General features: G+C 45.0%; 1 pseudogene; it reads right to left on the reverse strand.

The window, feature by feature from the left end:
• Positions 1–29600: 29600 nt before the first annotated feature.
• LOC144505362 (tyrosine--tRNA ligase, mitochondrial-like) lies at positions 29601–47840 on the reverse strand (annotated as a pseudogene).
• Between the last annotated feature and the right edge of the window lie 24249 nt (positions 47841–72089).

Here is a 72089-nt window from a genome sequence, read left to right on the forward strand (position 1 = left end):
GACTCTATTCTCTCTCCACAGATGCTGTCAGAACTGCTGAGTTTTCCCAGCATTTTCTGTTTTGTTGTCATTGCTATTCCACTGGTGTGTGGAACTCAGCATAGGAGCAGCTCATTCACATTGAGCACATGCACAGATCTGATCAGTCTTGAATCCTTATGGCGTTAAACACAAAAAAAAACTTAAATAAAGGGTGATAAAGTTTGGAACCCTTGTCCATAAATGGCAGTTGATTCCAGATCAGTTGCTAATTTTGAATCCGAGATGAATAAATTTTTGTTCAGTCAAGATAGTAAGGGCCAAAGGCTGGTATACAGGCACAAATCAACCATGATCTCATTGAATGGCAGAATAGGCTTGATGGGCTGAATGGCCTACTCCTGTTCCTGTAAGAGTCAGCCCACCTGCAGCTTATTCATTCGCATGGCATTAACACTGTGACTCCATCATCACCCACAGCCATGCACCACCTTCCCCCTGCTCCGCTTCCTCCCCTCAGCCATCCATCCATCCTCTCACCATTCAGCTTTTAAAATCTAAATTTGGCAATAAAAAGAGACTTGTATTAAGATAGTACCTTAATTGTAGTAGTGTGGTCCTTGAAGGGGAGGCATGTTCCAAGGGCCACGTGACCAGCGAAGATCTTATGAATCGCACCAGCAGGAAGCTGAGCCAATCGGCAGGAGGGCACGGATCGAGGAGGGATTTGCAGTCGGAGCCTGGGAGTCAAGAAGAGCAGTCGCACTTGTAGTCAAGTCTTACCTTGTTGTACATGTGTAAAAATATTCTGTTGGCAATAAAGTCTTTATAGTTAAAGCTGCATCAAGTCACTCTTGATCCATTATCCTTAGGAAGTCCCAAAGTGCACTACAGCCAATGAGGTACCCTCAAAGTGTAATTGTTGCCGCAATGGTTCAATAGAGAGTGCAGGAGGGCATGCCAGGAGCAGCACCAGGCATACCTAAAAATGAGGTGTCAACCTGGTGAGGCTACCAAACAAGACTCCATGGATGCCAAACAGCATAAACAGCAAGTGACAGACAGAGTTAAGTGATCCCACTACCAACGATCAGAGCTAAGCTCTGCAGTCCTGCCACATCCAGTCGTGAATGGTGGTGGACAATTAAACAATTCACTGGAGCAGGAGGCTTCACAAATATCCCCATCCTCAATGATGGAGGAGCCCAGCACATCAGTGCAGAAGATAAGGCTGAAGCAATTGCAACAATCTTCAGCCAGAATTGCCAAGTGGATGATCCATCTCAGTCTCCTCCAGTGGTCCCCAGCATCTCAGATGCCAGTCTCCAGCCAATTCGATTCATTCCACAAGATATAAAGAAACACTTGGAGGTACTGGATACTGCAAAGGCAATGGGCCCTGATAACATTCCGGCAACAGTACTGAAGGCTTGTGCTCCAGAACTTGCCACTCCCCTAGCCAAGCTCTTTCAGTACAGTTACAACACTGGCATCTACCTGACAATGTGGAAAATTGCCCAGGTATGTCCTGTACACAAAAAGCAGCACAAATCCAACCTGGCCAATACCCGCCCGGTCTCCCCTCAATCATCAGTAAAGTGGTGGAAGGGTTCATCAACAGTGCTATCAAGCAGCACCTGCTCAGCAATAACTTGTTCAGTGACGCCCAGTTTGGATTTCGTCAGGGTCACTCAGCTCCTGATCTCATTACAACCTTGGTTCAAACATGGACGAAAGAGCTGAATTCCAGAAGTGAGGTGAAAGTGACAGCCCTTGACGTCAAGGTTGCATTTAACTGAGTGTGGCATTAAAGAGTCCTACCAAAACTGGAATCAATGGATATCAGTGGGCAAACACTCTACTGGTTGGAGTCATACCAGGTACATAGGAAGATGGTTGAGGAGGGTCAGTCATCTCAGCCCCAGGACATCTCTGCAGGAATCCCTCAGGGTAGTGTCCTAGGCCCAACCATCTTCAGTTGCTTCATCAATGACCTTCCCTCTGTCAAACGGAAGTAGGGATGTTCGCTGATGATTGCACAATATTCAGCATTCGTGACTCCTCAGATACTGAAGCAGTCCATGTTCAAATACAACAAGATCTGGACAATATCCAGGCTTGGACTGACAAGTGGCAAGTAACATTTGTGCTACACAAATGCCAGGTAATGACCATCACCAATTAGGGACATTCTAACCACTGCCCCTTGACATTCAATGGTGTAACCATCACTGAATCTCCCACTGTCAACATCCATGGGGATACCATTGACCAGAAACTCCACTGGACCTGTCACATAATTACAGTGGCTACAAGAGCAGGTCAGAGGTTAGGAATAAGCCAGGACTCACCTCCTTACTCCCCAAAGCCTATCCACCACCTACAAGGCACAAGTCAGGAGTGTGATGGAATACTCCCCACTTATCTGGATGGGTGCAGCTCCAACAACACTCAAGAAACTTGACACAATCCAGGACAAAGCAGCCTACTTGATTGGCATCACATCTACAAACATCCACTCCCTCCACCACCGACACTCAGTAGCAGCAGTGTGTACTACCTACAAGATGCACTGCAACAATTCACTAAAGCTCCTTAGACAGCGCCTTCCAAACCCACGACCATCTAGAAGGACAAGGGCAAAAGATACGTGGGAACACCACCACCTGCAAGTTCCCCTCCAAACCACTCACCGTCCTGACTTGGAAATATATTGCCGTTCCTTCGTAGTCGCTGGGTCAAAATCCTGGAATTTCATCCCTAACAGCACCATGGGTCAACCCACAGAACATGGACTGCAGCGATTCAAGAAGGCGGCTCAGCAGCACCTTCTCAAGGGCAACTAGGGATGGGCAATAAAGGCTGGCTAGCCAGCGACGCCCATGTCCCACGAATAAATTTTAAAAATGAAGTGAAATGCAGTCATTAATTTATGCACAACAACGTCCCACAAACAGCAATGTAACAATGATCAGACAAGCTGCCCCTGTGATGTTGGGCAAGAGACAAACATTAGCCAGGGCACTGGGGAGAACGTTCCCAATCCATATTGGTTGAGACACTTTGAGAACACCAACAAAAGCTGGCATTTATATGTTGCCTTGCTCAGCAGCACTCTCTGTGCTAGCGTGAAACACATTTCAGTTGCTGGAGGACATCACCAACGCTGATACTCCAGTTCAGTACTGAGTGGGTGCTGCACTGTCAGACGCACCGTCTTCAGGTGAGGCATTAAACTGCCCCTCAAGATATGCTGCTTTAACTGTAGACAAACATTCAAAGGTGTTTCATAGGCACATTACCAAACAAAACAATACAGTCACAAAAGGAGACATTAGGGCAAATGACTAAAAGTTGGGTCAAAAGGGTGGGTTTTAAGGAGTATCTCAAAGGAGGAAGGATAGCTAGAGTGGCCCAACGGTGTAGGGAGGGAATTCTAGAGCTTACATTCTCAGCAACTGAAGACATGACCACCAGTGGTACAGTGATTAAGATTGGGAATGCATGAGGACAGGATTAAAGGAACACAGATGTCTTGGAGGGTTGTAGACTTGGAAGACATTATAGGAAGTAGAAAACTCCCCTGGCCTTCTGCACAAAACAACACAGGGATCTTTCAAATCCAACTGTAAAGGAAGATGGTACCTTAGTTTAACGCCGCATCTAAAATACAGCAGCCCGGAATTCCCCAACCATTCACACCAGCAGGATTTTCCCATCCCAATGTAGTGAACAGAGATTTGGTTTGTCACCAACATCTCCATCTTCACTGCAGTGGGGGGCACGGCGTGAGCAGGTGGCAAGATCGCGACAACATGCCCCAGTCTGACAGTGCAGCACTCCTTCAGTATTGTACTGGAATGTCAGGGGTTAAATCAGGGGTTCCCAAACTGGATTCCGTGGCTGGAAAGTTTGGGAAATACTGGCTTAGATTAAATGCTCTAGTCTTGGGAGTGAGATTTGAACCCAAGCTCGTCTGACTCAGCGATTCAGCAGGGTATCTGCTGCAGCTTTTCTTTTCACACAGAGTAAGACTCTGTGCTTGACATATGGCAAAATAAGCGGGGACAGAATGACAAAATCGTTGCAGAGTCAATTGGAAATGCACCACCTTAAAAGGGAGCAGATTCAATTGCAACAGAATTGGATATAGATCTAAAGGGAAATATATATATATATATATATATATATATGTAGGGCAATGGTAAAGAGCAGGGGAGTGGGATTCTTTGTAAAGCTCTAACAAAGAGCCACAACATGCACAACGGGCCGAATGGCTGCCTTTTGTGCAGTGTCAGTCTATGATATATGATTCTAGGATACTTGAACCATTAACCCACAGCAGCTCAGAATTGTTTTCACAACCTTCCTGGTGCACAACACTGCATATGCTTTGACTACAAAGGCTGTCATTGGGGCCTGGATCAACAGGTGGCACTAGTTTTCTGTGGTTTTCATCAGAACTAATGCCATGACTTTGCCATCTTTCATTCAGAGCAGTCATTGGGGAAACGCCACGCTCTCACACGCACAGACACCCAATAAGACTCTATTGAGGGAATAAATGCAAGAAAGCGGTTCCTCAGCAATCATGAAATGTCCCACATCGGTCACTGACAAGCTCTGCTCTTCAAGATACTGCTCATGTACATATACACTGCCAAAATTTAGAGGGAGCATTGAATTAATCTCTATCTGCCACGCTCTCAGGCATTGAATTCCAAATCTAAACCACTTGTTGATAAATGTTTCTAGATTTCAATCCTGGTTCTTTCACCAATTACTAAAATCTGTGCCCTCTCTTTATTGACCCTTCAACCATTGGAAACCATTTCACTTTACTTTATCTAAATCCATCATGATTTTAAACACATCTACCTCATCTCTTCTTGGCCTTCTCCTCTGTTAGATCAACTCCAGCTTCTCCAGTCTTACCACATAAATGTTATCCCTCATCTCTGGAAATATTCAAGTAAATCTCTCCTGCATCCTCTCGAAGGCTCAGAATTGGACTTATAACTTCAGCTGGAGTTGAACTAGAATCCTATCTAGGCTTAGCACAACTTACTGGCATTTGCATTGTACATATAAACCCAGGGTCCCACATGGTTCATTAACCTCTTTGTGAACTTGTCCTGCCACCTTCAGTGATTTTTGCACAAACAGCCCCCAGGTCTCTCTTTTTGCCTCATCTTTAAATTATACAATTTAGGGTGCAGTTTTTTCTTTCATCCACAGAATGTGAATGAACATCACTAGCAAAGCCATAATATGTTGCCCATCCCTAATTTCCCTTGAAACTGAGTGACTTGCTTTGTCCTTTCAGAGGACAATTAAGAGCTGACCACATTGTTATGTGTCTGGAGTCACATCTAGGCCAGACAAGGTAAGGACGGCAGACTTCCTCCCCTAAAGGACATTAGTGATCCGGATGGTTTCATGGTCACCATTACTGAGACTAGTTATGCATTCCTAGTTTATTAACTGAATTCAAATCCCACCAGCTGCCGTGGTCAGATTTGAACCACTGTCTCCAGAGCGTTAGCCTGGACTGCTGGATTACCAGTCCAATGGCATTACTATTATACCACCACCGCCCCTTAGCTTTCCTCGTATTTGCTACCAAGTTGCATCAATTCACGCATTTCTACATATCCCCACATATTTTAGAATGATAGATGTTTCCTTTGTTGTAGACTCCAGCTATATCTTCAGATAGATTATCTAAAAAAATAATTTGCATTTATAGGAGTTGAATAAATACTGTTAAAGGAAAAGGCTATGGGGAAAGAGCAGTCATGTGGAACTAATTGAATTCCCTTTTAAAGAGCTAGTATATATGTGATGGACCAAATGACCTCCTTTGTGCAGTAAGATTCTGTGAAAATTGGCATTTGATGGTGTAGAATGCCCTATTCTGCACATAAAGCAGTCACTGTAGTCCTAAAACAATTCATTGTCTGAAACATTGAGGCTGCTAAGGATCATCAGCAAATATATCAGATTGTGACATAAAACGTGTAGCAATACATTGCCTAATCCTAAACTAAAATAGAATTCAGTCGTTAATATCCTTTATTATACTTATCAACTTTGTGCTGTTTTGCAATATCAATTTGCATTAATATTACAGCTTTATCTTAGTAAAACATTCAAGGCCCTTCACATTGACCACCTTAAGAGACAGTGGGACAGGTGACCAAAAAAGAAGGGTTTAAGCAGCTTCTTAAAGAAAGAGAAACATACAAAGCTCTAATTTGCCCTTCCTTCAAAAAAAGGATTACTGTCAGGACACTTTTCAAATGTTTTGACAGATGTATTAACCCAAAAGGGGCCACAATAATCGCCAGACCACAGCAAGCTTTCACCCTGCCACCCAAGGAAAGAAAAATAGGTCGATCGATTTTTATCAATAAGGGTATTAAGAGATGTGAAACTTAGACGGGTAAAGGCAGTGAAGACGCTGATCACCCATCATCTAACTGAATGGCGGAAATAGCTCTGGGGCTGAATAATCTACCACGATTCTTATGTTCATGTGGAAAGCATGGGCTGTGTTAACTGTAGAAAGGTTAGGAATTCAGAGCGTGCTTTGGGACAATTAGTGATTTGGGAGGTGAAATTCAGAAAGAGGTTGCTGTCCGTGACTGCTGGGAGTGCGTGCTTAAGTTGTCAATGGTTTTGATTCCGGTCTTGCGTGCAATGAGCCTTTCAGACACATTTTGGAACTCACCTCCATTGTATGTGAGAATAGCTGGCAATCAGTACAAAGCTTACACACGCGAGTCTCTCTCTTTCTCTCCGTCTGCACTCCAGTCACATGAACGAACAAACATCTCAAACTCCCGCTGATAGCCAACAATTTCTGGCAATGATACCGACCCCCATGAAGAATTCAGCATTGCTGTCCATAGTCTCTGCAGGCAAAGGAATGAAGGACATGGCGTGCAAGTATTCAAAACAAAAAAGATACAAACTTAAGGTTTTAAATGAAAGCAGAAAACACTGAAAACCATCAACAGGTCTGGCAACATCTGTGGGGAGAGAAGCAGAGTTAACATCTGAAATGTACTGGCCATTACTGCCAGCGGGATCTTCCAATCTCGCCAGTGGGATCTTCCAGTCCCACGATGGCAAACATCATACCACAGGATATCTGGTGGCAGAGGGTGCGAACATTGAGAAAACCCATTGATAGTGGCAGGACCTTCCAATGGCAGGCTGCCTCTGCCACTGCAAAACCTGCCACAGGGGGTGGAGTCAGTGGGGGGGGAGGGGGGCAGGTGTGGAAAATCTCACCCAACCTTTCAGGTCTGTGATCTTTCATCAGATTTCAGATTCCCAGGATCTGCACTATGGTATCTCAAATGTTTTATTTCAAACATTAGAAACTAGTTTCTCATTTTTTGTTACTCCTTTTTAAAAGCTGCTCCCTTCATGAGTGGCACAATTGCACAGTAGTTAGCTGCCTCACAGCGCCAGGGTCCCAGGTTCAATTCCGACCTCAGGTCACTGCCTGTGTGGAGTTTGCACATTCTCCCCGTGTCTGCGTGGGTTTCCTCCCACAGTCCAACGATGTGCGGTTAGGTTGATTGGCTATGCTAAACTGACTGTAATGTCGGGGGTTAGCAGGGTAATTGCGTGGGGTTAGCGGAATAGGGCCAGGGTGGGATTGTGATCAGTACAGAGTCGATGGGCCAAATAGCCTCCCCCTGTACTGTAGGGATTCTATAATTCATCTAATTGGCTCTGCTATTCTCATTCTGTAATTCTTTTTAATATAAGAACATAATATGGATAGAATACAAAAACAGAAAATGTTGGAAATACTCAGCGGGTCAGACAGCATCTGCGGAGAGAGAAACAGATGATCTTTCACCTTTTTTGGCTTTTTCTTTTTACTTCCAACTTTCTCGCGCATTTCCATTTTAATGCAGATTCATTGGAATTCTACCTCATGTAAAGCAGCTCCAACTCGAAAAAAAAGACCTGAAAATGGGTGTTATCTGTTCCGCCGTTCAATTAGGTCATCGCTGCTCTGTATATTTAGGGTTACCCACTGGTCTTGGTTCCATATCTCTCAATACTCTTCCTTAAGTAAAATTTTTCAACCATTATAATACTTATTTCCTGGGATATTAGGATCAACGTTTGCTGCGGCATGTTATCATTGTGGCTGTTTCTGGTTAGCATGGATGCAGTCAAAACACTGCTAAGGTGCTGTAACGGTGAATCTGAAAGAAGAATTGAAAAATGACAAACAGTTGGGGCAGGGCGAATGGAAGCAGTGTTTCTCGTAGTTCAAGGATCTGGAGTGAGGGGCCATAAATACAATATCAAACTTAAGAGATTTAATTCAGAGGGCAGCTGAAGCTTCTTCATATATGAAGTAGTGGTCGGCACAGTAGTTAGCACTGCTTCCGCACAGCGCCAGGAACCTGGGTTCAATTCCAGCCTAGGGTGACTCTATGTGGGGTTAGCACGTTCTCCCCATATCTGTGTGGGTTTCCTCAGGGTGCTCTGGTTTTCTCCCACAGTCCAAAGATGTCCGTGTTAGGTTGATTGGCCATGCTGAATTGCCCCTTCGTGTCAGGAGGATTAGCAGGTTAAATATGTGGGGTTATGGGGATAGGACCTTGGTTGGATTGAGGTCAGTGCATACCTGGGCAGAATGGCCTGCTTCTGCACTGTAGGGAATCTTTGATTCTATGGTAGTGAGTCTGTGGAATTCACATAAAATATTTCGCACACAAATAGGCCATTCAACACAAGTTTACTTTTTAAAAGTTAATTTACAGAACAAGGCTTGGCCAGCATTTATTGCCCATCCCTATTTGCCTTTGAGAAGATGGTGTGAGCTGCCTTCTTGAACCATTGCAGTCTATGTGGTGTAGGTACATCCATAGTGCTGTTAGGGAGAGAGTTCACTATTTTGACCATGCAACATTGAAGGAATGGCGATATATTTTCAAGTCAGGATGCTGAGTGGCTTGGAGGGGAACTTCAGGTGGTGGTGTTCCCATGCAAACGCTGCCCTCGTCCTTCTAGATTATAATGGTCGTGCTGCCCAAGGAGCCTTGGTGAGTTCCTGCAGTGCTTCTTGTAGATGGTACACACTGCTGTCACTATGCATTAGTGCTAGAGGGAGTGAAGGTTTGTGGATGGGGTGCCAGTCAAGTGGCTGCTTTGTTCTGGATGGTATAAAGCCTCTTGAGCGTTGTTGGAGTTGCACTCATCCAAGTAAATGGAGGGTATTCCATCACCTTCCTGACTTGTACCTTGTAAATGGTGAACAGGCTTTGCAGAGTCAGGAGCTGGGTTACTCACCACAGAATTCCGAGCCTCTGACCTGCTCTTGTAGCCATAGTATTTACATGGCTAATCCAGTTCAGTTTCTGGTCAATGGCAACCCTCCCAGATGTTGATAGTGGGGGATTCAGCAATATAATGCCATAAAATGTCAAAAGGAGATGGTTAGATTGTCTCTTGTTGGAGATGGTCATTGCCTGGCATTTTTGCGGTGTGAATGTCACTTGTCAGCCCAAGCTGAATATTGTCCAGATCTTGCAGGATCAATGATTGATGCCGAATCTGCGTCAATATTCAAGATTAAATTCCATAGAATCCCTAAAGTGCAGATGGAGGCCATATGGCCCATCGGGTCTGCACCAACCACAATCCCACATATTCACCCTGCTAATCCCCTGACACTAGGGTCAATTTAGCATGGCCAATCAACCTAACCTGCACATCTTTGGACTGTGGGAGGAAACCGGAGCACCCGGACGAAACCCACACAGGCATGGGGAGAACGTGCAAACACCACACAGATAGTGGTCGAAGGCTGGAATTGAACCCAGGTCCCTGGCGCTGTGAGGCAGCAGTGCTAACCTCTGTGCCGCCTCATCAGCTGATATAGAAAAAGAGGTTGAAGAGATTTGGAAACAGGGTGGGTAATTGTGAATAGAATTATTTGCTCATGTGAAGGTTTTCAAGAAGGAGTTAGATCTAGCTCTTGGGTGAAAGGGATCAAAGAATATGGGGGAGGGGAGGTGACGTGGGGAGGGGAGGTGAGGTGGGATCACGCTATTGAGTTGGTCAATCAGTCATGATCATAATGAATGGTAGAGCAGGCTCGAAGGGCAAATGGCCTACCTCTGCTACTGGGCGGCATGTTGGCAGAGTGGTTCGCACTACTGCTCCACACTAGGCAGGAACCTGGGTTCAACTCCAGCCTGGGGTCACTGTCTGTGTGGAGTTTGCACATTCTCCCCGTGTCTGCATGGGTTTCCTCCGGGTGCTCTGGCTTCTTCCCACAATCCAAAGATGTGTGGTTTAGTTGCATTGGCCATGCTAAATTGTCCCTTAGTGTCAAGGGGATTAGCTGGATAAATAGAATCATAGAAACCCTACAGTGCAGAAGGAGGCCATTCGGCCCATCGAGTCTGCACCGACCACAATCCCACCCAGGCCCTACCCCCACATATTTACCTGCTAATCCCGCTAACCTACGCATCTCAGAACTCTAAGGGGCAATTTTTAACCTGGCCAATCAACCTAACCCGCACATGAGCAAATAGGTGTGGTTAAGGGGATAGGGCCTGGGTGGGATTGTTCTACGTACAGGCTCGATGGGCCAAATGGCCTCCTTCTGCACTGTAGGGATTCTATGATTCTATTTTCTGTTAAAGCTGACACTGAGTGGTTGCCTTTCCTTTTTGTAACCTTAAGGTATTTCTCCTTCCGCGCTTCCCACTTTTGTGTCATTCCTGGTCTGTCAGTTTGATTGCTCTGGAAACAAAGAGAATGAGAGGGAGGAGATCAAGCAAAGGAGCCCAGGCCCATTACATAAAGAAAGACACGCATTCCTTTGTGTGAAGAATGGAACCAGGCCTCTCAGTGGGTAAGTAAGGAGTCAGCTGACTGGGTTGAATCATGAAGTGGCCTACAAGGAGAAACATAGAAACAAAGAAAAACTACAGCACAAACAGGCCCTTCGGCTCACAAGTTGTGCCGAACATATCCCTACCTTCTAGACCTACCTATAACCCTCCATCCTATTACGCTCCATGTACTCATCCAGGAGTCTCTTAAAAGACCCTATTGAGTTTGCCTCCACCACCACTGACGGCAGCCGATTCCACTCGCCCACCACCCTCTGTGTGAAAAACTTACCCCTAACATCTCCCCTGTACCTACCCCCCAGCACCCTAAACCTGTGTCCTCTCATAGCAGACATTTCCACCCTGGGAAAAAGCCTCCGAGAGTCCACCCGATCTATGCCTTTCAACATCTTATACACCTCTATTAGGTCTCATCTCATCCTTCGTCTCTCCAAGGAGAAAAGACCGAGCTCCCTCAGCCTATCCTCATAAGGCATGCCACTCAATCCAGGCAACATCCTTGTAAATCTCCTCTGCACCCTTTCAATCTTTTCCACATCCTTCCTACAGTGAGGTGACCAGAACTGAGCACAGTACTCCAAGTGGGGCCTGACGAGGGTCTTATATAGCTGCATCATTATCCCCGGACTCCTAAACTCAATCCGTCGATTGATAAAGGCCAGCACACCATATGCCTTCTTAACCACCTCCTCCACCTGCAGGGCCGATTTCAGAGTCCTATGGACCTGGACCCCAAGGTCCTTCTGATCCTCTACAGTACTAAGAGTCTTTCCCTTTATATTGTACTCCTTCATCCCATTTGACCTACCAAAATGGACCACGACGCATTTATCTGGGTTGAAGTCCATCTGCCACTTGTCCGCCCAGTCTTGCATCCTATCTATGTCCCTCTGTAACTTCTGACATCCCTCCAGACTATTCACAACCCCACCAACCTTCGTGTCATCGGCAAACTTACCAACCCATCCCTCCGCTTCCTCATCCAGGTCATTTATGAAAATGACAAACAGCAAGGGTCCCACAACAGATCCCTGGGGCACACCACTGGTGAGCGACCTCCATTTAGAAAAAGACCCATCTCTACCCACTCTCTGCCTCCTTTGGGCAAGCCAGTTCTGGATCCACCGGGCAGCAGCCCCTTGGATCCCATGCCTTCTCACTTTTTCTAGAAGCCTTGCATGGGGGACCTTATCGAACGCCTTGCTAAAATCCATATAAACCATATCTACCGCCTTCCCTTCGTCAATGTGTTTAGTCACATTTTTGAAGAACTCCACCAGGCTCGTAAGGCACGATCTGCCCTTGACAAAGCCATGCTGAGTATTCTTGAGCATACTAAACCTCTCTAAATGCTCATATATCCTGTCCCTCAGGATCTTCTCCATTAGTTTACCAACCACTGAGGTTAGACTCACCGGTCGGTAATTACCTGGGCTATCCCTATTCCCCTTCTTGAAAATCGGAACCACATCCGCAATCCTCCAATCCTCCGGCACCTCCCCTGTCTCCATCGACGATGCAAAGATCATCGCCAGAGGCTCTGCAATCTCTTCCCTCGCCTCCCACAGTAACCTGGGGTACATCCCATCCGGACCCAGCGAGAAAGTGAACAAAGATTTTAGGATGTGCAGACCTTTGAGGCCTGGATTTCCTCTTTGACCTTTGGTATGGCAGTCCTTCCAGCATTCATCTGTCCTTCTATATCTGTTTCCTCGCTCCAACCAATTATCCAGGATTTAGGGCTCATAATATATATGCGGTGGGTGAACTAACTATCAAGGGGAACCCCACTTACTAGCCAAGAATCTCAGAGGTTTAAAAGAACTTGAAAGTTCCTTGAATATTGGAATAGATGGTCTGCTGTTGCAAGACCTGGATGAGACTGAGTCGGAGGCGTCAGGTCAAGAAATCCCTGGGTCACCTTTCAAGAGTGGAGGATGCTACAGGGCCCCCCTCGCCTCTTGCTGAGTTCTTACTGACAATTTCCTTTACCACTGCCAGGCAAAAGTGGTGGTGAGAGTGGCAGAGGTCAGAGAAATTTGCCAGGGTGCCAGTCTCTCTGCCTGCCCCACCCAGCGCATGTCAAAGGGCATGGGAAAGAGCTAGAACAGTTTGCTCCAGGGGTGACTGTGGAGGGGAATCTTGGTCAGACAGTGATGCACAATTCAGCCTCAAATTATCCAACATTTTCCACTGTGATTTCAGGCGAAATTGAAGAGCAGAAATTTCTTTCAGCGTAACATGTTCGGGGGCTGTTGAGCTCAATTGGCTAGGGTGTGGTGCAGAACAATGTGGGCTTGACCCCTGTTCTGGCTGAATGAATGTGATGTTTTAATGTGTTTAAAGGAAAGGAAATTACTGAAGCCAGATTTATAAATAAGTCTATGACTTAGCTTTTCTCTGAATGTTTTAGTTTCAGAAGGAGGCGTGTCATTTTATTTTTAGTGGTCTCTGGTTGGGTGAATAAGGAAATGTGACGGCCTTTTACCTCGGGGGAGATTGGCACAATTAGTGCGAATTTTCCCATTCCACCTGCCACGGGAATCGTAGCAGGCGAGGGACGGACTATGGAAATGACCTCGGACAGGATTTTCCAGTTTCGAGGTGAGCGCAGCTGTAAAATCTCACCCTTTGATTTTACTCAGTGCTAAAATAATCAGTGATGGCACCACAAAGATGGTTCTGGGATCTGATTGGTGGACAAAGAAAAGCTGTTCCCATTGGCAGGGGAAACCAAATTAAGACTTGAGAGATGCAGGGATGATGTGAAGAAGAATTATTTTATGCAGCATGTGGTAAATGTGGAACTTACGACCCAAGAATGTGGTGGAAGACGAGGCCATCAACGATTTCAAAAGGAAATTAAATGGCCATATCAAGAGAAAGAAATTTGCAGGGCTACAGCAATAGAGAGGGGAAATGGAAATGACTGGATTGCTCTACAGAGAGCTGCCATGGAATCAATGGGCTGAATGGCTGCCTTCTGTGCACTTATGACTCCATGACTGGATGAATTACAAGGTGATATTTGGTTGAAAGAACAATGTTTTTTGGTTTATGAGTTGAATGGTTAAAGGGACAATATTACAATCTATCACAATCATTCTTCAACAAGAGAGAATCTAACCATCTCCCCTTGATATTCAATGGCATTACCATTGCTGAATCTCCCATGATCAACATCCAGGGGATTACCATTGACCAGAAACGGAACTAGAATATCCACAATAATACCGTGTCTACAAAGATGCTTGGAGTTCTGCGATGAGTAACTCACCTCCTGACTCCTCAAAGCATGTTCACCATCTACGAGGTACAAGTCAGAAGTGTCAAGAAATACTTATCACTTGCCCAGATGAGTGCAGCCCCAGCAACACTTGAAATGGACAAAGCAGCTTAGCTAATTGGTACCCCTTCGACAAACATCCACTCCTTCTACCACTGATGCACAGTGGCAGCAGTGTGTACCATCGATAAAATGCACTGCAGCAATTCACCAAGACTCCTTCAATACCACCTTCCGAAACTGCTAGTTCTACCACCTAGAAGGACAAGGGCAGCAGATGCATGGGAACACCAACACCTGTAGGCTTCCCTCCAAGCCACACAATATCCTGACTTGGAAATATATCTGTTTCTTCACTATCACTGGGTCAAAGTCCTGGAACTCCATTCCTAACAGCACTGTGGGTATACCTACAACTCATGGACTGCAGCAGTTCAGAAAGGCAGCTCACCACCATCTTCTCAAGGGCAATTAGGAATGGATAATAAATGCTGGCCTAGCCAATGATGCCCACATCCCATGAACGAATAAACTTTAAAAAGTCAGACCAAGAGAGATAGGTAGAAGGTGAAATTAATCGAGAAAATATAAAGATAGATGTGTGAAGAGAGAGGTAGATATAGAAATAGATGGAGGTAGAAATGAAGATAAATAGATAAAGAGAAAATATGCAGAGAGGAAAATAGAGATATAAATAGAGGTGTAGAAATACAGAGATAAAAAGGAGTAATACAAAAAAAGTTGAATTTCTGTACTGTCTTATCATGTCCTCATGTTGCAAGGGTTTTACAATCAATGAATAACTTTAAATTCAGTGGCTGATGTAATTTAATAAGTGAGTGAGATAGAGATCAATAGATTTCTATGAATACTTGACCTTGAATATTTTGAATTATTTTTATCTTGTATATATATTTTTCTTTACATATTTGGGCAATAAAATTAGAACTTTTTGCAGTAAACCACAGATATATTGTGCTGTTTTAATATATCTATTTGAATGCTTGTCTGATCAACTCCTATCTTGCACCCTCCATAGGCCTGAACTCATGTATAATGGTTGGACATGCCCTAACCTGCACCAATTCCAATTCGCCCATCATCTCTGCCTTCCCTGACCTACATTAGCCCGCATTTCAGCAGCATCTCAATTTCAAAATTCTCCTCCTTGTTTTCCCTACATCTGTAAACTTTTCCAGCCCAACGACCCTCCAAGAACTCTGTGCTCCTCTAATTCTGGCCTCCTGACCGCCTTCCTTTGGCTCCCTGTTAGCGCAATGGACAAATGTTACTTATTCAACAAAAACAGAAAACACTGGAAAATTTCAGCAGGTCTGACAGCATCTGTTGTGAGAGAGCAGAGCCAACATTTCAAGTCTGGATGACATTTTCAGCACTCTATTAGTTTATTTATTAGTGTCGCAAATAAGCTTACATTAACACTGCAATGAAGTTACAGTGAAAATCCCCTAGTTGCCACACTCCGATACCTGTTCGGGTACCCTGAGGGAGAATTTAGCATGGCCAATGCACCTAATCAGCACGTCTTTCGAACTGTGGGAGGAAACCGGAGCACCCGGAGGAAACCCACGCAGACACGGGGAGAACGTGCAGACTCCGCACAGACAGTGGCCGAAACCGGGAATTGAACCCAGGTGCCTGGCGCTGTGAGGCAGCGGTGCTAACCACTGTGCCACCGTGCCGTCCATGATGTTTTAATATGTTAAAGGTGCTAGATGAATACAAGTTGTTGTTGTTATGTAGTGGCATCATTGGCTCTATTCTCTTTCCACAGATGCTGTCTGACCTGCTGAGATTCTCCAGCATTTTCTGTTTTTGTTCCAGATTCCAGCATCTGCAGTATTTTGTTTTCAGATAAATGTAACTAACTAATTTTCAATTACTATGGAGAGACACGCAGCAGCTGAAGCTGGCAATTGTTTAGATGTTACAATTTGGCCAGTTTCACCAGTTTCAAAACAGATTTGAACTTCAGCTCATAGCAAAAATTCAAGTTTCCATAAGTAGACCAATATTTCTCATGAACTAAAGATGGTGTCAAAGGTGACACGAATGGTGTGACATGTCACTGTATTGGTAACTATCCTTTTTAACATTGTTAGAAGTAAAGGAGCTGTCTACCGTGTTCCACTTTAACCTTGGACTCTAGTTCAGCAGTGATGTCGGGAAGCACTTCTTCACACAAAGTGTAGTGGAAGTCTAGAACACTCTCCCGAACAAGCTATTCAGGATGGGAGTCAAATGAAAACTTTAAAAGTGAGATTGCTAGCTTTGTGTTGGGCAAAGGTTATGGAACCAAGTGGATAGATGGAGTTAAGATACAGATCAGCTTTGGCTAAATCGAAAGGCAGAACAGGCTTGGGGCGTTGGCTAGAGGGGGGAACGGAGGGGGGTGATTGAAGGGTCTTGGCCTTTTCCTGTACCCCTGCCTCTATTCAATTGATCAATTGACACAAGTCATTATACTGCCAGACCTGCCCAAAGCAATAATTCATATTCAGATTTATTTAAAATTACGATAATTAAAGGGAAACAGGAACACAGCAATATGATGCATACAATGAGCCCAAAATCTTAGACTTCTTTCCAATATTTTATAATTGGCTCTAATAGCTGTTACGTGCCATAGCTCCACTGAGCTACTCTTGGCCAACTCTGCATGAGGTAACCAGGACAAAACAAGTAATCTTTGGGAAACACTACAGATCTTCTGCTATGTTCAGGATTTTCAGACCCAAAGAGATTCTTTTTCAATAATCAAACAATTGAGATATTATTGCTATCCCCAGATCTCCACAGTATATCCATGTTCCCAAGTTTGTCGTAGTTTCCAATATTCTGATGTGTTGGTTGTTCATTATCCTTGACACAATCATATACTTTCACATTTCACAGATATGAATTCTTTATAATGGAGCTAAATATTAACAAAATTTTACAGGTGATTATGCCATAATGTGGAACATATTAGGCCAGATTGTTGTCATGGAAAAATCTCACCAGTTATTTTTTCTTACTGTTTGTTGTCCCATATAGAGTGAAAAAAAACACTCTTTCAAAAACACTCACACAAAAAAGTCTTAAAATGTCAAGGGTCTTGATGCGCGATTAAATCACTCGGGAGGCTGGATCGTACCCGGGAAATAAAGGCTTTTATTAGTAACAAGAATGGAGCACACTATATAACAATACAATCCCAGACTAAAGGGTCACCAGGCAGTGCAGTGACCTTTATACTCCTACAGGTAGGCGGAGCCAACCGGAGTGTACCACAGAACAATATCAACAGGTAGAACACCCCAACCCTAACCCCAACAGTGACAACAGTAACATATGTACAAGTACCCATAGTGCTGACCATCTATGGTTCAGTACCCATAGTGGTAACCATCTATGGTTCACCACAGGTCTGTCTTGCTCCCCAGGCAATAATGGAGTTCCTGCCTCCTAAGCTAGACGGAAACCATCTCACCAAGAGGGTAGGAGATTCCACTCTGGGTTGAGCATTTTGCTATTATTACTGCCCTTCTTCAGTTGGTAGCGCTCTTGTTTCTGAGTCAGAAATCATGGGTTCGAGTCCCACACATGACTTGAGCATAAATTGCAAGCTGGTGGTATAGTGCAGTACTGAGGGTGCACTGCATTGTTGGAGGTGTGGTCTCTTGGACCGAGAACCCTCTTCCCTTCCAGCTGAGTGCCAAAGATCCCATGTGCTATTTCAAGGGAGTTATCTCTGATGCCCTGGTCAATATTTATTCTTCAATCAACATCTCTAAAACAGATTATCTGGTCATTATGATGTTTGTTTTGTGGGCTGTGTGCAAACTATTCCGGACATATAACAATGACCACACTTTAAAAGTGCATTTAACCGGCCGTAAAGTAGTTGGGGATGTCCAGATGTTGTGAAAGGAACTCTCGAAATGTTAGCCATTTTTAAAAAATTTGTTCTGCCTCAGGCAGCGGTTATTAGAAGCCAACCATACACCAGATAGCTACTCGAGGTTAAGGTCCAAATTTTAAAAGAAATTCTTCAACAGCATAAATTACCTCAACAGCGTCTTCAGCTCCCTGTCTGAGGACAGGTCCTCAGCAATTATTTGCCAAAGCATTGCAAAGTGCCGTGATTTTTATTGTGGATAGGGTAAGGAGGTAGGCATGGAGTCACCTCAGCCTGAACGGGGACTGAACCCTGCACTGTTGGTGCTAATCTGATCCACACGCTAGCTGGCTAGCCAACTAAGATAACTGGCCCCTCCAACTCACCGACCCCTGGTAAATAAATCACATAAATTATACTGCTAATGAACGATAATTTCAGGTCAATTCTTCAAAAGTCTTTAGCATTAATAACAATTAAAAGAAATATCTAGTTTCATATGCTAGAGGGTCTAATTTCCTTTACACTTTAATAAAGGAGCAGGGTCACACATTCTCATATCATGTATTGTGCCTTTAGTATAAATATTAGTTTCACATCAGAACAAATGATCTACCCACAGCTTCATCCTGTTAGAATCCTTTGTTTCCCAATAGCTACAATGGTAATTATGTAATTATGGGTATTTCTGAGCAGCCATACAATGGAAGACGCACGCATATGCCGGGTGTTACCCTGCATTAAGCATTAAAATGCTCGATCATGTAACCTCCTCCTTTAGTTTGGTGTTACATAAGATTTGGAAGGCATTGGAGAGCAGAAAGGAAAGCTCAGTTGGCCGAGAAGAGGGACAGCGAATCGTATACCTTCTCAGCCCACTAGCTTTCCCCTACAGTAAGTGTGGCAGAGACCGCCACGTCCGGTACACAGTGGTTAGCACTACTGCCTCACAGCGCCAGGGGCCTGGGTTCAATTCCCAGCTTGGGTCACTGTCTGTGTGGAGTTTGCACATTGTCCCCATGTCTGCGTGGGTTTCCTCCCACAGTCCAAAATGTGCAGGTTAAGGGAATTGGCCATGCTAAATTCTCCCTCAGTGTACCCGAACAGGAGCCGGAGTGTGGCAATTAAGGGATTTTCATTGTAACTTCATTGCATGTTAATGTAAGCCTACTTGTGACTAATAAATACTTTACAGAGTGGTGCTCCTGAGCCACACGAGGCGAAGTTTAACTTGGAGACGACCACCACAGCACAAACCATCATCTCATGGGATGGAAGGCTACCAGGATTGTGATGGGCGATTACTCCATTCCAGGGCACATAAACACGGTGCTGTCTCCTCATCTGTATGATTGTGGCATGTGCCCTGTGGTGAACGTGCTGCTGATGGTTGCACATTCAGCAGGGAGCCCAGGTAAGTGCACTTCTTAAAGCCAGAAAAAGGGAAGTGCAATCTGGTGGTAGCAGCTTTCTAAAGCGTATGTGACAATGCTTCACACAAGGAAGAATGAGGAACAACAGAGCAGCAGACTAAACAGTGTGCTCCCAGGTTCTCCAATATAGCCCTGGTGGCTAGACTCCAGAAGGTGGAGAGGAGGAGAGAGGTCATATTTCTGGAGGAAGCCGGGAAGCCCTCCAGATAGACAATTAAAAGTAGATGTCATAGATGGCCACAGAGGTCAATGCCAGGCGTTTGGCCCCGAAGACCTGGCTGTGGTGTCAGAAAAAGTTCAATGACCTCACACGTGTGGTCAAGATCAGTGAATGCATCCTTAAATGCTACCTCTTATCCCCAACGCTACTGACTTCACACATTGCTCAATGTATTACAGCTCCATCTTTCATCCATTAAACAGTCAGGGCTCATGCCTAACATGCGAACGTTCTGCCACACCCTTGCACACTTACCACTGTTACAAGCCTCAAATCCACATGGTGCAGCTTCTACATGCTTCCAGTTATTCAGCATCACTCAGACACATTGCAACACATCCACGGATGCTCTCCCCTCTCTTTTCCAGGACAAGACTGGAACTGGATGGAGTGGCAGCATATCTGCCTGTTGTCACATATATGCTCTCTGTGTCATTGGGAAGCCTGCTGCCCTGACAAGGCCAAGTGCCTGCTCCTCTGGCTTCACCCTGCTTAAAGAGAAAACAATAAAACTCCCTCTCTGGACGTTCAAGGCTGAGGTAAGGTCCTGGATGCAGCAATGGATGGTAAACGGAGAGTTGGTGGTGATGATACCAGTGTCAGCCTAGGAGGATCTAAGGTGATAATAACTTTGACGGTGGCTGGCAGTGCCATTCTTACCTTGCTCTACAGCTGTAGGTCCATCTGCTAGGTGAAGCACAGTTACCACAAATGCTGCTTCTGGCTAATGTGGAGACAGGACAATACTTTCTGAATACCCTGGTGAGTATGGTCTTTTATTGAAAGCCTTCCTCTTGTAGAATAAAGATTTAACATCAGAACCATACATGATGATGACATAATAATGGCGTCAATTCACATGACTGGAAGTTAGTGGTTGCAACTGGTAGGACAGATATGGTGGCGGGGGAGAAGTGGGGAGCGTGGGGAATGGACGGTGATGGAGAATGGGGAACCTGGAGGTCAGGGAAGGGTCGAGGTGGAGGGAGGGCAGGGCTGGGGGAATGGGAGGGAGATTAGTGGTCAGGGTAGGGGGATTAGAGGGAATTGGAGGTCAGTCCTATGTTGGGGAGAGGAGGGAGATCAATGATCTCCCTGGGGCCTGCGAGTCAGAGGAGGATGATTCTGGCCTGTGCCAGAGCAGGAGATTGTGAGAATGGCGATTGTGGTCAAGAAATATTTTTGATTGCCAAAGGCAACAGTTCAAGTGGGCTGCTTGAGGTCAAACCATGTTGATACAAGCACCTTAAGCAAGCATTAGGTACCTTATTTGCAGAGGCAAAAGATAAAATCCTGCTTTCTTCATTAGTAAAAGACACATGTTCGCCTGGAACAGTCAGAACTGCACGTGTCCAAAACACAAGATGCTGGGCTGCCTTATTTAAGCAGACCCTGACCTTTTCAGGGCTAAAGCTGCATGTGTTACCCTCCGTTCGTGCAAGAACCAAAGAGGGAGGCGAAGGATTATCACGAAACTAAGAACAACTCATTTAAAATTCAATAATGAGTCAGTTAATAGGATTGAATCATTTACCCAGTCTAATTATAGGGATGTAGCCAAATGTTGATAACAAGCTAACCAAAGGGGGATTTCTACCTTTTGATTTACCCAGCACTAGGATTAGGAAATATGATTAACCACAGACAACATAATTCTAAAGTAAGCTGCTAATCTCCCTTTAATTATCGGATCTATTTAGAAATGAGAGGAATTAGAGAAGATTATATGTGTTACCCTGTTTCACTTTGTTAGATATAGTGAGGTGATCATTAAAATATGGTGGCCTGGGGTAGTTTCCTTCATGAAAATCTCGAGGAGGAAAGCATACAACATGGAGATCAGTGAATTAAACTTTACAGGCAGAGGTTCACAAGGTCAGGCTGTGGTTAATAAAATAGTAATCAATTTAAACTCACAAACAAAGCAATTACTGTCAGTTTGCTTCCAACAGTCCGGGCCCAAACCAATAAAGGTGTGTGTATGGATTTTCTGCTTACCCAGACAACTCATCAGTAAACAGAATCACAAGTCTTCATCAATCCTTGAACCTTACAAGAGGCCATTTGGCCCATCATGACTGTGCCGGCTCTTTGAAATAGAGCTATTCCATTTGTTCCACTTCTCCTCATAGCCCTATTGTAATAATTCAAGGTGGCTTGATGTGGAAAGTAACAAACTAAAAGATTTATTGACTGAGAAGAATTATGTACAACTAAGGGTTTAAAAGCACAATTCTACAGCTCCACTCCCAACAATGCCCTGACTCCAGCTGAAACCTCCCAGCTCTGGGAATGCTCGCCCACACTCCTGATTGGCCCATGTTTGCAGGCTTGCGTTCCATTGGTTCCAGCCTGGTCACATGGCCCACGAAGGTTCACCCATTTAAGGGGCCACACTACCATACCTATAAAACGTTTTCTTTTTTTAAGTATATAGGAATATAGTGTTCAATTCTGGTTGCCACACTGCCAGAAGGATGTGGAGGCTTTGGAGAGACGACAGAAAAGTTTTACCAGGATGTTGCCTGGTATGGTGGCATTAGCTATGAGGAGAGGTTGGAGAAACTTGATTTGTTCTCACTGGAATGACGGAGGTTGTGGGGCGACCTGATAGAAGTCTACAAGATTATGAGAGGCATGGGCAGAGTGGATAGTCAGAAGCTTTTTCCCAGGGTGGAAGAGTCAATTACTAGGGGGCACACGTTTAAGGTGCGAGGGGCAAGGTTTAAAGGAGATATACGAGGCAGATTTTTTACACAGAGTGGTGGATGCCAGGAACTCATTGCAGGGGGAGGTAGTGGAAGCAGATACGGTAGTGACTTTTAAGAGGTGTCTTGACAATACATGAAAGGATGGAAATAGAGGGATATGGTCCCCAGAAGGGTAGGGGGTTTTAGTTAAGTCGGGCAGCATGGTCGGTGCAGGCTTGGAGGGCCGAAGGGCCTGTTCCTGTGCTGTAATTTTCTTTGTTCTATGTTCTATATATCTAATTCTCTTGTGAAAGTTGCTATTAAATCCACATCCACCACCCTTTCAGGCAGTGTATTCCAGCTCACAACATCTTGCTGCATACAAAATATCCTCTTCATCCCTTATGCTGTAATTTTCCAGGATCAACCAGAAAACATTGGGAAAATTAAGCTAAGCAGCTCTACCAGCATCTGAATGATTAAAGACTGAGTTTCCTCTCCCCTTCAGCGGCAAGGCCTCTGAATGCCTGGTCCCTAACTTGGCATTTAGATCCAAGTACAAGTAGATTTGATTTCTAGGATGTTGCAAAGATGTGAGCTAATTAGCGGGAAGGTTGCTCAGATTACTATTGATACTATGGTTGCCAAAAGTCCATGTCCAAATGCAGCAATACCTGGACAATATTCAGGCTTGGGCTGAAAAGTGGCAAGCATTATTTGCTCCACACAAGTATTAGGCATTGGCCATCTCCAACAAGAGAATTTAACCATTGACATTCAATCCAATTTTTTGACATCCAATGGCATTACCATTGCTGAATACCCCACTATCATATCCCCAGACCCAATGAATATCAACATTTACAAGTTTAACATCTTTTAAAAAAAATATTCTACTTTTCTATTCTCACTACCAAAGATAACTCACTTGCATAATACTCCATCTGCCATTTTGTTTCCCACTCACTTATCGAATCAATATTTTAAACAAATTTAACACAATTACCCTTTTTTTCATTACAATCCCAGTAGAAATAAAACCTAATGCTTAAGGGGAAGGTAGTGGTAATGTCACTGAGCTAGTAGTAATGTCACTGAGCTAGTAATCCAGAAGCCTGAGAGAATGTTCCGGAGGTAAGGGTTTAAATCCCACCACAGCAGCTGGTGGAATTTAAACCAAAAGATCCACAGTCCAGAAAACCAACAAGATTTCATTGAGTAAAAAGGGAGCTGAGGTATTTCAGGATGTAGTCATTCAGTGACCGCATGTATTGAGTTTTTACAGTTGTAAGTGGAACAGAAGGATAAGAGATAACAATACTTTTGCAGGTTTGGACCCCGAGGAAGAAGTTCAGTGTGATACTTGTGGATTGTATGGAGGTGTTCTGCAAAGCATTCACCCAGTCTGTGTTTAGTCTCATTAATGGTCAGCATACTACATTGTGAGGTAATGAATATAGGAACTGTAACACTGACAAGGCCATTTTGATGTGTTGGGATCCTATAGGCAGGGAGTTTAAGCCCCCTTTAACACAACAATTCAGGTAGACAGCACAACGATTGTCTCTTTGTTGTCACAAGGTCTTTTTTACACAAGTGAAACACTTCAAAATACAACAAAATGAAACACTTTGTCCTTTGTTGAGCACTATCTTTATGTTATCAAAGCTATTTACTGGAGCAATCAAACCAAAATAGAGTCTCTTAGTGTTCAGAATGTTAAGGTGCTACTGGAATAGTGTTCTCAGCCAGTCCCAGTTCATATTCCAATTCAAGAAGTTCAAAGCCAGATAGTCAAACATATTTTCTCTGAGATAGCTCACCCAGTAGTCAAACACAACATCCATTTACCTTTGCAGGCAATTAGACAGCCAACTCTATTCAAGGCCCCACCCACTCCACTTCCTATTCCAATATGATGCCTTCTGGGAATCTTAGTATGAGTGACATGCTGTGTAGTTCCAGCCAATAGGAAATATGCAGAGGGGTACCACCCCTTCTCAACTCAGCCCAAAGCTATGTTATAGAACATTAAATTGAAAGATGCACTGTTCACCTGAAAATAATGTTTTGTTCAGTGGACAATGAGATGTGAGGAAGTGAAAAGACAGCTGTTGCATTTCCTGTGCTGGTGCAGAAAGATGCTGTAGCAAAGGGAAGGATGTTGGGAGAGTGATTGAGGAGTAAACCAGTATTGTGGAGGGGATGATGTCTTGACAATGATGAAAGTGGTGAGGAAGGGAAGATGCATTTGGTGGTAGCATCACGCTGGGGGTGGTGGAAATGACGGAGGATGATCCACTGAAAATGGAGGCGGGTGGAGTTGGAGGTGAGGATGCAGGGAACCTGATCACAGTTCCATGATTCCTCCTGTTGGTTTGCTTGTGCACACTTTCCTGAGATTTGACCATTTGATTAGAGGCAGTCAAACCATCAGTGTTAGTTTAGCGTAAGTCTATCATCACCATTCTGAAGCCCTAACTGCTGATTTTGTTGAATTGAAGTTGATCTTTGAATGAGAGCGATGGATGTTTGTAAACTCTAACATCTCACACAGTCTATTGTTCCCTCCTCATCTCAATCTCTGAACCACCTACTCCATAGTTTAGCTTTCCTTATTGACATGCAGCCACCATATTCCTTGTGACAGAAATGCCCGCACAGATCCTGAGGGAAAAAATGGGATGTTCATTGCCTACTAGCTGCTGATGGGTTTCATTTGTGTTAGCCTTCTCTCCCACAATTCCAATGCATTCCTGTACTTAACTAGTAGGCGAACCATACAATTCCATAAAATTGATTAATAGAGACACAGGTCAAGGTTACCTTTAGGAATTTTCTTTAGGAAAGAATCTTAGAGGGAAAAAAATCAATCCATTCTGATTATAATTTGTCCCCATCTGGTATGTGGCAGGAAATGCCATGTAAAGACACTTCTTTTAATTAGCTTCCATTAACTAATGGAACAATTTTGTCAGTGAGAATGAGTACATTTTACAATTAACTTAATTCACAGCCACATGTTTATTTGTATCTGGGAACAATAATGTAATTATAGGACAAATTCAATATCAGACTTTAACAGGCACTCGCTATTTGTTGCGCTCAGAAGTAGATTTGTCTTTCAAAATCCTTTCACTGCAAATAACTCTTCTAATGTAGCAGACAGATGCAATGTAATGTTATTAAGCAAGATGTATGGGACCATCTGGCTGGTTAATTGGAGTATCTGTTCCTGTAGTAGCTAAAATGAAAGGCGCCTTCTTTTTAATTCCTATCTCACATTCACCAAATGCTTCTCAGCTGGAGGGGGATGTTGAGCTGGGGAGTAATGGTTACAGTTTGACACGGAAACCAAGAAGTGGTGTCTTTTCAGAAGTTGAATCGTGTCCATTTATTTACGATTCATTCCAAAGACCTACTCAACAGAACAAAGGAAGTCACATATTGCGCAACTCTTTCAACAGCCTGCAAGTTCCACTCAGTTCCTCTGTCTCAAGGCTGCAAATCATACAGATTCATACAATCTTACAGCTCAAAAGAAGGCCATTGAGCCCATCATGCCGGCACAGGTTCTTTGAAAGAACTGTCCAATTAGTCACACATCCCTGCTCCTTCCCCAGAAATCTGCCATTTATTTTTTCTTTTAAAGCTTGTAACCAGCTCCCTTTTGTTGGTAAACTGGGCAATGTTCTGAAAGAAACATGTTGGGCAGGATTTTCTGTTCGTGCCTGCACGGCGATGGGAAATTTCCACCCGGGGTCAATGGACCTTTAAATGGTCCTTCAAATTGTCCATCCCACCTGGTGGCAGTTCATGTGGTGGGCAAGGATGGAAAGTTTACCCCGTTGGAAAATATCATGGTGTCACGAACTAGCTATTGTTCCTTGGGCAATGCCTCCACCAATAATCACAAAGGAAGATTAGCAGAAACCCCTGGGGAAAAATGGCAGGAGAATCATCCAGGAAATTATTGGTGACAATATTAACAAAACTTCTGGGATCTCTGGACATCCACTGCAAGTGCTACATAGGATTACATTAGACTACATCACAGATACAACACAGAAAAAGGCCATTTGGTCCAATCAGTCCATGCCAGCATTTATGCTGCACTCGATCACTTCCCATCTTTCCTTATAGAAATCTATCATTATGATCATCTATTCTCTTCCCCCTGATGTTTGTCTAGATTCCTCTTCAATGCATCTATAGTATTCACTTCAACCACTTCTGTGGTAGCAAGTTCCACATTCTCACCACTCTTCAATGAAGAAGTTTCTTCTGAATTCCCTACTGGATTTCATGGTGACCATCTCATTTTGATGGCCTCCAGTTATGCTCTTCCCCACGAGAGGAAATATCTGTGTCCAGTTCATCAAAACCTTTCATAATTTTAAAGACCTGTATTATGTCACCCCTCAAACAGTAGTCTTCAGATAAAAAGAGGCACAATCTGTCAATCCTTTCCTGATATGGAAACCCACTTATTTTCTGTAGCATCCTTGGTTGGAAATACGTGGATGCTTGAAGGTGAACTAGATGGACTATGGTCTTATTGTAAAGATGTGCTTTCACAGACTTCATTAGTGAACACAAAAGGTATTTATTAATAAAAATTGTACAGCAGCTGCATGGCTCCCAAATGTCCCTGCCTAGAAACATTTCTCACCATGGGGTGATTCCACACTCATAAGGCCCGACTGATCACTCAGGCCAGGTGACCCTTACTCTGCTGTGTTTCTCTTAAAGGGACAATCACCACATCCCTCCCCCTTTTACTCCTTTATACAATCCTCAATATCTAATTCACTCCATCCTAAATACTATTGCATTCATGAGTTGGACAATTATAAGTCTGTTTTTATGTTTCTTATAGAATGGCATGATTCTATAGGCTGAGATGCTTCCACAGGATCGACATTAACAGGTACCTCTTCTGGTTCATTCTAGCGATATACCACCATTTGTTTCCATGGAGAAATCAGTTATGTTGATAACAGGTCGAGCAGGTACTTTGGTGCTCATGGGTTCGAAAACATTTCTTGATGGCAACGTTGACTGCTGGAGCATCTCTCTACTCCTCAAGTGGTCCACATGTTTACGAACGATCTGTCTCTCTATGTCCACTTGGTATGAAAGGGATCCTGTTGTAGAGACAATAATTATGGTGATCCAACTTGATCCACTACCAAAGCTTCTCACATATACAGCTTAATTTACCACAAATGATCATGTTCTACGATGTGAACTGATTGCTTTGGCTGACTTCTACCCTACTTGATTTGTGAATAGCCTTTGTCTGCCCCTGAGAGGGTTCCTTATGTAATCCTTGTGCATTTATACAGTACCCCAGGTAGGTCACCTCGGTGGTTTGAAAGGTGTACTTCTCTTTCCTGAGGTGAAATCCAGCCTCCTGAAATCTCTTTAACACCTCTTCTAAGTTTGCTAGATACTTAACCTCTGAGGATTCTGTTATAAGGACATCATCAAGATATACTACAACCTGTGGTAGCCCCTGTAGCAGACTGTCCATTGGAATATTGCATATACAAAAGACAGATCAAAAGGCAGGCGCGTGTACTGGAATAGGCCTTTGTGTGTGTTTATCATGACATACCCCTGGGAAACGTCATCTAATTCAAGTTGCTAGTATGCATGACTCACATCCAGCTTTGTGCAAGATTGACCTCCAGTCAGCTTCACATACAAGTATTCAATTCTATGGATTGGATATTTATCCAGCTTGCTGGCCTGATTAATTGTTAGCTTATAATCACCACAAATGTGGATGGTTTTATTTCAATAAATCATAGAAATCATAGAAACCCTACAGTACAGAAAGATGCCATTCGGCCCATCGAGTCTGCACCGATCACAATCCCACCCAGGCCCTACCCCCATATATTTTACCCACTAATCCCTCTAAACTACGCATCTCAGGACACTAAGGGGCAATTTTAGCATGGCCAATCAACCTAACCCGCACATCTTTGGACTGTGGGAGGAAACCGGAGCACCCAGAGGAAACCCACGCAGACACGAGGAGAATGTACAAACTCCACACAGACAGTGACCCAAGCTGGGAATCGAACCCAGGTCCCTGGAGCTGTGAAGCAGCAGTGCTAACCACTGTGCTACCGTGCCGCCCGACTGTGCTACCGTACCGTACAGGGACTATAGGTGCTGCCCATTCCGAGAACTGAACTGGCTGGATAATGTTTAGCTCTTCCAACCTGTTTAACTCCGTATCCACTTGCTCTCTTAAGGCAAATTATACCGGTTTTCCCATAAAGAATCAGGGAGTCACCTCTGGATTCACATGAATCTTAGCTTGCCTAATTCATCATAAAAGATGCTCAAGTGTTTTCTTATCAGATCAGACAGTCCCCCTTCCAGTACTTGAAAAATCTTGGCCCAATTCAACCTGATTTCTTAAAGTCAATCGAGGCCGAGAAGTCCTGGTTCTTCATCTGTCCCTATTATTACTGGGAGCTGGATAGACTGTTGTCCATAGCTTACAGGTACCATTATGGTGCCTTTTATTACTATTGCTTCCCCCATATAAGTCTTCAACTTGACAGAATTGGTCTTCAAGTTCAATGGTTGGGCTCCCTCTCTTAGATACTGAAATGTATGCTCACCCAACTCAGTGGCTAATGCCCCTGTCTCCACTTCCATCTTAAGAGGCTTCCCATTTACCTGGCGCATTAAAATAAAAGGGTCAACCTTATCTGCTTTTAGATTAAACAGAAAGGGAATACCAGAATCATTGGTGCTAGGCTCTTTTACATTTTTTACTTAAATCATAGAATCCCTACAGTACAGAAGGAGGCCATTCAGCCCATTGAGTCTGTACCAACCACAATCCCACCCAGGCTCTCTTCCCATAACCCTCATTTACCCTGCTAGTCCCCCTTACGTTAGGGTCAATTTAGCATGGCCAATCGACCAAACCCACACATCTTTGGACTGTGGAAGGAAACTGGAGCACCCGGAAGAAACCCACACAGACAGGGGGAGAAAGTGCAAACTCCACACAGACAGTGCCCTGAGGCCGGAATTGAACCCAGGTCCCTGGCACTATGAGGCAACAGTGCTAACCACTGTGTCACTGTGCCATAAATGAAACTTGAAAGCATAAATATTCATTACCACAACAGAATAACATCCATAAAGCTCCTTGATTAAGCTGCCAAATTGAGCCATTTGACTATGTGATAATGTTTTTTTCCAACTCGAAGCAATGATAGCCCATTTCGACTCCTGGCTTGGGTCACTGTCTGTGTGGAGTTTGCACATTCTCTTCCGGGTGCTCCGGTTTCCTCCCAACGTCCAAAGGTGTGCGGGTTAGGTTGATTGGCCATGGTAAAAATTGTCCTTAGTGTCCTGAGATGTGTAGGTTAGAGGGATTGGTGGCTAAATATGTAGGGATATGGGGGGTAGGGCCTGGGTGGGATTGTGGTTGGTGCAGACTCGATGGGCCGAATGGCCTCTTTCTGTACTGTAGGGTTTCTATGATTCTATGATTCTTTCTATGATTTGTCAGAATATGCTGTCCCAAAAGGAGCACTTGTTCTGGTTTTGTCTCTCTTATATGATTAATCCAAATTCCAACATCTGTGATCATCTAGTACCCTCTGGGTCCATCTGGAATAGCATTAGCTTTACGACAAAGATCCAACACTGTTGTGCCTGTGTGGTGAACCATCGTTGGTTCCCACTGTGGGATTGTTCTAATGTTGTTGTTGGGCTAGGGTGGGATTGATACACCTGTGGTTGTTACTGTTGTGGCACATCCCAGTCGCGCTCCGCCTCCTGGGAGAGGTATAAGACCCCCTGCTCGGGCGGGACCTCTTCAGTCTGGGATAGTGTGTTAAAGTTCTGTTAGTTCCATTGTTAGTTAATAAAAGCCTTCTTTTACCGAAGCTTCGTGCCTCGTGTCCAATTGATGCGCATCAATTTTATTAACTAACATTAAACTCTCGACGGAAGGAAAAAAAAGAAAGGAGAGTATGGAGCAAATCCTAAAGCCAGAACGTCTGACGCTAGATCCACGTGCGGTGGGCGCTTCTAACACCTTCGACCACTGGCTGAAGTGTTTTGAAGATTACCTGGCAGCCTCCGCAGCGGTCACCACAGATGATGACAGACTCCGCGTCCTCCATGTGAGGGTAAGCGACACAGTCTACCTCGCGATCCGTGCGGCCACCACTTACCCGAGGGCCCTCGAGCTTTTAAAAAAGCGCCATACGAAACCTCCTAACGAGATCCACGCTCGTTACCTCCTCGCTACACGACGTCGGCAGTCGAGCGAAACCATGGAGGATTACGCGAATGAGCTCTTGCAGCTAGCCAGGGGCTGTGACTGCAAAGCTGTGTCGGCTGAGCAGTACATGTATGACCTCGCCCGAGATGCGTTTGTGGCCGGGGTCGGGTCTTCATACATCCGTCTCAAGCTGCTAGAAAAGGGAAATCTCAACCTGACCCAAGCTATGGAGATGGCTGAAATGTTTGAGGCGGCTTCGAAGAGCTTGGTCCTGTATCCGGAGGACCACGTGGAAACAACGTGGCAGGAGCAGTCGCAAATCCCTCCTCGCCCCACGGGCTTGAAGTGCAGTGTTATGGCGTGCTCCCATGTGGACCAGACGACGGCTGCAGCCCCATGCGGCCCGCGGTGCTACTTCTGCGGAGGAGCCAAGCATCCACGACAAAAGTGTCCCGCTAAAGCGGTAGTCTGTAACCTATGCGGTAAAAAGGGGCATTATGCGAAGGTGTGCAGATCGAAGCCCAAGAACGGCAGTGCGGCCTGTGACCCTTCAGAACGGGGATCATCACCATCGTCGTCGAAGTACTCACGGGGTTCGTCCACGTGCGAGTCCAGGACGACGCCATTGCGGTCGACGGAGTCGGAGGAGGATGACCACCAGGAGTCGCTGCGTTTGGCGCCCTCAACCATGTGCGATTCATGGGGGCGGCCATTTTGGTCGACGATGACCATGAGCGACCAGCAGGGGTCCTCAGCATCGACCTCAGCTGCCTGCAGTGACGTTCACGGACCAACGGTGGCGTCGATCACCCTGAACCAGGCTAAGCACCACAGGCTTGACTGTTCAATGATGGATATACAGGTAAATGGTCGTGCAATTTATTGTCTGTTTGACAGCGGGAGCACTGAGGGCTTTATTCACCCTGACACTGTAAAGAGGTGTGGACTCCAGATTCAACCTGCCAAACAGACAATCTCTATGGCATCAAGGTCCCGGTCTGTCCCTGTGCTAGGACATTGTGTGGTGACCTTGAAAGTGCAAGGCACAATTTACGAGCGATTCAGGCTCCTTGTGTTGCCGCATCTTTGCGCACCAATTCTCCTCGGACTAAACTTTATGGTCCACATGAAGAGTGTGATCCTACAGTACGGTGGGCCACTCCCTTCACTGACAGTGGGGGAACAGCTGCAGTCTCCAAATTGTCCAAAGCGCCCCGCATGCAATCTTTCTACATTGAAGATCACCACACCCTCTTTATTTCAGAATCTGGTACCAGGCTGCAAGCCCATCGCTACTAAAAGTAGGCGTTACAGCACTGAAGATCGGATCTTCATCAGATCTGAGGTTCAGCGACTCCTCAAAGAAGGGATTATACAGCCCAGTGTTAGTCCGTGGAGAGCACAGGTTGTGGTGGTCAAGAACGGGAACAAACCCCGGATGGTCATTGATTACAGTCAGACCATTAATCGATATATGCAGCTGGATGCATATCCCCTCCCGTGCATATCTGATATGGTCAATCAGATTGCGCAGTACCGGGTGTTCTCCACCATAGACCTTAAGTCGGCCTACCACCAACTCCCCATTCGCCCAGAGGACCGACACTACACGGCTTTTGAGGCGGATGGTCGTCTGTATCAGTTTCTTAGGGTTCCATTTGGTGTCACCAATGGGGTCTCGGTCTTCCAGCGTGCTATGGACCGAATGGTGGACCAGAACAGGCTGCGGGCTACCTCCCCGTACCTGGATAATGTCACGATCTGCGGCCGTGATCAGCAGGACCATGACACAAATCTCCAGAACTTTTTACGCACTGCATCTCGCCTGAATTTGACCTACAACAGGGAGAAGTGTGTATTCTGAACGCGCCGGTTAGCCATCCTGGGATACGTGGTGGAAAACGGGGTCATTGGCCCTGATCCAGACCGTATGCGCCCCCTTGCTGAACTTCCCTTGCCCGCTAGCGCAAAAGCACTGAGAAGATGCCTAGGCTTCTTCTCCTATTATGCGCAGTGGGTCCCCAACTACGCGGACAAAGCCCGTCCGCTTATTAAGTCCACGACTTTTCCACTCACGCCAGAGGCCCGATTGGCCTTCAAGGAACTGAAACACGACATCGCGAAAGCCACGATGCACGCGGTAGACGAATCCATCCCTTTTCAGGCGGAAAGCGATGCATCTGATTTCGCCCCGGCCGCCACCCGTCGCGTTTTTTTCCCGCACCCTCCAAGGCCCCGAAATTCGGCATTCAGCGGTGGAAACGGAGGCCCAGGCCATTGTGGAGGCCGTCAGACACTGGCGCCATTACCTGGCGGGGAAGCGGTTCACCCTGATCACGGACCAGCGGTCCGTGGCGTTCATGTTCAACAACACGCAGAGGGGCAAGATCAAGAATGATAAGATCTTGCGGTGGAGAATTGAACTCTCCACCTATAACTACGATATCATGTATCGTCCAGGGAAACTCAATGAGCCCTCGGATGCCCTCTCGCGCGGAACATTCGCTACTACGCAGGAGGATCGCTTGAACGCCCTCCATAATGACCTGTGCCATCCTGGGGTCACTCGGCTCTACCACTTTATCAAAGCCCGCAACCTGCCTTACTCGGTGGAGGACGTCAGGTCGGTGACAAGGAGCTGTCGGATTTGCGCGGAATGCAAACTGCACTTTTACCGACCTGACCGGGCACATTTGGTCAAGGCCACTCGCCCCTTCGAGAGGCTGAGTGTGGATTTTAAGGGCCCCCTTCCCTCAACAGATCGGAACGTGTACTTTCTGAACATAATAGATGAGTACTCCCGGTTCCCGTTTGTTGTCCCCTGCGCGGACACGTCGACTGCCACGGTGATCAAGGCATTCCATGGTCTTTTTACCCTGTTCGGGTACCCCAGCTATATCCATAGCGACAGGGGCTCATCGTTCATGAGTAATGACTTGAGGCAATTCCTGCTCTCATACGGGATTGCCTCTAGTAGGACCACGAGTTACAACCCTAGGGGTAATGGACAGGTGGAAAGAGAGAATGCTACAGTCTGGAAGGCTGTCCTATTGGCGCTGAAGTCCAAAGGCTTTCCAGTCTCCCGTTGGCAGGAGGTCCTCCCTGATGCGCTTCACTCCATTCGCTCCCTCCTGTGTATGGCAACCAATGCTACTCCCCACGAGAACAAACAAAGAACAAAGAACAATACAGCACAGGAACAGGCCCTTCGGCCCTCCAAGCCCGCGCCGCTCCCCGGTCCAGGATTGAATCCTGAATCCAGGATCCCCGCCCAATTTTCCAGCCTATCTACATACTAATATCCTATCCACCGAGCTGTCCCTCACAGCTACGATGCTTTGTTCATCACAACCTATTAACTCACCCCCACCCCCCCATTCCAGACCATGTGATCTCCAGGGAGAGGCGAAAACCCAGAGTGAAAACCCCAGGGCCAATATGGGGAAAAGAAAATCTGGGAAATTCCTCTCCGACCCCCTGAGGCGATCGAAACGAGTCCAGGAAATCACACTGGCCCTGATCAGAAAATGCTTCCCAACCCTATTCATTTCCACTTCTGCTTTACGAACACCATCTGAATTCCCTGCCCCCGAGACAGGTTCCCAACTATCTGCAGTCTCGCTCTGTACTGGCACCAGCAAGATGATCTTAGAATGAAGCCTTGAAACGAGAAACAAAGAACAATTAGCCCGCGCCGCTCCCTGGTCCAAACTAGACCACTCTTTTGTATCCCTCCATTCCCACTCCGTTCATATAGCTGTCTAGATAAGTCTTAAACGTTCCCAGTGTGTCCGCCTCCACCACCTTGCCCGGCAACACATTCCAGGCCCCCACGACCCTTTGTGTAAAATATGTCCTTCTGGTATCTGTGTTAAACCTCCCCCCCTTCACCTTGAACCTATGACCCCTCGTGAACGTCACCACCGACCCGGGGAAAAGCTTCCCACCGTTCACCCTATCTATGCCTTTCATAATTTTATACACCTCTATTAAGTCTCCCCTCATCCTCCGTCTTTCCAAGGAGAACAACCCCAGTTTCCCCAATCTCTCCTCATAACCAAGCCCCTCCATACCAGGCAACATCCTGGTAAACCTCCTCTGTACTCTCTCCAAAGCCTCCACGTCCTTCTGGTAGTGTGGCGACCAGAACTGGACGCAGTATTCCAAATGCGGCCGAACCAACGTTCTATACATCTGCAACATCAGACCCCAACTTTTATACTCTAATACATCTGCAACATCAGACCCCAATGAGAGGATGTTCTCATTCCCTCGGAAGTCGTCCTCGGGGATATCTTTACCAGCCTGGTTGACGTACCCAGGACCCGTCCTCCTGCGGCGACATGTAAGGGCCCGCAAGTCCGACCCCTTGGTCGAACAGGTCCACCTCCTCCACGCCAATCCTCAGTATGCCTATGTGGCATATCCTGACGGGCGAGAGGACACAGTCTCGATCCGAGACCTGGCGCCCGCAGGGGACGTAGCAACTTCTGTCGCTCCCATACCCCCAGTGACGAATCCCTTATCCTTTATTTCTCACCCGGACGTGGCGCGGACAGCACCGGGACCAGTGCTTAACAGTTTTACTCCAATGGCACAGCTTGCCTGAGCCCCGAAGATCGGCGCCATTGCAGAATGTATCGGGATCTACCGCTTCATCAGGGTCAACCGGCCTGTGAGTCCGTGGGAGAACAGCTGGACGCTGTTTTGGGGAGAACGCCACCGCAAGCACCTGCTCCGGTGTCACCGCCGGTATTGAGGAGGTCGCAACGACGGTGCGGTCCTCCAGACCGTCTGAACTTATAATCTGTTGACATTTTAGTCTGTTTTCGTACCCCGCCGGCCTTTGTTCTCAAAGGAGGGGTGAATGTGGTGAACCATCGTTGGTTCCCACTGTGGGATTGTTCTAATGTTGTTGTTGGGCTAGGGTGGGATTGATACACCTGTGGTTGTTACTGTTGTGGCACATCCCAGTCGGGCTCCGCCTCCTGGGAGAGGTATAAGACCCCCTGCTCGGGCGGGACCTCTTCAGTCTGGGATAGTGTGTTAAAGTTCTGTTAGTTCCATTGTTAGTTGATAAAAGCCTTCTTTTACCGAAGCTTCGTGCCTCGTGTCCAATTGATGCGCATCAGCCTGGCTCAAGTAGATTTTCAGAGAACGGTGTTTCTTTAAACAATAAGAACATAAGAACATAAGAAATAGGAGCAGGAGTAGGCCATCTAGCCCCTCGAGCCTGCCCCGCCATTCAATAAGATCATGGCTGATCTGACGTGGATCAGTACCACTTACCCGCCTGATCCCCATAACCCTTAATTCCCTTACCGATCAGGAATCCATCCATCCGCGCTTTAAACATATTCAGCGAGGTAGCCTCCACCACCTCAGTGGGCAGAGAATTCCAGAGATTCACCACCCTCTGGGAGAAGAAGTTCCTCCTCAACTCTGTCTTAAACCGACCCCCCTTTATTTTGAGGCTGTGTCCTCTAGTTTTAACTTCCTTACTAAGTGGAAAGAATCTCTCCGCCTCCACCCTATCCAGCCCCCGCATTATCTTATAAGTCTCCATAAGATCCCCCCTCATCCTTCTAAACTCCAACGAGTACAAACCCAATCTCCTCAGCCTCTCCTCATAATCCAAACCCCTCATCTCCGGTATCAACCTGGTGAACCTTCTCTGCACTCCCTCCAATGCCAATATATCCTTCCTCATATAAGGGGACCAATACTGCACACAGTATTCCAGCTGCGGCCTCACCAATGCCCTGTACAGGTGCATCAAGACATCCCTGCTTTTATATTCTATCCCCCTCGCAATATAGGCCAACATCCCATTTGCCTTCTTGATCACCTGTTGTACCTGCAGACTGGGCTTTTGCGTCTCATGCACAAGGACCCCCAGGTCCCTTTGCACGGTAGCATGTTTTAATTTGTTTCCATTGAGATAGTAATCCCATTTGTTATTATTTCCTCCAAAGTGTATAACCTCGCATTTCTCAACGTTATACTCCATTTGCCATATCCTCGCCCACTCACTCAGCCTGTCCAAATCTCTCTGCAGATCTTCTCCGTCCTCCACACGATTCACTTTTCCACTTATCTTTGTGTCGTCTGCAAACTTCGTTACCCTACACTCCGTCCCCTCCTCCAGATCATCTATATAAATGGTAAACAGTTGCGGCCCGAGTACCGATCCCTGCGGCACGCCACTAGTTACCTTCCTCCAACCGGAAAAACACCCATTTATTCCGACTCTTTGCTTCCTGTCGGATAGCCAGTCCCCAATCCACTTTAACACACTACCCCCAACTCCGTGTGCCCTAATCTTCTTCAGCAGCCTTTTATGGGGCACCTTATCAAACGCCTTTTGGAAATCCAAAAACACCGCATCCACCGGTTCTCCTCCATCAACCGCCCTCGTCACATCTTCATAAAAATCCAACATGTTCGTCAAGCACGACTTTCCCCTCATGAATCCATGCTGCGTCTGATTGATCGAACCATTTCTATCCAGATGCCCTGCTATCTCCTCTTTAATAATGGATTCCAGCATTTTCCCTACTACAGACGTTAAGCTGACCGGCCTATAGTTACCCGCCTTTTGTCTCCTTCCTTTTTTAAACAGCGGCGTAACATTAGCCGTTTTCCAATCAACCGGCACTACCCCAGAATGCAACGAGTTTTGATAAATAATCACTAACGCATCCACTATTACCTCTGACATTTCTTTCAATACCCTGGGATGCATTCCATCCGGACCCGGGGACTTGTCCACCTTCAGTCCCATTAGTCTACCCAGCACTGCCTCTCTGGTAACATTAATCGTATTAAGTATTTCTCCTGCTGCCAACCCTCTATCGTTAATATTTGGCATACTATTTGTGTCCTCCACCGTGAAGACCGACACAAAAAACTTATTTAAAGACTCAGCCATATCCTCATTTCCCACTATTAACTCCCCCCTCTCGTCCTCCAAGGGTCCAACATTCACTTGAGCCACTCTATTCCTTTTTATATATTTATAAAAACTTTTACTATCATTTTTTATATTAATTGCTAGCCTAGCTTCATAGTCTATCCTTCCTTTCTTTATCGCTTTCTTAGTCTCTCTTTGTTGTTTCTTAAATTTTTCCCAATCACTTGTTTCTCCACTATTTTTGGCCACTCTGTACGCAGCTGTTTTTATTTTAATACTCTCCGTTATTTCCTTCGTTATCCACGGCTGGTTCTCCCTTTTCTTACAATCCTTGTTTTTTGCTGGAATATATTTTTGCTGAGAACTGAAAAGGATCTCCTTAAAAATCCTCCACTGTTCCTCAGCTATCCTACCTGCCAGCCTGCTCTCCCAGTCTACCTTAGCCAATTCATCCCTCATCCTATCATATTTCCCTCTGTTCAAACAGAGGACACTGGTTTGAGACCAAACTTTCTCCTCTTCCATCTGAATCAGAAATTCGACCATATTGTGGTCACTAGACCCAAGAGGGTCCTTCACAATAAGATCCTTAATTCTACCTACCTCGTTACACAATACCAGATCCAAAATAGCTCGTTCCCTCGTCTGTCATCTTCATCTGTCATCTTCTCAAGAGATACTACTAAGATAGAGTGCACTTGTACATCTTCTGGAAGACTCTAGTCCTTCTTTGCCATGAACCAATTTTACTGCTAGTCATTTTTGGGCATTATGCTTTCCTGGATCTTTTCTGTAGTTGACTGTAATGCTTTCAATCTTAGGAGGTGGGATGAAGGTGAAAAGTTTCAGATACCTTTCTATATTTGAATCAGGTTGTCTGACAAAGTATTGGTACAGTTTAACCATATTGCATTTCCTGCACTTTTTCCTAATTTATCTCCTGACGAACTGGTTACAAGTGTCTTGTCTGTACCTTTAAGACTTGATTACCTGTAAAGACTCACATTCCAACCATTATCTTGTAAATTGAGTTTGTATCTATATATGCCCTGTTTGTGAACAGAACTCTCACTCACCTGATGAAGGGGCAGTGCTCCGAACGCTTGTGGCTTGTGCTACAAAATAAACCTGTTGGACTTTAACCTGGTGTTGTGAGACTTCTTACTGTGCTTACCCCAGTCCAACGCCGGCATCTCCACATTATAAATTCATATCCAGACGTCATGTTACCCAGTTGATCTGTCCCTCCCAGTTGGATCCTGCAATCATGATGTTGATTTAAGTGATAGAAATCGTATGCCTGAAACATCTGGTAAGTGAACTCAGTCAAACTCATGCCCTCTGGGCCCTTGAGTTGGGACTGCACACTGTGTCTGCTCAGCATAGTGCCCATGCGGAAATGTCTGCCCACTGAGTCTAGTTACATCTTGGTTGATTGGTGATCATGACTTCGCTCTACACTGTTTTATCAAATGTCCTCTTTTATGATAATGGAAACACTCAGGCCTCCATAAACCCACATGATTCAGAAGTGTGGTTACCTCCACACTGATAACATTCCCTTTAAGCATTACTGACTGATTGCCTATTCTGTACATTTTTGTTTTGTTGTTGGCTGAAATTGTTTCCCCTTTGCGGCTGCTTCAGGAGTTTTGACACCATAGCTGCCTGTAGGTTTCTGCCCTAACTGGTGAACAGTGCCATTTTCTGCATTCTTAAGCATTTTTCAGGGCTTTCCATGGCCAGTGCTATCTCCATTGCTCACTTTGTGTCAACCTCTACAAGCAATCTGCATTGAATAGCATTGTTGTTCTCGCCACAGACTAACGTATGCCATAACATGTTATTTAGAGTGGCTCCAAAATCACAATACTCCAATAATTGCTTCAGTTTTGCAGAGTAAGTCATGATCAATTCACCTGGCACTCTCACCCTCCAATTAAATTTGAAGCTCTGGAGTATGACTGATGGTTGAGGTTGCAATTACACCTTCACTAAATCAACAAGCTCACTAAATGATTTAGACTTGAGCATGCTTGGGGCTGTAAGGTTATAGGGATGAGTTCCACAAACACATAGGAGGATTGCTTTGTGTTTCACCTCCTCCCCTATTCTGTTTGGTTGGAAATAATAGCCAAGGTGCTTGATATATTCTTTCCAGTCCTCTGTGAGGGAGTCAAATGGATCTATTCACCCATAGGGAGGCATCCTGGTGAGTACCTTTAGTTTAGACTTCAATTAAAGCAGCGTACTCACAGGTGTCGGGCCAGAGGCAGTGTCAGGATAGTTTATCTTTGTCGCCAGATTTAAAGATGCGCTGTCACAGACTTCATTAGTGAACACAAAAGATATGTGTTAATAAGAATTGTACAGCAGCCTCATGGCTGAAGCTAGCTCCCAAAATGTCTCTACCTAAGAGCCTTTCTCACCATGGGGTGATTCCATACTCTGAGTTCCTTACTCTGCTGTGTTGCCCTTAAAGGGACAATCATCATACTTATCCAGCAATTCCTATGTTCTTAAGAGAGGGAAGCTCTTGGCTTCACTGCATTATGAATATTGGTACATGGCATCTCATAAGTTGAAATTTAGCAACAACTTGCTTAATCTCGCAGAACATCCCAATGCAAGAACAGCAAGAGAGTGAGGGAAGATATACAAATGTTATGGCAAATGTTGAGGAGATCTTTTTGGTAAGGGAAGAGACCGAGTTAGGAAGATAAAAGTTAAAGTTTATTTATTAGTCACAAGTAGGCTTACATTAACACTGCAATGAAGTTATTGTGAAAATCCCCGAGTTGCCACACTCCAGCGCCTGTTCGGGTACACTGAGAGAGAATTTAGCATCGCCAATGCACCTAATCAGCACGAACTGTGGGAGGAAACCAGAGCCATCTGGAGGAAAGCCATGCAGACATGGGGAAACAGTAAACCAAGCTGGGAATTGAACCCAACTCCCTGGCACTGTTAGGCAGCAGTGCTAACCACTATACCACTGTGCCATCCCAATTCCAAGAGGTGAGGTTGTAATATTTAAAGACTGTGCCACAGATGATACAAACTTAAAGAAGCTTGTAAAAAGAGGTCTTTCCCACTTCACACATTTTGTATGCTGGGCAGTTGTGCTGTCATTCCCAAGTGGTTGTCAAGTGATGTTGAATGCACAAGAATCCTAAAGCAGCAGCAGCACAACTTACTTTCGTGCGTGCATTACATATTTTGTTTCAATACACCTTGCACACTGACCACTATCTGCAATTAATGCCAATATACCACATGAGAACAAGACACTGTATGCTAATCTTTTAGACACCTCCGCCGCCCCTCCCCCCCCCCAACACACACACTTTGTGGGTGTTTGTGATTTACTTTATCCAACATAACATTTTGCAAACTTTTTTCTGTTCTGATGAAAGGTCATCTCAACCTAAAGTGTTCACTCTGTTTCTCTCCACAGATGCTGCCTGACCTGTTGAGCATTCCAACATTTTGTTTTGCTTTAACTTTTCTCGAGTTGGTAGGCAAAGGAATTCTGCATCTTTAGAAGATAGACCTTTCCTCAGTAGTCAACTCGTCCAGGAAATCTCAATATTGTTGTGCAACAAAAAGTATATATATTTAGATAGCATCTTCGGATCAATTTCAGGTTTTATTTATTATAAAATCATAGATTTTAAGATTAGGGCCTGAATCTTTCAGCTGGTGGGATCTCGCTTCCTACTACTCGAAGAGTCGATGAGGAGCACATCCCCACCAACTCATAGACTGGAATTTTCCACCCCGCCCACCACGGTAATCGTAGCAGGCGGGGGGTGGACCATGCAAAGATCTGTTGACCACTGGTAAGATTTTCCAGTTTTGGAATGAGTGCATCCGGAAAATCCCGCCCATAGTGTCCCCCAGCCATTTCGCACTTGAATGAGCGTTATGTGCCTGCAGGTGGGACTTCAGCCCCTCACTCAGAAGGATGTCCCACCAGAGAACTGCCGGCCAACAACTCTCAAATCCCTACAATGCTGCAGTGGACAGAAAAGGAAGTACTGGAGCATGCCTGAGACTGAGTCTAGACACTGAAGGTCCAGGTATGTTCAAGGGGTCTCAGGGAGGGTAAGTTAGGGAAGGCCTGGGATGCTGCAAAAGGTGGTGATCGGGATCTTGGGGAAGAGGCTGAGGAAGGAGGGAGGTCCAGAGGCCACTGAACGTTAAGATGATGGGGCGGTGCGACTTCAGAAGGGGGTTTCTGATGGAGGCTCCCTGCCCCCTTCCAATAAGTAGCCACTTAAGGCCCTCAACTGGGGCAAGGGAGTTTCTCATCCGAGGACCTGTCCACTGCAGCGTAAAATCACTACATGGTTGGGACAAGCAGGAACCTGGAGGGAATCCTGTCCTTTCAATTTCACACTCCCACCCTCCCAACCCCCAGCCTGCCCAAATACCTGTTGGTGGAGGAATGTAAAATTTTGGTCTAGGGGTTTGCAATGACTTGGTCTTTCTTAGTTCCTGCTTTTAGCCTGCCTAAACATTGGAACAGTAAGAAGTCTCACAACACCAGGTTAAAGTCCAACAGGTTTATTTGGTAGCACAAGCTTTCGGAGCACTGCTCCTTCATCAGGTGAGTGGGAGTTGTGTTCACAAACAGGGCATATAAAGACACAAACTCAATTTACAAAATAATGGTTGGAATGCCAGTCTTTACAGGTCTTAATCAAGTCTTAAAAGTACAGACAATGTGAGTGGAGAGAGGGTTAACCACAGGTTAAAGAGATGTGTATTGTCTCCAGCCAGGACAGTTAGTGAGAGTTTGCAAGCCCAGACAAGTCGTGGGGTTTACAGATAGTGTGACATGAACCCAAGATCCTGGTTGAGGCCGTCCTCATGTGTGCGGAACTTGGCTATCAGTTTCTGCTCAACGATTCTGCGTTGTCGTGTGTCGTGAAGGCCGCCTTGGAGAACGCTTCCCGAAGATCAGAGGCTGAATGCCCGTGACTGCTGAACTGTTCCCCAACTGGAAGAGAACACTCCTGCCTGGTGATTGTCGAGCGGTGTTCGTTCATCCGTTGTCATAGCGTCTGCATGGTCTCCCCAATGTTCAATGCCTCGGGACATCCTTTCCTGCAGCGTATCAGGTAGACAACGTTGGCCAAGTTGCAAGTGTATGTACCATGTACCTGATGGATGGTGTTCTCACGTGAGATGATGGCATCTGTGTCGATGATCCGGCACGTCTTGCAGAGGTTGCTGTGGCAGGGTTGTGTGTCATTGTTCTCCTGAAGGCTGGGTAGTTTGCTGTGAACAATGGTCCGTTTGAGGTTGTGCGGTTGTTTGAAGGCAAGAAGTGGGGGTGTGGGGATGGCCTTGGCGAGATGTTCGTCTTCATCGATTACTGTGCTTACCCCAGTCCAGCACCGGCATCTCCACATCATAAACATTGGAAGAAAGTATCACACACAATTTTCAATCACACTAGTTCCAGGTAAGTAATTTTGACTCTACTCATTAATGAGGTACAGCTGTGTATATGTCATGAACCGTAACATCAAACAGGACTATTGTCATTTACATAACATGCTCAGTCATCTCGACAGAGTTCCACAAAATGCCCTTACACAATCATTTCAGAAACTACGATCAGATCTAGGAATATAGGGACAGGGGCAGGCCCATCAGTTACTCAATCCCATTTGACAATTCAATTAGATTTTGGATGACATGTACTATTTACTCCCTATCCCTCGATAGCATCATTTGACAAACATCTCTATCTGTCTCGGTTTTGAAAGCTCCATTTCCCCAGCATCTACAGCTTTCTGAGGAACCAAGTCCAGATATTTCCCCACAGTGTGAAAGCGTGCTTCCTCATTTTGCTTCTAAATGATCGATCTCGAATTTTATTTTTACCCATAAGACCATAAGCAACAGGAGCAAGAGTAGGCCATTCAGCTCCTCGAGCCCACTCTGCCATTCAATATGATCATGGCTGACCTGATTCTGTCCTTAACTCCACTTTTCTACCTGTAATGACTTTAATCAGGCAATTGAGGTTGGCCTATTAGAATATGAACTCACTGATTAAGGGCCAAATTGATGGGCCAATCAGAGAGCCCCTTGCTTTGTACTTAACCAGGAGTATCAGTTCCTCTGGAACTCCTAGTGTAGGTACTAACGGAAAGCATTCTGTGTGCTGTTGTCACACTTGTAAATAAAAGGAATTTGGTGAAGGGACTTCTGCCTCTGAGACTTATTATACTGCCTGTCCCCAATAATCTTCACTCCCTTTGTCAATCAAAAATCTGGATGGTTCAGTCTTCAATATATTCTCCAATTCTTGCTGGTGAAGAATATTCCAAACACTAACCACTCTCTGAGAGAGGAAATTCCTCTTTATCTCCATCTTAAATGGGGACCCTTATTTTCAAACTGCTGCCCCCCCACCTCCCCAGCCCCCAGATCTAGACTTCCCCCACAAGGGAAGTGTCCTCTCGACATCTATCCTGGCAAACCCCTGGGGAATCTGATGCTTCAATAAGATCATCTCTCATTCTTCTAAACTTCAGTGAGTTTATATGAGTTTTTACCATGTTTATTTATCCTTTTTATTGACTCCCATCATCATAAGGGTGGCACAGTGGTTAGCACTGCTGTCTCACAGCGCCAGGCACCCAGGTTCGATTCCAGCCTCGGGTGACAGTCTGTGTGGACTTTGCACGTTCTCCACTTGTCAGCGTGGGCTTCCTCCGGGTGCTCCGGTTTCCATCCTAAGATGGGTTTGGTGAATTAGCAGTGGTAAGTGCACGGGGTTATGAGGATAGGGCAGGATTTGGGCCTGGGTAGGGTGCTCTTTTGGAGAGTTGGTGCAGACTCGATGGGCTGAATGACCTCCTTTTACACTGTAGGGATTCTATGGTTATTGGATAACTCTTCCACATTTGCCCCTTCAAACCTTTTTATCATTTTACCTCATTATAAGCAGTTGAGGAGTTATACTGGCCACTATTGTTGAAATTCTATTTGCTGTCAGGGAACAGGTGGCACGGTGGCCCAGTGGTTAGCACTGCTGCCTCACAGCGTCAGGCACCTGGTTCGATTCCAGCCTAGAGGAACAGTCTGTGAGGTGTCTGCATGTTTTCCCCGTGTCTGCGTGGGCTTCCTCCGGGTGCTCTGGTTTTCTCCCACTGTCCTAACTTAGGTTAGGTGGATTGGCCATGTTAAATTGCCCCTTAGTGTATTAAGATGAGTAGATGAGGTGGATTAACCATGGTAAATGCGCGGGGTTACAGTTACAGGGATGGGGGGGGAGGGGTGCCTGGGTAAGATGCTTAAATGGTTTAGACTCAATGGGCTGAATGGCCTCCTTCTGCACTAGAAAAAAAAACGTCAGGGGGAGGAGGAGTTGACAGGGAAATGTTGCCCATTCGAGCTGCTACTCGTTTACTTAGATTTTGTTGCCAACATTATTTGGGCATGTCATCGTCGTCCCTCACCACTCACCTGGAAAATCCACTGCCAGGTCGGGAATATACCCATGAATTCCTGGACATATATGAAAGGTATTCCTGCATTGCAGAAAGTTGAAGGAGTACAGGTTCATTGACAGACCTGGGTTTGAGCAAGTGATCATACAGGTTGATTTCATTCATTTGAAGTGGAATAGGTTTGCAAGGAAGTACTTCCATTGGGAAAATAAAGCTGGATGTGTGCCCTACAGTGACAACAGCTGGCATTTATTAACACAATTGGATTAGCAACATGTTTCAACAAATATCACTGAGGCTATATTCACAAAACTTCACACCAAGTCACTGGTGGCTAAAGACTTGGTCGAATAGGTGGTGGGGGCACCTGAAAGAAGGGGAGGTGGTGATTTGGAGAGGAGTGGTTAGCTCAGTTGGCTGGACAACTGGGTTGTGATGCTGAGCAACACCAGCGATACCAACAGTTCAAATCCCATACCGACAGATTATCCATGAATGCACTGCCTTCTCAACCTTGCCCCTCACCTGAGGTGTGGGAGATGCAAGTGGGCCCAAAGACCTCAGTCCCAGGCCTGATAATCACATTTAAATAAGATTAAAATTGATTTAAATGACTTATCTGCTATTCCCACCATTTTCCAGCATGGTCCCAACTGTGCTGGATATCCTGCACTGGGAAATGCGCGCGCACTTCGGGAACGCATGCACGAATCCCACGAATCAGCCCACACGCGATTTTCCCGGCTTGCCACGCTAAAAGATTAGCACGGCGGGATGGGAGAATCTCCCCCCATGTATCCTGTGGCGAGTGACTCACTCCCTGACTCCACAAAGCATGTACACAAGGCACAGGTCAGGAGTGTGATGGAATACTCCCCACTTGCCTGGATGAGCTCAGTTCCAAGAATACTCAGGAAGCTCAATAGCATCCAACTGGTACCTCATCCATCACTTTAAACAGTGACTCTCTTCACCATTGGTGCACAGTGGCTACATTGTATACCATCCACATGCACTGCACAACTCATCTTAGCTCCTTTGACAATATCTTCCAAAACTGCAAACTCTAATGCCTAGAAGGACAAAGGCAGCGGACGCATGAGAAAGCTACCACTTGCAAGCTCCCCTCCAAGAAACTCGCCATCCTGACTTGGAGATATATCGCCATTCCTTCACTGTCACTGGATCACAATCCTGGAACTTTCTCCCTAACAGCACTGTAGGGTTCAAGAAAACAGCTCACCACCACCTTTTCAAAGGTATTAGGGAAGAGCAATAATTTCTGACCAAGCAGCAATGCTCACACCCAAGAACAAAAAATAACTGTCAGTCAAAAAGTCTTTGTGCTAACTCTAATATTAAAATCAATTGTTTTCATTCCCACTATGATTTTTCGCCAGGGCTGTTCAAAGTTCTGAAGACAGATCTTTAATTTGTGGAGACTCCACGAAAGTCAGTAACCCAATAATCATTTTAACATAACAAGCAACCTTCGATAAAAGCAAAATCTGTGGATGCTGGATTTTGAAACAAAAACAGAAAATGCTGGAAAATCCAACAGGTCTGGCAGCATCTGTGCAGAGAGAAAATAAAGTTAACGTTTTGAGTGTGTATAACACTTTCTCAGCACGAAAGAGAGATAGAAATTTGATGGATTATATACTGAATAAGTGGCTGGAGCAGAGGAGAAGATTATAGAGTCATAGAGGTTTACAGCATGGAAACAGGCCCTTCGGTCCAACTTGTCCATGTTGCCCTTTATTTTTAAACCCCGAAGCTAATCCCAATTGCCCACATTTGGTCCACATCCCTCTATACCCATCTTACCCATGTAACTGTCTAAATGCTTTTTAAAAGACAAAATTGTACCCGCCTCTACTACTGCCTCTGGCAGCTTGTTCCAAACACTCACCACCCTCTCTGTGAAAAAATTGCCCCTCTGGACACTTTTGTATCTCTCCCCTTTCATCTTAAACCTATGCCCTCTAGTTTTAGATTCCCGTACCTTTGGGAAAAGATATTGACTATCGAGCTGATCTGTGCCCTTCATTATTTTATAGACCTCTATAAGATCACCACTCAGCCTTCTACGCTCCAGAGAAAAAAGTCCCAGTCTATCCAGCCTCTCCTTATAACTCAAACCACCAAATCCCGGTAGCATCCTAGTAAATCTTTTCTGCACTCTTTCTAGTTTAATAATATCCTATCTATAATAGGGTGACCAGAACTGTATTGCAAGTCTGGCCTTACTAATGTCTTGTACAACTTCAACAAGACATTCTAACTCCTGTATTCAATGTTCTGACCAATGGGATTAGTGAGAGCTAGGCGAGATTGCAACAAAGATGTGTCGGCCATGAGCAAGAGGAAGCATTAATGGCAGGAAAAGGTTAATAGTTGCATGAAGGTAAGACATCAATGGGAGAATTAGTGCTGGGTGAAAGCAACATTGAAGAACAAGTGACAGATGGCCCAGTGGGGGAGGAGGGTTTTAGAATCGGGGAAAATATTTTGGATAGATAAATAAATAACGGTCACAGTCTAAAGTTGTTGAATTCAGTATTGAGTCCTGAGGGCTGTGACGTGCCTAATCAGATGAGGTGCTGCTCCTCCCATGACCAACCTTCAATGACTAAGTGCACTTTCACCAACCTGCTAACTGCTCTGTGAATCCAGTGTGGTTCCATTCGCTAACAGTTCGACGAGAAACTGTTTGCATCTCTGCAGCCCAATCAGTTGAATATTCCACCTTCATTTCTAGTTTCCAGGTCATGTCTTGCAGCAACCTCGATGTTGAGCTTCAAACGTTTCCTCACCAGTTATATGACAGCCATCTTGCCTTCGGGGAGGGAGGAGGAAAATCGTAGATGACAGCTCCAGTGATGATGGCAATGGTGCAGGTGCAAGCAGCCAAGATAGTCATGTAAATTTCGACTACACTTGGAATACTGTGCACTGATCTGGTCTCCATACGACAAAATGGATGTAAAAGGCACTAAAGAAGGTGTAAAAACAATTTGCCAGGTGCAATCTGCCAAACCATTCAGTTATGAAAACATTCAATACTTCAAAGAAGCAGTCTGCCATGGTTTTTCCAAGCAATAAATAAGACTGTGTCAGCATCATTGAAAATAGGATGACAGATTCTTATTTGGAATATGACAGGGGGAGTGCTTCCTTACAGAAGGTTTTAGTTGCATAGACAGTAACTTTTTATTCATAGACATTCAATTTATAAATCCTAACTTATAATACTCTACTATGTACCATTGTGACTCTGTGGCCAGCCTCCACAAACCTGAGTTGGAAGGTTCTGGATTCAGCTCCCACTCCAGAAATCTGAGCCTATAATCCAGATTCAGTACAGTTATGTGGGAATCTTTCACTAAAGCAGCTGCCATCTTTTGGATGAAATGTTAAGCCTTGGCCCTGAATGCCCGCGCAGATGGATATCAAAAAATCCCATGGCACCATTCAAAGAAGAGCAGGGAGTTCACTCAGTATCCTGGCCAATGTTTATCCCTCAACCAACATCATCATTATCCCTGCTGTCTGTTGAACCTTTTTGTACTCAAATTGGCAACCTACATCACAACAGTAATTACACTTCAAAGTAACCATTGGCCATAAAGTACTTTGGGTTCTCATAGAATCATAGAATCCCTACAGTGCGGAAAGAGGCCATTCAGCCCATTGAGTCTGCACCGACCACAATCCCAACCAGGCCCTATTCCCATAACCCCACATATTTACCCTGCTAATCTCCCTGACACTAGGGTCAATTTAGCGTGGCCAATCAACTTAACTCACATATCTTTGTAGTGTGGGAGGAAACCAGAGCACCCAGAGGAAACCCACGCAGACACAGGGAGAATGTGCAAATTTCACACAGACAGTGACCCGAGGCCAGATTTGAACCTGGATTCCTGGTGCTGTGAGCCAGCAGTGCTAACCACTGTGCCATAATGCCATCCTTCTCTTGAAGTCAAGAGAGGTGCCATAGAAAAGTTATGTTCTTTCATCTTTCTTTCAGTAATTCTTCACGTTTCCACACAGGTTTGTCACAATTTGGATGGGCTTCTGAGACCGACTCTTGTGCAAAGCTTCCCTTCGCTACAAATCAAAACACGATCTTAAGTGTGACGGTCACAAGATGAAAAAAGATGTACATTTTAACTAATAAAATGCACACTGGAAATTGCTGATGTTACCATCATAAAGCACTAGTTTATAAATGACAGCAAAATAATACAATGACAGATATATCTTTCAGGCTAAGACTATTATTTGAATTTATTAATACCTAAAACTAAATCAAAAGAATAGCAAACAGAGTGGACTTCACCGTGTTACAATGCAGTTCCATGGTCACTAGCTTCCCCCTAGTATTTCACCAAATACTTATTCTTTATCTGTGAGCCTAAAGAATATGTCTATTCAACCATGCAATATCTCACTACTGTACTTGATTATGTTCTCATGCCATAATTCCAGCAGGGGTGGGTCGATGATAATCAGGGCCAAGAACCCTGAGCTGTCTCCTCCTTCCTCAGACAGTAAGGCTAATTGTGGTCCCTTCCCATTACCAGAGCTGTGAATCAGCAAGCCTGAGATTCTCCTGCTTCGCATAATTCAGCTGCTCACAGAGTTTTCCTGCTCAGCAATTGGGGCAAATCGGGACAAGTCACCTTTAAATGCAGAGAGCATTTATAATTGACCTTGTTTCTCATTCAGGTCAATAACAAATAACCATTCATGAAGTGCGACAGCATTCATGACTTTGACAGGCATTAAAGGTACATGACCCCAGATGGTGATTTATCACTTTCTCTCTTCAAGAAACAAACACCGATATTTTATTACACCTTTACAACACTAACCTCACAAACAGAAAAGATGAGATCATAATATCCTGTCAAAAGAGCCCTCCCTTTATTTGTACCACAACTTAACAATAAGATTAAAATAATAAAGTGTGAAAGACATAATAGTTAAGAGGTGTAAGGTTTCCCTGTTAAGCTGGATAGCTGATGTTCTATCATCCAGTAACATGGTTTTTGGGAAGACTACGGAACTGGGACAAGGTGATTTGGCATAGGGAACAGTCCTGCGATGAATGCGTAACTTTATCAAAAGCCTCCGAGAATTTCAGCTTTCTAAGCCTAAGCTCTAGAGTTCCCTCTTAAACCTCTCGGCCCATTCACCCCTTTCTCCACATCTGAGGCCTTCCTGAAACCTACCTCTGTGACCCATCTTTTGCTCCCCCTCCCCATCTAACATCACCTTCTTTGGGTCAACATCGATGTTCCACCTCCAAAGCACCTTGGAACCTTTTTCTAAGTTAACGATGCTATATAAATGCAGGTTGTTGTTACTGTTGCGGAATGCTGTAAATTTCTGCAGATACTCCATTGAGAATTCCTACATGTGAGCTGTGGCACACGAGTGCAAGTTGTTGCAGGAAGACAGGCTGCTCAGGCTTCTACAGTTTTACATGTAAACAATCTTGGAGCCAGTGAAGCTGAGAATGACGATGCTGATCTGCAAGATAACAAATCACCTTGGCTACAAGTATCCTATGCGACAGAGATAGGCTTGAATACAAAATGCTGCTTTGATGTGTGGAGATGGATGTTTGGCTGTACTACAGAGACATCAGGCGGTAATTACAAGTGTGGTGCACTCTGTCAGCTTATAAATCAGAAATGGAACCATTCTAATGCAAGAGACTTGGAAACCAGCACAGACCTTGGGGCGGCACGGTGGCACTGTGGTTAGCACTGCTGCTTCACAGCGCCAGGGACCCGAGTTCAATTCTGGCCTTGGGTGACTGTCAGTGAGGAGTTTGCACATTCTTCTTATGTCTGCATGTGTCTCCTCCAGGTGCTCCAGTTCCCTCCCAAGGTGCAAAGATGTGCAGTTTAGGTAGATTGGCCATGCTAAATTGCCCCGTCGTGTCAGGGGGATTAGCAGAATAAATACGTGGAGTTACGGGGATAGGGCCTGGTTGGGATTGTTGTCAGTGCAGATTCAATGGACTAAATGGCCTCCTCCTGCATTCTATGATTCAATCTTCAAAAGTGTTTTGTTATGTGATGGGGTCTAGACAGGGATTTTGGGAATTGTTTATCCACCCAAAGTATGGTGTTCAAATCTATAGTTTCTCAAAACCATTACTCTTTATTTACAGCAGGTATTTACACATTTAGTCCTCTGCACAAGATTGGAGCTTCTCCAGATCTCTTGTACTCCTCAGTCACATGATTTGACATCATTATTACATCAGCCTCATGTATGTTTCTAATGTTAACCCTTTACTCTACATCGCTCCCCCAAGTCTTTCTCCCTATCATATTTACATCCTCCTACAAAAACCAGTTGAATGGGTTGAATGGCCTTATTGATGGAGTGCTTTCCTATGTCACAAAATAGAGAGCAGCCCCAGGGCAAATACATGCACCATTCATAGATTTTGAAACTCCTGTATAGGTGCTGAACTCTTGTTGAAACTTTCAAAAATTGAACATTCAATTTTTGAAGGAATGTTTAGTGAAGGTGATGGTGCAGTTGTCTTTGGAATTGCATTTGTTCAGGACACGGTTATTATGTTCCTCTGGCTCACCCATCTCTAAGTCTGCCCGTTTCTACATTCCCTAATATCATCTGACTCCATTCTTGCCTCAGTTCATCTGCTGTTGAAATCCTGTTCCATGCCTTCATTACCTTTAGATTTGATTATTGCATTGTACTCTTGGCTGGTCCCCCTTGTCCAGGCCTCCATAAACATAAGGTCATCCAAACCCTGTTGTCCATTGTTTGAAATAAACTCTCTTTGTTGTTTGAAATAGACTTGTCAGCAAATGTATATTGGTAAGAGTAGTACTTCTATTCACAAAGATCATGATGAGCTTCCAGCAAACCAGCTGATTCCTTGCTTCATATTGCCATTGTTACCATCTGGTGTTACCAACTCTATTTGGATTCATTGCTGAAGGTTTCATGAAATGGCCCTGACTCCCTATCCCCAGCCCTCCACCACAAACCATTCCATCCTCCCGTCATGTCTATCCTTAAAGCACATGTCTTCCCATCAAGGTCCCTCATGGGAGGTTAGTTAGGAAGGTTCAGTCACTAGGTATACATGGGGAGGTAGTAAATTGGATTAGACACTGGCTCAATGGAAGAAGCCAGAGAGTGGTTGTGGAGGATTGCTTCTCTGAGTGGAGGCCTGTGACTAGTGGTGTGCCGCAGGGATCGGTGTTGGGTCCATTGTTGTTTGTCATCTATATCAATGATCTGGATGATAATGTGGTAAATTGGATCAGCAAGTTTGCTGATGATACAAAGATTGGAGGTGTAGTGGACAGTGAGGAAGGTTTTCAAAGCTTGCAGAGGGATTTGGACCAACTAGAAAAATGGGCTGAAAAATGGCAAATGGAGTTTAACGCAGACAAGTGTGAGATATTGCACTTTGGAAGGACAAACCAAAGTAGAACGTACAGGGTAAATGGTAGGACTCTGAAGAGTGCAGTTGAACAGAGGGATCTGGGAATACAGGTACAGAATTCCCTAAAAGTGACGTCACAGGTGGATAGGGTCGTAAAGAGTGCCTTTGGTACATTGGCCTTTATAAATCGGAGTATCGAGTATAAAAGTTGGAGTGTTATGGTAAGGTTATATAAGGCATTGGTGAGGCCGAATTTGGAGTATTGTGTACAGTTTTGGTCACCTAGTTACAGGAAGGATGTAAATAAGATTGAAAGAGTGCAGAGAAGGTTCACAAGGATGTTGCCGGGACTTGAGAAGCTGAGTTACAGAGAGAGATTGAATAGGTTGGGACTTTATTCCCTGGAGCGTAGAAGATTGAGGGGAGATTTGATAGAGGTGTATAAGATTTTGATGGGTATAGATAGAGTGAATGCAAGCAGGCTTTTTCCGCTGAGGCTAGGGGAGAAAAAAACCAGAGGGCATGGGTTAAGGGTGAAAGGAGAAAAGTTTAAAGGGAATATTAGGGGGGGCTTCTTCACGCAGAGAGTGGTGGGAGTGTGGAATGAGCTGCCGGATAAAGTGGTAAATGCGGGGTCACTTTTAACATTTAAGAAAAACTTGGACGGGTTCATGGATGAGAGGGGTGTGGAGGGATATGGTCCAAGTGCAGGTCAGTGGGACTAGGCATAAAATGGTTCGGCACAGACAAGAAGGGCCAAAAGGCCTGTTTCTGAGCTGTAATTTTCTATGGTTCTATGGCTCTAAGGCCCGGGAGACACCAAGTTCAATGCCCTTGGGGTTCAGGATCAACTCACATCTTTTTCCTTTGTCCTTACTAGCAGCAGCATCCCTTCTCTTAAGTGGCCAGCTCATGCTTCATTGTACTCGCACACAAGCATGCGTTGGAGACTCTGCTCTGGGAAAACTTCCAGCGCTTGAGATCTGATTGTCCTGGAAGAAGAACCAAAGTCCATGTGGCCATTTGTTTTCACAGGTTGCATTCTTGGTGATTTAGCCCACCCTTCACCACACTCTTGTCTTCCCATGTAGGCACCAGCCCACTAAAGGAGTCACCTCACATTAAGACAGTGGAGGAGGGAGGTCAGGAGGAACTTCAGTTGCAGCAACAGTGAGGCCCGGGGCAAGGTAGCTGGAATACTAGACAGGCAGAGAGGAAGCACATCTTGCCACCTTCACAGTCAGACTGAACTCAGCAAAACTAATCTCCAAACATTCCATGGGAGCAAGCAAAAGAGTGAGTGAATAAGTGCGTGAACCCCAAGACCGGTAATGAGCTGGACACACACACGCACACACATATATATATATATATATATATATGCTAAATATTTCTAACATGTTCTGTTTATATTTCAGAATTCCAGCTTCTGTTGTACTTTGCTCTCCTAATATATGTTTCATGCTGGACATTTATAAGTGTGATTTGTGTTAGAATGTAACTTGTAGAATGTAATTAGATCTAATGTAGTGACCAATGGTTGTAAGGGTGAGCTGAATCAATAAACTATGTAACCAATGACAAAATGATGTGGTGATCAGCTGACCCAGTATAAATAAGAAGCTGCTGGGGTTTGTGAGTGCTTGGAATGGCCCAGGTTGAGGCCTGAAGTGGTGGAGTAATGATGGTGCTTTAGTAAACCTTTTTCTTTGATCTATAGAGTTGGAGTAAGTTTTGTTTTGTCTTATTGCCTATAACTGAAGAGTTATTTCTGCTGGATCAACAATTAGTTCCAATTTAAAATGAGAAAATAATTATTGCTCAGTGAAAAGTATAACTTTTATGTTAATGAAGCCCGCTTGTGTGGATAGACATAACAGATTATTGCAGGTGAATTGTTTGGTTCTAATTTCATAGAATCATTGAATCCCTACAGTGCAGAAGGAGGCCTTTTGGCCCATTGAGCCTGCACTGACAACAATCCCACCCAGGCCCTAACCCTGTAACTCAACATATTTACCCTGCTAATCCTCTGACTTTGTGCTTTGTAACATGGCTTTGTGCGTGGTAGGTCATGTTTGACCAATCTGTTAGAGTTTTTCGAGGAGGTTACCAGGAAAGTGGATGAAGGGAAGGCGGTGGATGTTGTCTACCTGGATTTCAGCAAGGCCTTTGACAAGGTCCCTCATGGGAGGTTAGTTAGGAAGGTTCAGTCACTAGGTATACATGGGGAGGTAGTAAATTAGATAAGACACTGGCTCAATGGAAGAAGCCAGAGAGTGGTTGTGGAGGATTGCTTCTCTGAGTGGAGGCCTGTGACTAGTGGTGTGCCGCAGGGATCGGTGTTGGGTCCATTGTTGTTTGTCATCTATATCAATGATCTGGATGATAATGTGGTAAATTGGATCAGCAAGTTTGCTGATGATACAAAGATTGGAGGTGTAGTGGAGAGTGAGGAAGGTTTTCAAAGCTTGCAGAGAGATTTGGACCAACTAGAAAAATGGGCTGAAAAATGGCAAATGGAAGTTAACGCAGACAAGTGAGATATTGCACTTTGGAAGGACAAACCAAAGTAGAACGTACAGGGTAAATGGTAGGACTCTGAAGAGTGCAGTTGAACAGAGGGATCTGGGAATACAGGTACAGAATTCCCTAAAAGTGACATCACAGATGGATAGGGTCGTAAAGAGTGCCTTTGGTACATTGGCCTTTATAAATCGGAGTATCGAGTATAAAAGTTGGAGTGTTATGGTAAGGTTATATAAGGCATTGGTGAGGCCGAATTTGGAGTATTGTGTACAATTTTGGTCACCTAGTTACAGGAAGGATGTAAATAAGATTGAAAGAGTGCAGAGAAGGTTCACAAGGATGTTGCCGGGACTTGAGAAGCTGAGTTACAGAGAGAGATTGAATAGGTTGGGACTTTATTCCCTGGAGCGTAGAAGATTGAGGGGAGATTTGATAGAGGTGTATAAGATTTTGATGGGTATAGATAGAGTGAATGCAAGCAGGCTTTTTCCGCTGAGGCTAGGGGAGAAAAAAACCAGAGGGCATGGGTTAAGGGTGAAAGGAGAAAAGTTTAAAGGGAATATTAGGGGGGGCTTCTTCACGCAGAGAGTGGTGGGAGTGTGGAATGAGCTGCCGGATAAAGTGGTAAATGCGGGGTCACTTTTAACATTTAAGAAAAACTTGGACGGGTTCATGGATGAGAAGGGTGTGGAGGGATATGGTCCAAGTGCAGGTCAGTGGGACTAGGCATAAAATGGTTCGGCACAGACAAGAAGGGCCAAAGGGCATGTTTCTGAGCTGTAATTTTCTATGGTTCTATGGTTCTGACACTGAGGGTCAATTTAGCATTGCCAATCAACCTAACCTGCACACCTTTGGACTGTAAAGTTTAGCCCTTTCTATAATTGGAAATTAAACCAGGAGTAATGTGCCAAATCTCTGTTCACTCAAGATATTTTCAAGCAGTACATGGGATTGTTGTTTGTGGTGCCTGTGAGATTCAAGTCTGTTGGATGTTGCTGTCCAGATATTACATAGGGTCAGGTTCAAAGGAGCTGATTGAATCATATGACCAAGTTGTGTGTACTTTCTGATAAACCTGTGGTTGTAAAGTGTATCAAAATGAAACCTGAGCATTTGTGCTTTATAAACAGAGGCATAGTGTACAAAAACCAAGAAGTTTTACTAAACCTATACAGTCACAGTGGAGGCAGACTAAGGTTCCCAATTCTGGGCACCCAAAGGAGGTGAAGGCTTTATTGAGTTTTCACATGAGATTTACTTGAATGACTCTAGGGTTAATGGATTGCAGAGAAGCTGGAATTTTTCTCCTTGGAGCCAAGAAGCCTGTGGGGTTTTGATGGAGATACATAAAATTATGAAGGGTTTATATAGAATATGCAGAAAGAATTTATCAATAGCTGAAGGATTGATGTTCAGATGGCCCAGATGTAAATTGATTGTTAAAAGAGCCAGAGGCGATACAAAAGAATAGTAGTTTGGAATTGGAATACACTTTGTCCCTGATATTATGACTAATACAGATTCAAATTAGTGTTCAGAAGGAAATTGGATGAATCTTGTAGAAAGAAAAATTGGGAAACTGGGTGGGGGGTGATGTGCAGTGTGATAAGATCGACTGGGTTTCTCTTTGTAAGATTCACTGGGCTGAATGGTCAACTTTTGCGCTATACCATTCTATTCTACAGGACCCCAGGTGCATCGCAAAGGAGCATCACTGCGGTTGTCAAAAGGAAAAGTCAATGTTGTTATCTTCAGTATTGCCCTTTTAGCAGAAAGAGGAAACATTGGAAATTAGCCAACAGCAGAATCATATCATGGGAGAATTTGTTCCCAAAAAAAATGTGCTGAGGAGGAAAGGTATGGAAATTAAAATCTAGAATGAAGTGAGGATAAGGTGTGGATGATGTGCTTTAAGGAACTATGCGCGTAATGTAAAAGCTGTTTACAGACATCACAATCCTGTTGAGGTTACTGCATTGAAGTAAAATGTGATGCAGGAAGCTTCAGGTATGTATTTGCTAAAAGCTGCTTAATGTTGGTGTACTCCATGTTGCTTTTTAAAGATAGAGAACTAATGATTAACATATACTTGTGTCGTGATAAGGAGGGGCACAGTGGTTAGCACTGCTGCCTCACAGCACCAGAGGCACGTGTTCAATTCCGGCCTCCGGTCACTGTCTGTGTGGCGTTTGCACATTCTCCCAGTGTCTGCGTGGGTTTCCTCCGGGTGCTCTGGTTTCCTCCGACAGTCCAAAAATGTGTGGGTTAGATTGGTCATGCTAAATTAATCCTAGTGTCAAAGGGATTAGCAGGATAAATGAGGGTTGGTGGGATTGTGGTCAGTGCAGACTTGATGGGCTGAACGGCCTCCTTCTGCACTGTAGGAATGCTATGATAATCAGCTGTTAACCACTGCAGAGAGAATTCAGCCAATAGTAACTAGATATTTTCTGTTAGAAATTAAAATGGATTTTATCAATTACCTTCCAATTCATATCACATTTTGAATTACTAATTTAGTTTTTTTAAGTAAACCGCATTACGAAGAATTGAGGTCCTCAATTTAAACTAAAACAGAAAAGCAGCTATTCATTCTCTTAATGTACATGTATGCAACATTTGAGTAGGAATGTACAGCTCCGTCCTTCTCCACCACAATGTTAGTAGTGGTAATTTTATGGGCCAGAACATTGGAAGAGTGGCAATCACTATCACTCTGCTGCTGTCTACTTACCATAGTCAGGGAGCTGCACATAAAATCATAGAAACCATACGGTGCAGAAGGAGGCCATTTGGCCCATCAAGTCTGCACCAACCACAATCCCACCCAGGCCCTATTCCCTTAACCCCATGTATTTACCCTGCTAATCCCCCTCACACTAAGGGGCAATTTAGCATGTCCAATCAAACTAACCCTCACATCTTTGGAGTATGGGAGGAAACCGGAACACCCAGAAAAAACCCATGCAGACACGGGGAGAACATACTCGCCCAAGGCCAGAATTGAACCCGGGTCCCTGCCGCTGAGAGACAGCAGTGCTAACCACTGTGCCACCATGCCCCCTGGCCCCAGTCTGTTGATGAACATGGCACAGCAGCTCCACACACCTTGTGCAGGACGCCAATATCGGTGTGGGGGGGGGGGGGTTCTAGCCGCACCCTTTTTTTTACAGCACTAAAATGGTACGTTTAATGATCCCAGCCGCTTTGAGAAGGTAAGGGGATGGGAGGAGTTGTGGGTTCCCAGCACATCCTCCGAAGAAACTCTTGGATATGACCTTCCTAGGAGATCTTAAGTTCTGGGCCAAGGTTTAAACTGCTTTGAACTGCTTCCCACTTTTATTTACTGAAACATCGGGCTTTGAGAACGAGTAATTACTCTTGACACAGAATCAAACAATGCAGCAAAAACTCAGGTTCAGGCAGCACCTGTGGAGAAACCAAAAGTTGACAGATTTCTGTCTGGCTTGTTGACAGTTAATAAGTTGATTTAACACTTTTTTTAAGCATTGAGAATGAATTGGAAAGAAATGTTAATTTTGATGATATTAATGCATTTGCTGCCACAAAAATTAGAAAAGGTATTTTCCTTTAGCTACACTTGATTCACTTTTAATTCAATGCTTAATGTTTATCCTACTGTCACTCCTTTATTCACAAATATTGAAAGCTCAGTTTTATTTCAAATAAAATTCCTCTTTTAATTTGTCTGTTTATATTCTATGAATTTTCAGTTCAATTAATTTCTCAGATACGCATGTTAAAAACCATTCTTACAGCACATTCACTGTCATAAGAACGGAGCAAGATGTCAGTAATGGATAAATAAGACTTGAAAATAGTTGAAATACATGGAGACTGTGACTGAGCATTAAATGCTTAAATTAAAGAACATTGATTGGTGAGGCCTGGGAGGCACTGATGCCTCACAGCACCAAGGACCCAGTTTTGATTTCGGCCTAGTCTGCCTGTGAGAAGTTTGCATGTTCTCCCTGTGCCTGCATGGGTTTTTGCCAGGTGCTCTGATTTCCTGCCACAGTCCAAAGACGTGCAGATTAGGTGGATTGGCTGCACTAAATTACCCCTTAGTTTGCCTGTGTACGTGTAAGTGTGGCTATGCTTGAGGTGGTGTAATTCCCCTCAAGCTATAAGCCCCTGGCAGCAGACTCGTGACCTGTTTCAGGAATAATTAGCTATAGAAACAGTTGAAAGTTTGACCTATGCACTGGCAGGGTGTGGATAGGTTGAGAGATTGATGAATCTTGAAAGGGGAAATAATAACATACACGATTGGGAATAGTTGATGGTGGGAGTGGGGGGGGGGGGGGGGGGCGGGGGGAGAGTAAGGGGCCTGGAAATAGAAGATCCTACAATTTCTCTCCATGATCCTGCTTCCCACGATGGCCAGAAAGCAAATACGCCAATTATGTTTTAACATCCTGACTGATTATTCTCCCATATACCAGTAGCCAATTCTTGCTGAGACAATGGGGAGCAGAATAGTCCAGGAAAGTAAATGAGGTGCAGCTAGAGCAGGTGTTAAAACTGGCAAGAGCTGTCCTTCACTTATCTTAATCTGCAGACACTTGATATCTTTAACATGCCAAGGACAATAGAGACTGAATGATTATGCTAGATGAGCTTCTCATCCTCTCATGAGTAGAGTACAGCCAGCTTTATCTGCAAGTCAGCCAGGCAAATTCAGATTTACGAATGACTTTGATTTGGGTACATTCAGAATTCTTCACCCACTGGTGAATCACTGCAGTTTGCATTTTCCAGGGTTCAGGCAGCCTGCTTCCCAAAAGCCTTCACTCAATGCTCTCTCTGCAGGTCAGACATCCTTAATTGCTGGGGGAAGAGGAGGGAAAGACAAACAGTAATGTCAAATACTAGTGTACAACTCAATGTACAGGTTAGGGGGATTAGTGGGGTAAATATATGGAGTTATGGGGATAGGGCCTGGGTAACATGCTCTGAGTCAGTGCAGGCTCAGTGGGCCAAATGGCTGTCTCTTGCTCTGTAGCAATTTTATGATTCTATGAATGTAGATTTTGGGTTTAATCCATCCCAGACTAATAGGATGAAAATTGTTTTGATTGCCAGTGTCAGATCAACTTGGGCAAAATCAACCCAGGACTATCCCTGAGGTGATGCTCGAAGTAGTACATTTACCTCTTGAGTCAGAAGCTCATGGATTTAAATCCCACGTCAGTGATTCAGAGCAATGCTGAGGAAGGGTTGGGCTCCTGCAGAGGAGACATTAAACCAAGGCCTGCCCACCTTCTCAAGTGGACATTAACAGATCCTATGGTTCCATTTGAAGAAGCAACAGAGTTCTCCCTGGGTCTGAGGCAAAATTTGTTTGATTATGGTGCGATCGCTGAGCGCTTGTGTTGTATTATGGGTTCATTTGAAGTCTGTGATGAGATCCTGAGACTTGTATGTTTAAACATGAACCCTTTTTATTGTTAATCTTTAACTAGGTATAGATTCCAGTTACTGCTGTCGTGCATGGTGCTGCTGCGTGCAAGCTGGTTTCTATGGTACTCTGTCAGTCTATCGTGTGACTCTATCCATCATGCCATGGGTGGTGCTATCCCCCATGTTAATGCTTGCTCTGCTGAGTACCTTTACATTACAATGGCATGCAGACACAACAGCAGACAATAGTTATCCCTCAACTAGCATTATTAAAACAGAAGGCCACAATTTCCTTGTCAAATGGTGGCACAGTGATTAGCACTGATGCCTCAGCATCAGGGACCTGGGTTCGATTCCCGGCTTTGGTCACTGACAGTGTGTAGTCTGCACATTATCCCAGTGTATGCATGGGTTTCCTCCAAGTGTTCTGATTTCCTCCCACAGTCCGCAAAACATGCTGGTTAGGTGCATTGGCTATGCTAAGTTCTCCCTCGATTGCCATGCTCTAGCACCTGTTTGGGTACACTAAGGGATTTTCACTAACTTCTTTGCAGTGTTAATGTAAGCCTACTTGTGACACTAAATAAAATAAATTTTAAACTTTAAACAATACTAAGGCCAACATTTGAAAAATCACATGAGAAGGCTATTAATCGTACTTACAAAACTATCCAACCATTAGTCTTCATGAATTCCTTTGAGTCAACATTGGTAGCATCTGGGTAAGGTCAGATTGATAAATGAGGACAAAGCCAAAAGAAAATATTTGTGACTGCAACTCTGTCTTGTGTAATTTTAATAGAAGTTCCTTCTTTATGGTGTAGCAATACTTATTAAGAAATGTTTAATTGACTACCTGACCGACACATGCAGCTTATGACATGCCTTACAATCGTCAATATCAATAACAGCCTTCCTATTTTGGAGGAGTTGTGGCACAAGATTAGCACGAAGTAAAATCTAATCCATAAGACACTGCTGTGAGCATTGAAGAATAATCAAATCCGCATGAAACAAATTGTTTAATTTCTTAATTTTCATTGAAGGTTTTCACTCAATTATAAAAATATTGGTTTAGGATAAAATGCTATTTGTCTGGATGGGGTGGGTGGCAATAGGCGATCATGTCATGAAACCTCAAGAAAAAGGCCCAACCAGAGCAGATAACCCGAGGCATAGTGAAGATGCTTATAACACTATGAATATAGCCTGGATCAAAAGCCCTTTGAGGTATCCTTTAAAACTGAAATGAGGAGGAATCTCTTCTGCCAGAGGGTGATGAATCTGTGGAACTCATTGTCACGGAGGGCTGTGGAGACCAGGTCATTGAGTGTCTTTAAGACGGGGATAGATAGGTTCTTGATCAATAAGGGGAGAAGGCAGGAGAATGGAGGTGAGAATCATATCAGCCATAATTGAATGGCAGAGCAGACTTGATGGGCTGATTGGCCTAATTCTGCTCCTATATCTTATGGTGTTTAAAATTATCTTGCAAATAGAGAGATGATCTCCTTTGATGGGTATATAAAGAACAAAGGGGGACATCAGCACATTATCACACAAAGGACACTTGTGATCTGCAATGCTCCATCAAAGGCTGGTGAATTCTGGGGGTGATTTGGAGTTTTTAAGACCAGGGTCAATGGATTTGTGTTGTGTACACGTCTCGAGAGCTATCGAGCAAAAGCTGGTAAATGGGGTTGTGGTACAAGTCAGCCATGATCTAATGGAATGGTGGATCAGGTTTGAATGGTTGCAGGCCCTATGAATATTTATCCCACACACCAAGTCACAATAATGGTGCTCCATAGGGTATGGGAGTGGACCTTATCCAGGGAATCAGAGGAAGCCTGTGCATTTAGTCTGGCAGGGCTCCTTACAAAATAGCTGCAGGGATATGTTTCCCAATCTGAGTGTGAATGGAGTAGTGCATGATGGAAACACTCATGAAAGTGGATAAGTGTAAATTACAGGACAAGGTAGTCAAAGAATTTTGGAATATTTTCTTTTTGCCAAAGTGTATGTATTTTTAAAATCCTTTCTGCCAATATAACAAGTAAGCTTTGGGCATGATGATCTCAGCCTGTGCTTTCTAGATAATGTACCTGAGTTGTCATAACTTCATGGCATCTTATATAACTATAGAAATTTTAATTAAAGGTTACAAATTTGACTAAGATAATTCAAAATTGCAAATGTATGTGGTGAATTTTACATATCAAGATTGGAAGGTTTCTTTTATTGGTCTCTATAGGTATCGGATTTATTTCATTTTGCCATTTTTTGCCTAATATTGGATCTTTCAGCCCTTCCCGTGTTTTTCTTTTCTCTCTAACTGCTTCACGGGGACCCATAAGCGAAGTTTGATATTGTCCCTTTTTCTGGAAAACACAATTGATCTAACTGTCCATGCATTGATCGACACTGAGTCAGAGGTTTACAGCATGGAAACAGGACCTTCGGCCCAACTTGTCCATGCCGTCCTTTTTTTTTTTAAACACTAAGATCATCCCAATTGCCTGCTTTTGGCCCATATCCTTCTATACCCATGTAACTGTCTAAATGCTTTTTAAAAGACAAAATTGAACCTGCCTCTACTACTACCTCTGGCAGCTTGTTCCGGACACTCACCAGCCTCTGCGTGAAAAAATTGCCCCTCTGAACACTGTTGTATCTCTCCCCTCTCACCTTAAACCTATGCCCTCTAGTTTCAGACTCCCCCTACCTTTGGGAAAAGATATTGACTATCTACCTTGTCTATGCCCCTCATTATTTTTATAGACCTCTATAAGATCACCCCTCAGCCTTCTACGCTCCAGAGATAAAAATCCCAGTCTATTCAGCCTCTCCTTATAACTCAAACTATCAAGTCCCGGTAGCATCCTAGTAAATCTCTTCTGCACTCTTTCTCGTTTCATAATATCCTTTCTATAATAGGGTGACCAGAACTGTACACAGTATTCTAAGTGTGGCCTTACCAATGTCTTGTACAATTTCAAGACATCCCAACTCCTGTATTCAATGTTCTGACCTATGAAACCAAGCATGCTGAATGCCTTCTTCATCACTCTATCCACCTGTGACTCCACTTTCAAAGAGCTATGAACCTGTACCCCTAGATCTTTGTTCTGTAACTCTCCCCAATGCCCTACCATTAACTGAGTAAGTCCTGCCCTGGTTCAATCTACCAAAATGCGTCACCTCGCATTTATCTAAATTAAACTCCATCTGCCATTCGTCAGCCCACTGGCCCAATTGATCAAGATCCCGTTGCAATTGGAGATAACCTTCTTCACTGCCCACTATGCCACCAATCTTGGTGTCATCTGCAAATTTACTGACCATGCCTCCGATATTCTCATCCATATCATTAATATAAATGACAAATAACAGTGGGCCCAGCATTGATCACTGAGGCACACCGCTGGTCACAGGCCTCAAGTTTTAAAAACCCTCTACAACCACCCTCTGGCTTTTGTCAACAAGCCAATTTTGTATTCATTTAGATACCTCACCCTGGATCCCATGAGATTTAACCTTATGCAACAACCTACCATGCAGTACCTCGTCAAGGGCCTTGGTAAAGTCCATGTAAACAACATCAACTGCCCTGCCCTCATCTACCTTCTTGGTTACCCCTTCAAAAAAAACTCAATCAAATTTGTAGAGACATGATTTTCCACTCCCAAAGCCATGCTGACTGTCCCTAATCAGTCCTTGCGTCTCTAAATGCCTGTAGATCCTGTCTCTCAAAATGCCTTCCAACAACTTACCCACCACAGATGTGAGGCTCACCGGCCTGTAGTTCGCAGGCTTTCCCCTGCAGCCCTTTTTAAACAAAGGCACAACATTTGCCAATCTTCAGGCACCTCACCCATGACTATCGATGATTCAAATATCTCTGCTAGGGGACCAGCAATTTCCTCCCTAGCCTCCCACAATGTCCTGGGATACACTTCATCAGGCCCTGGGGATTTATCTACCTTGATATGCTTTAAGACTTTCCAGCACCTCTTCCTCTGTAAAATATACACTCCAAAACATTTACTCCAGGTGAGGCTTGAACTCACAACCTTGACATAGCCTGCTGGCTGCACTGCTATACAAGTACCATGCGCTAACTGATTGCACCACTGGAGCACTTAACAATGGACACGAAGGTGCTGCTGACATCAATTGAACAATCTATCCATCCAACTGATTCACTGGTCCACTCATCCACATATTTATAAATTAATTTTTTAAGCTGGGTGTTCGTTCATTTTAACTCCAGGACTAAGAAGCAGAATCGAGACTAATACTTTGCAACATTGCAAACATTATCCATGAAACATTAAAACCAAAGTCTCCAACTGTCCATCAGCACTATTCAGAGAATAACAGGAGAGTCCTCCTAATGACCTGGTCAGCACTGCTCCCTTAATTAACACCACTGGTCTGATGAACTGGTTATGCATTTTATTCACTCTTCTTGAGATCTTGTTCTGTTAAAACTATCTGTCAGGTTATCTGCATAGCATTCGATGTGCAGTGGGATCTACGGGAGAGGAGCAGCTGCCACTGTTAGAGGCGCAGCCAAGGAGACAGGAAGAACTTTGGACTTAGAGGCTGAAAAATGGTTCACTTTGGAAATTTGACCAAGTTATGACACATCACCACCTACACCATCTCTCCCTTTTGAACAGAAGTTATTTACAAATTATTTCTCAAGGCATTAAGGGGAGGCGGTGGCCTAGTGGTATTATTGCTAGATTATTAATCCAGAAACTCAGCTAATGTTCTGGGGACTTGTGTTCAAATCACGCAATGGCAAATGGTGGACTTTGAATTCAATTAAAAAATTTGGAATTAGGAATCTACTGATGACCTTAAAACCATTGTCGATTGTTAGAAAAACACATCTGGTTCCCAAATGTGCTTTTAGGGAAGGAAATTTGCTGTCCTCACCTGGTCTGGCCTACATGTGACTCCAGAACCACAGCAATGTGATTGACTCTCAACTGCCCTCGGGCACCTAGTGATAGGCAACAAATACTGGCCAGCCAGCAACGCCGTGTCACATGAATGAATAAAAAAAAGATATGTGGAGGTGATTCAATGATCAAGTGCTCCAGGTTGTTCCTCCCTTTTGTGTTGTCATACCTTATTTATACCCGGTCCAACCGTAAGTTTGAATTGTCACTGAGGAAAAACCTGGCTGACTGTGCGAACGATAAATGAATGGTGGTAAATGGAGGGTATAACTTCTGATAATGTACCAACCAACTGTTCACTTTCACTGAAATCTCTCTGTTCAAAAATAAAGCATTTATAGTGTTTTTTTAAAAAAGCAGTGATTAGGGTTAAAGGCAATAGATTGAATGCAGGTATTGGTGTGTTACAGTGTGGTGTTTATGTCACTGGGCTTGTGGAATATTCCAGTTCCACTTTAAAAGTCCTGAACTGGCTGTAAAAGTCCTTTGGAGGATTATGAGGTTGCAAAAGGTGCTCTGTAAGGGTCAATTGTTTCTTTATGACCAGTACACAAGAAGTGATGCATTGGTAATGCAGGCTTTCTCACCAGTTTGGCAACTGGCATGGTGTGTAAGGGCTGCTAAAGATCTTACCGCAAACCCTTTAGGTTGTAGTCCTTTATCATCATAGAAACACTACAGTACAGAAAGAGGCCATTTGGCCCATCGAGTCTGCACCATCCACAATCCCACCCAGGCCCTACCTCCATATCCCTAGATATTTACCCACTAACCTATGCAACTCAGGACACTAAGGGCAATTTTAACATGGCCAATCAACCTAACCCGCATATCTTTGGACTGTGGGAGGAAACCGAGCACCCGGCGGAAATCCACACAGACACGACGAGAATGTGCAAACTCCACACAGTGACCCAAGCCGAGAATCGAACCCAGGTCCCTGGAGCTGTGAAGCAGCAGTGCTAACCACTGTGCTACCGTGTTGCCCCAAATCATTCCTACACAGGCCAGCAACTTTACAAGTTTTCTGTTGGCTCAGTGGATAAACACACACAAGAGGAGAGTGCCGGCTTTGAGTACATATCTGTTCTGAATTGGTACATCTCACTGAGGGGATCAGTGGGTGTATTATAAATATCATCAACTTTCCTAAAATAAGCAGGAGATTAAAAAAAAGCAAAGTGCACATTTCCTTTTCCAATCACTATTCAGAGCCCACTGCTTCAAGGAATAGGGCTGGGTTCTGCTGTGACTTCCTCCTGTGGTCAAATAGCCAGATGACACTCTGGGTGCAGGCCCAAGTATGAAGAATAGCTACTCAAACAAATTGTCAAAGAGTGTCCAGTACCCATGAACTGTATCTCAGCCTGAGCAAGCACCATGAGGAGAGGAGGCAAAATAAATACAGAAGAGGCAGAAAAACTGTGGGGCCCCTTTTTCAAACGCAGTTATTATGAAAATTATTTTAGGTTTTTTTTCTGGGTTATTCCTATCAAGTTTTTTTTTGCAAAACATTTTGTAGTTTAAAAAAACCTTCAAGGCCATGTTGGCTGAGGTGACTGTGCTAACTCTCACTAGGGCTGCTGTTGACACAGTGCAGAATGCACTCACTCCCCATGAATATTAAACCATGTGGAGGAGGGAAGCCTTCAGTAACTCATGGGCATCTCAAAAGAAACGTGGGCTGTTTATTTTCCTTTCTGACTTGGTAATGGGTTAAAATTGGAGTTATTTTGTTCTCCATGGCTCTTGTCAGCATATTGCATTTATTTTCCCAGCAATCTATTTATATACTTTGTGCTAAAATAATTCCATAATTAGATATGGGACACAACTCCCTACTCATGGGAAAGCTGAGTGTCTTGTTTATAAAACAGAAGGATCTAACTATTAAGATCCAGGCCAGAAACTCTGAGGTATTTTGTGAAGTTAGCCTGGACCCTAAGTTTTACATTGATTTTGGCATAGGTGAGCATAAAGTGTTTCACTCCAGATATGATTCAGATGACCCACTAGGAAGCTTTTATCAAACAAACTTTATTTAAGAACACAGAATATAACCAAGATAATTAGCATAACTTCTACCAATTTAAAAAACTTAAACATGACACAGTATAATTCCTAACAGCTAGCTATCTCTGTTGTTCCAAGGTAAAGCAACATTCCACAAACATACACCCTTCTTCAGACTTGGCACAAAAACAAGTATGCTCACGTAATGCTGAATTTTCAGCTTTGTAACACCTATGGACAGAAATCCAAGCTAGTAGTTTTCGGAGAAGGACATATCCTCAAAACAGCCAAACTTCAGAGAGGTAAACATAATCTCTGGCGGCTTCCAGTCTTCAGACTCCAGAAAGGGGAAAAACACTGTTGTTTCTCTCGGCTTCAAGCAACTTCTGAAAGAAGAAAAACTAAAACGATAATTCTCTCTGAAAAGCATAGCTGTCCCCATGTCAATCACCCCAATCAAGCTCCACTCCGCAATCCCAGGGGAACATTAAAACCACAGAACATTATTGATTCAGATTAAAACAAATATGGTATCAATTATACTGCTTCAGTAACGACAAAGGACACTGGCTACAGACAACACAGTGCCGACAAAATCCCAGGGACTGCTAAAACATGCTGCAGAGAAACATGATTAAAATACATTTCTTAAAGGCACAGTATCATCACACTAACAGTTATATAGCACCTTTCATACCCCAAAGATATCCTAAAGCACTCCACAAAACTACCTTTGCCGTGTAATGCAAGTGTAACAATCAACTTATGCGTAGCAAGGTCGCACAAGCAACAATGAAATATTTGACCAGGTCAACTGTTTACAATGGCATTGATTGAGGGGTAAATACTAGCTAAACACACTGGAAAAGCTCTGTTCATCATCTTTGAAATAGTACCACGGGATCTTTTATATCTACCCAGTGGGACAACAAGTAGGATCTCAGTTTAACATTTCATTGTCATTACAGCACTCCCTCAGTACCCCACTGAGGTATTAGCCTCAATTCTGACATCAATTTTGCAATCAGTGAAGCAAAGGTGTTCACTGCTGTGTTGCTGGCTAGACCAGCATTAGTTGCCCATCCCTAATTACCCATGAACTGAGTGGATTGCTAGGCCATTGCAGGGGGCATTTAGGCATTTTTGTTGGTCTGGAGTCACATGTAGGCCAGACCAGGTAATGGCGGCAGATCTCTTAAAGGAAGTGAGTGAACCAGAAGAGTATTTATGATGGGTGACAATGGTTTCATGGTCTTCATTAGACTTTTAATTCCTAATTTTTTTTATTGAATTCAAGTTTCACCATCTGCCACGGTTAGATTCAAACCTGGGTCCCCAGACCATTACCCTGAATTTGGGGTCTCTAGATTACTAGGTCAGTGACATTACCACTACACCACGTCCTTCCTAATTATCCCATCTGGCTGTGGCGGGGGGGGGGGAGGTGGATGGGTGGTCGGAATTGGGGCTGCAGGGGGGATGGGGGGGGAGGGTATTGAGGCTGTCCTGGGCAAGTTTGGAGGGCCAGCGATCGGTTCATGCGGGGGTCAGAGGAGCTGGCCAGCGATCGGGAGGCTGGCAATGCAGGGCCACTGCGCATGCGCCGATCTCTGCACTGACGTATCGGCACATGCTCAGTGGCCCGCTCAGTGCTATGCTGTCAACCTCTCCAATGGGAATAGTGGGAATAGCCCACTGATTTTTGGACTGATTTACGCTAGTGCACTCTGCAGTGCACAAAGTGTGGGAGATTCATTTTGAAACTCCTGCTGAAACAGCCTGCGGGATTTATTCCAGTTTTTATGCAAATTCGACACTTAGAATAGTTTTGGGAGAATTGCCCCCACAATGTTTTTACCTCAACTCAGGGGGGTACTGATAGCAAACGCTGACAGTTCACAATAAAAACTCTTGTCTTCAAGACCCCAGAGTGAGACTCAACCCACAATCTTCTGATCCAGAGGCAATGATCCATGGTTAACCCCAACAGAGTGCTTGATTTGTTGAAATTAACAGTTGCAAAGAAAATGTTTACATTTTGTCTGTCCAGGGCCATCCAAAAGCAAAGTAATGAAATGACAGCGAATGTGATGAATGAATGAATGGTGCTGAGGGATTAACCCAATAATAAATACAGCACCTGGTGTAGCATAGACTGGTGTGGTCTTGGTTCAATTTACATCTCTGCTGGGTGAACTGATCTCAACTACTGTTGCAACTGACTCCCCCTCCCCCCCCAACTCCTGACTGTGATGCCACCTAGAGTTGAATAGCCCATCAGCATTCCCTGTTGAAACAAGGAGAAAAAGCATGTGAGGGAACTGATCTCCTGTACCCAATGGACTGTACCCTAACAAGAGCTCGAGACCTGGGTGGGGTTGGGGGGGGCGGGGTTTGAACCTAGCAAAATAAATTTAAGAATGTCGGGCTAAGCATCAGATCTTCTTTGATTGTAGGAACCAGTCACTTCATGTCACATCTCCATATCAATCAATGTCTGACTGTTCTTTCTGGACAGACTTATTCATAGTTTGAAATTCCAGGCAGTCAGAATCCACTGCCCCTGACCTTGCTGGATACTTGCATTGCATTCAAGCACATCATTAATGTTTACTGTCCTTTACTTGGATTTAACACTGCAAAATTTGATCCCTAGAATGGCAGCAATAAACTTCGTTGGACAAATTGTCCACCCCTTGAACAATCACGTGGAGACAAATATAACTTTTTTGCATGCTCGTTTTCATATTCACCCCACTCCCCACAACTCCCCCTCCAACCCAGACTCCCTCTTAATATTTCTTCCCAGTACTCATTGTTCATGAGTGGACCTCAACAGCAAACTGTTGTTGGATCATCCAACCATGATGGTGAGTTAACAAAACTCAACTCCACCAACCAAAAAAAGGGTACTCCTCCACAGGGCTCTTCTCTCTTAATGCAATGTTATTCACTCATTTAATCATCCACAATTCACAACTTTAAGGATTAGGGCATTGCAGGTCTCACTTGTGGCTTGGTGGGTTGCAATCTTCCCTCTAAGTCAAGAAAGTTTCTGGGTTTATGTCCCCAAACACAGACTATTGAGCACAAAATCTAGACTGACACTCCAGTGTAACACTGAGGAAGTGTCAGAGGTGCCTTCTTTTGGATGAGAGGTTACATTTTATTACATATTTAATTGCATAGGATATACAGCATGGAAACAGGCCATACGGCCCAACCAATCTATGCTGGTGTCAATACTCTATTCAAGCCTGCTCATAACTTTCCTCACTTAAATCTACCATCATTATCTTCCCTTCCCTTCTCCCTCATATGCTGGTCTAACTGCCCCTTAAGTACAACTATAATATTCACTTCAACCTCTCCCTGTGGTAGTCAGTCTCATCATTCCCACTATTCTTTTGGTAAAGAAGTTTCTTCTGAATTCTCTGTTGGATTTCTTGGTGACGATCTTATCTTGATGGCTTCTCATTATGTTCCTCCCTACAAAAGGAAACATTCTCCCTGTGTCCACTCCATCAAAATGGTTCAGAATTTTAAGGACCTCTATTAGGTCACCCCACAGCCTTCTTTTTCTGCAGAAAAGAGATCCACCCTTTCCTGATATGTATAGCCACACAAATCTCATATCATTGTTAAAGCAAAATAACTTGTTGAGGGAAATAGGAAGAGCAACAATCCTGAAATGAATTATAACTCTGCTTCAGTGGCTCAGTTGGTAGTTTTGCTACTTAGTCAGGATCTGAAGCAGACAATAGAGGATGGTCCCAAGGGGGGCGGTGGGGGGGGGGGGGGGGGCGCTGGGGGGGCGGCGGCGGGGGGGGGGGCGGCGGCGGGGGGGGGGCGCGGGGGGCGCGGGGGGGGGCGCGGGGGGGGGGGCGGGGGGGGGGCGCGGGGGGGGCGGCGGGGGGGGGCGGCGGGGGGCGGGGGGGGCGGGGGGGGGGGGGGGCGGGGGGGGGGCGGGGGGGGGGGGGGCGGGGGGGGGGGCGGGGGGGGGGGGGGGAGGGGGGGGGGGGCGGGGGGGGAGGGGGGGGCGGGGGGGAGGGCGGGGGGCGGGCGGGGGGGGGCGGGGGGGGCGGGGGGGGGCGGCGGGGGGGCGGGGGGGGCGGCGGGGGGGCGGGGGGGGCGGCGGGGGGGGCGGGGGGGGGGCGGCGGCGGCGGGGGGGGGGCGGCGGGGGGGCGGCGGGGGGGCGGCGCGGGGGGGGCGGGGGGTGGGGGGCGGGGGGGGTGGGGGGCGGTGGGGGGGGTGGGGGGGCGCGCGGGGCGGTGGGGGGGGCGGTGGGGGGGGTGGGGGGCGCGCGGGGCGGTGGGGGGGGCGGTGGGGGGGGCGGTGGGGGGGCGGTGGGGGGGCGGTGGGGGGGGCGGTGGGGGGGCGGTGGGGGGGGGGCGGTGGGGGGGCGGTGGGGGGGGCGGGGGGGGCGGTGGGGGGGCGGTGGGGGGGGCGGTGGGGGGGGGGTGTGGGGGGGGCGGTGGGGGGGGCGGTGGGGGGGGGTGTGGGGGGGGCGGTGGGGGGGGGGGGCGGTGGGGGGGGCGGCGGGGGGGCGGCGGGGGGGGCAGGGGGCGGGCGGGGGGGCGGGGCGGTGGGGGGGGGTTGGGGGGGCGGGGTGGTCCTTGATAATGCTGGTTG

Source organism: Mustelus asterias, chromosome 16, assembly GCF_964213995.1.
Source record: "Mustelus asterias chromosome 16, sMusAst1.hap1.1, whole genome shotgun sequence".
Classification (NCBI taxonomy): domain Eukaryota; kingdom Metazoa; phylum Chordata; class Chondrichthyes; order Carcharhiniformes; family Triakidae; genus Mustelus; species Mustelus asterias.